General features: G+C 33.0%; 1 protein-coding gene across 1 annotated transcript; it reads right to left on the reverse strand.

Annotated features, from left to right (window-relative positions):
* Window positions 1-6,666: 6,666 nt before the first annotated feature.
* On the reverse strand, window positions 6,667-37,948 carry LOC119641758 (homeobox protein abdominal-B). The gene is made up of 7 exons (XM_038040593.1): window positions 37,480-37,948; window positions 33,353-33,399; window positions 14,584-15,435; window positions 12,611-12,828; window positions 12,189-12,393; window positions 7,363-7,580; window positions 6,667-7,279 (listed from the first exon to the last, which is right to left on the reverse strand). Exons 3-7 carry the CDS (start codon window positions 15,014-15,016, stop codon window positions 7,088-7,090), a joined length of 1,266 nt encoding a protein of 421 aa, XP_037896521.1. The 5' UTR covers window positions 15,017-15,435; window positions 33,353-33,399; window positions 37,480-37,948; the 3' UTR covers window positions 6,667-7,087.
* Between the last annotated feature and the right edge of the window lie 28,705 nt (window positions 37,949-66,653).

The following is a 66,653-nucleotide window of genomic DNA, read 5'->3' on the forward strand; positions in this document are numbered from 1 at the left end:
ATGAGCCAGGGCGTACCTTTAAATACTCTACAACACCTTGTACTTATTCATATAACGTAGTTTTAAAATAAGGTGTTATATGGGATGCGGTCGAACAAGCGGTTTGATCCGAACCATTTTCAATTGCGTTTGGTGTACATGTACGAAATTTCATCAAAAATTGCCGATCTGTAGATTAAACAAAAGAAATCAAGATGGACAGACGGACCGACAAGATTAGATTGACTTTGACAGTGATTCTGAACCGATCTAAGCTTGTCCGTCCGTCTTTCCGTTTTCCTCAGACACTCATTCTGAACCGATCAGTACAATACACAGGGGATCCATCTTTGAAAGTGATTCTAAACCGATGTAAGCTTGTCCGTTGATCTTTCCGTTTTTATCAGAAACTCATTCTGAACCGATTAGTACAATACACAGGGGATCTATCTTTGAAAGTGATTCTGAACCGATTTAAGCTTGTCCGTCCGTCTTTCCGTTTTTATCAGACACTCATTCTGAACCGATCAGTACAATACACAGGGGATCCATCTTTGAATGTGATTCTGAACCGATCTAAGCTTGTCCGTCCGTCTATCCGTTTTTATCAGAAAGTGATTCTAAACCGTACAATAAACAGGTAATCCATCTCAAATCCTTCTGTATGTTGCATACATACTTAATATTGTATATCGCTACACCATCGACGGTATAGGGCATAAAAAGTGGTTGCAAAATTTAAGCTATTATTATTAACTAAGCAAGGATATGAGTTGATCAACTGCCAAGCCCAACGAAATCTTCTCTAGGTATTCCAACTTTCGAATCAATAGCTGTTATAAACTGTGCCTTACACCTCATCCTTATTTATAAATAAATATCTTTTGTGAATGGAAACGTTAGAAACGTTAGAATTATTTTCTTTTAGATTTTATTTTTCGATCATAATAATAATACAATATTTATGCATGTAATAATTTAATGTTTATAGTTTAACTTATTCCTTCATATTTATACTAAATATTGTGTTTTTTTTTCTTTTTTATTATTACGATAAGTAACGATTAGAGAAATTCATTATTTTACGATACATTAAATCTAAATTTATTTTATTTTATATATTATTTCTCTCTTAATTACTTCAATTCATTATAAATATTTTAATTTAATCAAAGCTAAAATTGTTTATCGCAAATATTTATATTTATATTTTTTTTTTGCTTTAAACTAACATCAACTAAGGGTATCTTTTTTGTCATCATTCCTGTTGGGTTATTTCTTTATTCACAAAACTAAATGACCAATTGAAGAAATCACATAAAATTGAGCAAAAATTGTTTCTTTACCTTATTGATATTCTCAACATCAGTTGAAAGAGCGACACTTTCTTTATTTACCTGCTATCAAAATATTTGGTTATGTAAAAAATATTTAACCGAATAACGGGGTAAAGGATAGCTTATCCAAAATGTCAACTAATGGTTAAAATGAATAAAGAAATGTTGATGCTTGAGAGAAAGCTTATTATTACCTTCTTACAATATACTGGTAGTAGTAATGCCTTTGATCTAAAATATTATGCTTAGATACCTGCGTCTCCTGGGCTTATGCTTGGATATTTCACTGCACCGGAATACCGAAAGAGATAAGTAGATCTAAGTATTTCCGCTAAACCAGAGTTTATTTATTTCTTTAAGCATTTAAGTTAAGACTTTCCAGAATTTTCCGGGAAACCATCTAAACTATACTCAGTATACCAATTCAACTCGTAAGTAGAAGATTCTTCAAGTTGCAATTTGATTAAACAAAACCATTAGCGTTTCATTTCACTTTTTCGAAATTACTGAAGTTATGATAACAAGAAAAATACCATCGAATTAGTTTCGCGCATATATAAGTATGACATTTATCCTTAAAAAAAAAAAAAAAATGTCTCATAACTATTTCCGAATATTAAATACATTTCATATATGTTTTCGAGTAGCAATCTTAAGCGTAAAGTGTTGGCTGAAAAATTAAAAGTTAAAATTATTAAATTCGATAGCGATGAGAGGTTGCCGAGGTTCTTGTTTAATATGTTGTTCCGATCACTAGTAGTTATGGATGCGATCATGTTAAACTAGAATTTCGAGCAGGCAAACAAGTTTTTTTTTTTTTTTAATTTCTAACTTTTTTGTTATTATTTACAATTAACTGCGGCAAAAATGCCTATTTTTTGATTCAAATGCCACTGACTTAATTGTTTTCTTCACAACTCTTACAAAAACATTACTGCGTACAATAAGAAAAGCAACACCAACCAAAACACACATACAATTGCGTTTACTCTCAATACCAGCACTAGACAGAGAGGCGAGAAAAGCTAACGACAGAAATATTTGCACACACCAACGTAATTATTTACTTTCTGTTGCATTTTGTTAGTCTGGAGAAATTCTTTGAAATTATTTGCAAATACTCCCTCTGGCTTGTGGTATATTACTTGCAGTTGGTTTTGCAAACAAGGAAAGTGTCTTAGAGAAATGTTGCATCTTCACCGGTTACGGCTCTGAAGTAAATGGTGACGATGAGTATGTGTTTTCCAAATTAAGAAGCAAGAAAGATTTGCAAAATTTGGCTTTTAAGTGATATCCACGCTTCTCGTCCTTAGCGGAACTGTCTTTTCTAAAAGAAAAAACAAATGACTAGCAATAGGTTGCCAATTACATAATCATCGCGAAAATACTTCGGCCTTATATTCAAATTAAAATTGCAAAAAGTTTTGCTTATCCTATGCAAACATCCAAGTAACGCCATTATAGTAGGCCAGAGCTCACGATTAAATAACCTACATCACCCTAATGTTATTCATATAACGACTTTTCAAAATAAGTCATTAGATGGTAAGTAGCCGTAAAAGTGCTGCTATCCGAATCACTTCCAATAGGATTCACTCTTGAGCCCAAGCAAGTCAATGTACCAACTTTCATCAAAATATCAGACAGAACACAAAATGGACAGATGGACAGGCAAGCTTGCATCGATTCAGAAAGTGATTCCGAATACGTCGGTATAATAAAAGGTAGGTTTATCTAAAGTCCTTTAGAGTTTTACATACATCCGTACGAACTGGATATGCCCTTATATCACAAGTAATGTATGCTAAAAGCTTTGACTTTCAATCTTTTGCAAAAGCCGCCAACTTCTACTTTGTGCTTCTGGCCGACCAACTTTCTTAAATTAAATTTAGTTGGATTTCCTTAGTCGTGTGTGATGAGGCCGTTTCTGAATCGACTCCTTTCTCGTGCGAATAAGCTTTCTGCCGTAGAGGGATTTGAAATTTTCCCTTCTTCTTTTCCACGTATGGTTGTAGGCTGAATTTCGGTATTTTTTCCTTTTACTTACTTTCCACCTCAGTGTCCCCTATCTACCTATTTAGCATCTTTGGTGGCTTTAACCACATACTAAGCATAAAGTCGAGAATTGTAAGGAACTGAACAAGTATACGCTTACGGCCGTTAATGAATTAGACAATAAGTTGCTAACACTTTTGAAATGGATGATGTGGATAAAGAGGCATTCCGGAGGCAGATTGTAGAGTGAATTGAAAATTTTATGGCTTGCAATATCTTTTTAAAGATTGTTATGTGCGGAAGGCGGATGTTTCTCTGCGCTAGTCAGACAATGATTACTTTCATCTTTTCATTAGGCAACAAAACATGCTATTATCACATACATTATGGGTTTCGCACTTTGTAGATAGTTTCGTCAGGACTTGAAATTGGATTGGATATTATCAACCATGATCAAAAATTACTTAGGTGGAGTATCTTTACCGATTAGTTTGCCCCAGATTGTTTAATATTGTTTTTCTTTTTCGCTCAGTGTATATATATATATATGTGAAAGTAATGTTAATGTCATTTATCCCTTGAATAACTAAATAGAAATTTAACCAAAAAGTTGTTAAATAAGTTTTTACTTTTCTTTTATATTTATAATTTATTTTTGTATAATTTTTTATTTCCTTTATTTTTCTTTATCTTTCTCTTTTTCTTTTTTGTTTCTTTTTTAATATATTAATAGCAAATCTACTGCTTTTACAATGTAAGGATTACAATTAATTCTATTCGAATTCTATTTTTCTTATTGATTTTTTTTTTTTTTTTCTTATTCTTAAAAACACAATGATTTTAAACAAAATAATAATAATCATAATAATATAAAAAAAAAAAAAAAATTAATTTTTGCTAATTATAAAAAGGCCATTAGAAAGTTATTCTCCTTCTCTTTCTTTACTCGAGTTTACTCGAGAACGATAAACGAACGTATAAATTATAAACAACAGAAATTCCTTTTTATTCACTGTACAATGGGAGGCGGCGTCGTTAAAATTAAGAAAAAAGAAAAAAAAAACTTAACCAAGAAAACATTTTATAAGGCGCTCAATATATAAAAAGAATGAAGAAAACTATAAAGAAAACAATGTAACCGTCTATTTAAGATAAAATAAAGTTGAAAGAAAAGAAATTTTTTAATTTTTAATATATTAAATTAACAATGTTTTCATTTCATTTAAATATGAATACATATATATATATATGTATATATATATATATGCATAGACTCTATGCCTGCATTTATATATATGATGGGTAAATAGAGGGATTTTCATGTACATTTATATAAGCAAATGCAATTACAGAGTAAGATAGAGTAAAGTAGCAGAGAATTGCAACATGAATATCGATAAGTAATTGTAGTATATATTGAGTTAAAATTTCATTCTATGATTAAGAAATCAAAAGCACTTCTTTAACAAAAAAAAAGCTTCTCTTTTACTGCAATCCTTGATTACACCACCGAGTGATAACGATACAGAAAATGCATTCTTGTCTACAGTGCGATTTCATTTAGTCGCTTTAGCTGTATAAGTCGGTCTGTAAGTTCGATGTTTGAGATTCTTCTTAGTTGGTGTTCGCAGAAAAAGTATTAAGAGAGAAGAGCGAAGAAAAGCCAGCCTTCTCCTTCACTGTTCCTATTGAAACTTTCTTTTCCATTGCAATGCGTGACATTTTCTTGGGTTTCTTCAGACGTTTTCATATTTAATCATTTTCGTCAAGTAAGCGTCTAACAAAATATTGGAATCGAACTACGATGCGAGAGGAGCGAAAAAAATGCTCTAACTGCAAATGAAATGAAAACCATCAAACACCCTACACAATGTATAATGACCTTTGTCCCTGGGTCAAACTAGTTTCATCAAAAATTAACGGCATGTAGACTGAATACTTGCACGCAAAATGGGCAGACAAGCCTAGAAATGAAGCTATCTCAAGCCCTTCTGCCCGTTAAATACATTCGCATAAAATTAATATGCTTTTGTACCATATCTCATCCACATAATGACTTCTCAAAATAAAACATGCTATGACAAGTAGTTGAAAAAGTGGTTCGATCTGAACTATTCTCAATAGTGTTCACCCTTGAGTCAAAACAGTTTCATCAAAAATTAAAAAACTAAACGGACAGACGGACAGACAGAGGCAGAGGGTCTATCTAAAGTTCTTCTGCCTGTCAAATGAACCCGTATACTGATATTCCCGACTAAATGTTCCGCTTATGGGCGAGCCCTTTAAAGACAACTTGTAGAAATTGGTGACCTTGAACAAACGCTTTTCAGGAACACCTATTTAACGAAAGTGTCAAACTCTGCTTAAGATTTTCACAATTGTTTAGGAATTTCGGTTTGATTTAGATTCTCTTGAATGATTTAGAGATCTCTTGGAGATTTTCAAATGAACACTTCTTTTCTTCACCCTTCACTTGCAAGTAGAAGTATGAAATTAGGCTCAGAAAGCGAAAGCTTCTATTTCGGTGGTGGCGATGGTGGAGGTGGTGGACCAACATTCGTTTTAAGGCGCATTTTTAACATTTTGATTTATTTTCTTTTATTATTATTATTTTTTTTTTTTTTGTTGAATTTATTTCACTAAAAGTTGAAGCTTTTTTCAATAAGAATGCATTCATTTTAGGCTTTAAGTGTTGAACATGTAGACACAAACATCAATTAGAAAATGTTTTGTTTTTTTTGTTTTTTTTTTTTTTTTTTTGTATTATCAATGATTACATCTTACATAATAAGTATCTTAACATATGCTTTGATTTCTACGAATATCAGTTTTATTATTTTTATTTATTTTTTTTTATTTTTTTGGACTGTAGACAGATTTCTATGAATTGAGTCAAATCTCTATTGACTTTTATTTATTCTGTTATATTAATTAATATTTAGATTTGATTTAAAAGCACTACGCGTTGATTTCTTGCACTTTTTCCTTTGCTTCACAGTGTAAAGAAAAAAGAGATTTCCTTTATTTTCCGCGATTGATTAAATTATCTTAAATATTTACAGGAACTTAAGATATTTCAAATAAGTTTTTTTAATTTTTTTTATTCTTTTTTAATATTTCTATTTCTGTTTACATATATTGTTGAACAATTGGTTTGTTTGCCAGCTTCTTCTTCTTCTTCTTCTTCCTCTTCTATGATGACACATATCTATATCTAATGTAAGTATAAACATTTCATTTTGATTCATCTCCTTCTCTGATCTCTGACTATAAATTTGGACAAATGCTGATTATTTTAATTACAATTTTAGATGAGAGTTGAGTTATATATATATATATATATATATATATATATATATATAAAGAAAAATTATATCCCTTTTAAAAAACTTGAACCATTTTCTACTAATAATGCATCTATGTAATGTATGTAATGTATGTATGTATACTTGCTATAAATTGGATACTGCGCGTTATTTTGTTTTTTCTTTTCATTTTTTTTTTTTTCTTCTTTTTTTCGTGTGTGTGTGTAATTTCTGTTAATCCAAAACAGCAATATTTGACTGACGCTTTATTAATCGTAAACTCAGGTTCATGCAAGCGAGTCGTAGTTTATTTATTTTTCTTCGCTTCGTCTAACTGACTTGGTTATGTTAGTTGTTGTAGTTGTTGTTTTGTTGCCTTTGCTAATATTCCGTTAATGTTTCAGTTTTGATATTCGCTAATTGTTAGTAACCTGGAAAGGACATGGCGCCAGCACTGCTGTTATCCAAAGGTCACTGATGCATTTTACTTGCATGGTGTCCCATACTCAAACCCAAACCTAAATGATGATTATTATGATGCTGTTGCGCCGCTTGTCCATGATTATGATTACTATTCGTACTATTGTTATTATTTTGTTGATTGGCTTGACGTTGTGAATTTTTTTTATTTTTCATACGTCGATTCTGAAACCAGATTTTCACCTACGCACCAAATAAGAGAAAAATTAGATGAAAAATATTTTTCGTATTTTTTTTTTTCTTTTTTTTTTTTTAGTTTAACTTACTTGTCTTTCACTTAGATTTAAATTTCTTGCTAATTCCCAGCGTTTTTGCTTCGATACGTAGGCATTGTAGAGAAATTCTTTTTCCAATTCCAAAGTTTGAAATTTCGAATATGGCTTACGTTTCTTTCGCGCCGAAACTGGTCCATTCACGGTCCATTCGTGAACGGGATTGGGATTGGTAGGCGTACAAGAACCAACAGCACCCACCGCAAGACCACCTAAAGCATATAAAATATTTACAAAAAAATTTTTTTAATTTTAAATTAAAGAAACAAAAGTGTTAGAAAACAAAAGAAATTTAATCGCTCACGATATAATCAAAGACCAACGATAAGCAAAAACATAATCGAGTCCAAAGATTGCCTTAATAAGCAATAGAACTCTCGTAAGCCTTTTATTATCCGTCATTCGGCCGATGAATAAATCAACCCTTCCAAACTGTAAAGATCGCGATTGCAATCATCTAAAAATCTAGACTTTATTGGTGAGTCATTACTTCACTTATTGCAGTTCAAAATTTAAAGCAGAAAAGATTTACTCCTATATATGTACATAATACCATGACCAACAAAATAAAACCAGTATTCGAGTTAAATTGCGCGGGTATATCGAATGTCACAAAAGTTTTCTTTTAAATTCACGTCTAAAACTTCGTTAGTGTTTCACCTGCACGTGGTTTTGTATGACACAAAAAGTATTTTCTTTGCTTTTTACAACGTGGATGGAGATAATTTTTGACTGTCAATCTGTGATGAAACGCATTATTATGGGAGTTGAGACTTGGATGCATACGAACCGAAAGGAGCCGATCTTTCGAGCGGATGTCGTGTAAAAGGTAAGTCAAGGCCGAAAACACCGCACCAAAGTTGCTCCAAACTCAACCTGACGTTAACAGTACCTATGAATTCCTCCCGCCGAGCCAAACTGTTAATAAGAAATATTATTTGAGTTTGAAAACTACGTTCAAGGCGACCAAATAGATTGGGAATAATAAATAGATTTGGAAAAGAAAAAATTAAATTGGCCTTACTTTTTGGACACAGTTGTATGCGCTTGAAAAAACAAAGGTTATGAACCTATATGCCCATTGAAATCAGAACTTTATAGGTCCCCGAATGCTTTAAGCCCGAAGAAATGAAGACCATTAGGTAATCATACAGTCAGATATGTATTCTGCTTGGAGCGAATATATCTCAAATTATGTTCTACGGTTTCTAGGTTTATCTTCCGTTAATTGCATTAAAGTTAAACCTCTCCTTAGCCTGTGCAACATTATCCTAAAGCAGCAGCCGAAGGAGCATTTTAGCCTCTTTCCTTTTAGTAGGTTTTGTTCACAATAACCTTCTGTTTATTCCCCGAGTTATGCACTCTTCGGCCAAATCCTTTTAGGTAAGAGTTAGAAGAGCCTGCCTAGGAGGTTGCGACAACTTAGATTCTCTTATCTCACTTACAGACGTAGTGACCTTTAACTTTCATCGCTAATAATGAGATTAGTTAGTCACTTGGTATTAAGATCGAGGTGTGGTGGTGCTATGTGTTACTCCCTTTCATATTAGTCTAATGAGTCGTCTAACTTCTTGATTCCTGCTTTTATTTATTTATTTTTTGTGTTCTTTTTACTTTCAATTTTTCTTTCTTCTCCTTTAGATTGTTTAAGAACATTTCGTATTATTTCACTTTATCATTGCACCTATGGTAGACATTGCAATCTACTATTAGATCATATTGAAAAGTCTCGGCGGTTTCGAGCTTCTTTTTGTAGCCTTTTTTCAAATAATTCCAAATAATGTTTCGTGCTTTCGCTATTTGTTTGACAGCTTGCTTGCCGGTCTTGCTCCACCAGTTCCGAAATTTCATTGATTGTTTCAGTGCTCGTGCGAGGTGCATCTTTGGCATCGAAGTTTTACGGAATGGAATCGCGTAAGGCACTCCTGGACTCTTCATACATTCATGGCATTCTCACCCTATATATTCTTTATTTTTTGCATCGCACCGCGTATTTCTTCAGATACTTCACCCATTTTCAAATCAATTGAACGTTTTGCATGAGCAAAGAATTAGAAAACTATTTTCGCTATTTTCAAACTATTTAAACTACATTCAAAAAATGTAAGCTGAAGGGTCAAATTTCAAGTACATGTTGATGCGATGTAATCAGTTGATTCTTCTGTTCGGAAATTCTTTTGCGGAAAAAATCGCGGAGAGTTTGTAATATGATCTAATATAATAGGCCTGCCCTCATGGCTTCGAGGTTACATAAGCGCCAATGAATAAATAAATAAAATTTAGAATATTTATTATCCCGATCGGTAATTGGTTGCCCGATCTGCATTCAATAAAACGTTGGCCTTCATTTTCAATTCCATACTCGAGACGTGTTAGATGGGTGTCTAAGATTCGCTGAAAGACGCGCACAATTCTCTTACTCAAATTTCTAGATTATATTACATTTTAAGAGTTTAACTTTGGCATTCCTATTAGTTTTAAAGGAAAATTTTAATATCAAAGAAATAATAAATGGCTAATTAATTCAGCGTTAAAAACATAACTTATCATATTTACAAACATATGTGCGCGTGTATGTATGTATACAATTTGGTTACTAGTCACGCTAGCTTTTTGTTTCATTTTTTTTTGTTTTTTTTTTTTTTCGAATACTCTATTTCTATTGTATACGAAATTATTTCATTTGTTTTTTATGAAAGACGTAAATCATAAAGCGGAGATTAAACAAAATATATGAGCGCCATAAATATAATTTAAACAGTTGTGTTTGTAAATCAATTTGAATATTATTTTGTATGTTGATTAAAGAGTAAGCCGTTTGAATTCATATTTACATACATACACATGTATGAATTCGTTCGTGTCTTTGTATTTTTCAAGAGCTTCAAAGAACGCACGCGCGCCTTTCTTTCCTCTGTCTTGACGCTAAATCACTATTTGATTCTTTTAAATACATTTACGCGCAAGCGTACGCCATCGCGAACGAGATCTTCTAAATTTACTTTTTATATATCCCTTTTTTAAGTTAGCGAAAAGAGCGCCTTTTGGAACTTTTTTCCGGATTAAAATCCAAGGCTTTTCTTCTTACTATGAATTTGAGGGCTCACGTGAGCGCAAACTGACATATATTTTTATAAAGAGGAACTGAATAAAAGGAAGCGAAGAATAATTTTTTATTTGGATTGCATGGTATTTTCGCTAATCATTCGTTCGCTTATCATATTGCATAGGAAAGAAACTAAATATTTCGCAGGGATATGGCTAGAGAGAAATACTGCAGTTGTTTTCAACTGCTCCCTTCTTCAGTCGGCCTTTCAGATGAGTAAATAATTAATCCAAAAAAAAAAAAAAAAAAAATGATAAAAAAGAGAAATTTCAGATTGCATAGCAGAAGTCTTAGAGATTTTTGTTCTCTCACAGAAAACCCTCAAAAAGTGTTCGAGACTTGAAAGAGATCGTCAGTACAAAGTTAACTATCAAAAATCTATTGACAAATTGTTTGCCGCATTATTCAAACTTGGATGAAAGCAGCTTATCAATGAAACTTTCTCCTCTAAAGCGGTTAACCAAAAGTCAAAATCATCGGGAATGTTTTGTAAAATAAATTTTCGTAATCGGTAATGTCTACAAATTGTCAAAGAAATAACAGGACATGGCAAGACATCAATGCCGACCATCTAAAAAAGTTTGAAGTTTTAAAAAAATTTCTCAAACCCAAGGTTCTCTTCTTTTTGTTGCATTTGCTTGTTAAAACCAGAAAAAGGAAAATTTCCTCATGTAACCTCATCGAAAGTCCCAGTTTGCGTTGCATTAAATATTCGAATTTGATGTTTCATTAAGAGATTGACAGATTCACGACTACCAAGTCAGGGTTCCTATCTCAATGCGGTAAAGCTTACTTTGGTTGTAGTTGTAGTGAACGCCCAGTCGATCAGGCACGGGACCGCTTCCCAATCTTGTTCTGCTTACCACCTTCTTTCCGACCGTCAGCATATCACACGAGTGAGGGACATCCGTTGAGTGATAGCTAGTTTATGTATATATATATGAAAGCTTCTTTCAAATTCTAGCGTTTTCTTAAGCCATCGTGACTTAAGCTGCAAAAAATAGTTATCGGGTCTGTCGCTTTGGAAAATTAAATTACGAAAATTGTTCAAGTGTACGTCCAAATATCCAAATAAGATGAATGTGAAATTTCTCCTTTCTTATAATAGTACTTAAAATGATCAATTGAATATAAACGAGAGAAAGAGAGGGGGAGAGGGAGAGAGAGAGAGAGAGAGAAAGAAGAATAGGTAGGGAGAGAAAGTGGTGTGAAGGCAGACTAGAAGCTTTTCTCTTAACCCAAACTAAATGAAAAGAAAAATTTTTCCATCATTTTTTCTCTATTTTTGCATACTAGGTTACCTTAAAAGATGCCTCATGTCTAGCCTTTAGAAAGTCAATAATATTCTCTTAAAAGGTAGGATAATTGCAAAAATTTTTAGGTAAGTTATGGCGGTTGAGAAAGTACTTAAAAACAATGTCGTGATTAATTAAAAATTCAAAATTAAAATTTACTGTATGTACTGTACTTGCATATATCTATCTATATGTATATATATATATATATATACATGATATATAAATGGCCTTAATATATTTATTGAATAGTACCTTTACGTACATTTACCTACACGAATCTATACACATACGCACACGTGTTTATGCATTAGTACACAATCGCCTATACTGTCTCCGTGAAATGTGTGTATAAGAGCTTTGGCTTATGAAAATACTTATTTGCGTTAGTGTTTGTGGTTTATTCGTATGCAATTTACCTGTACTCGCATATGCATCACTTGGATACGCTCGTAAACCTCCGGGAGACGAATACGTTGGCGTTTCATAACTTGACTGAGAAGTACCCTCCACCGATTGTCTGGCCGCTGCAACAGCACTGACACTGGCATGTCTATCATCGCTAGCACTCATGTAGGCGGCAGCTGCAGCCGATATAGGTTGTTCGCGGTAGTTCCAATAGGGCTATTAACCGTCAAAGAGTTATGAGCAAAATTCAAAAAAAAAAAACAAAAAAAAAACAAGTAAATAATTTTATTTTCAGTTACATAAACGTACACACATCCGTATATACATACATTTTCAAATATAAAAATATGTGTGTTCATACATTAAAGTGGGCATAGGAATGCTCGATTAAAGGGAAATTGCATATCAATTTCCAAATAATAGTTCGTTTTACCTGGAACTGCGGCGTTTCTGGATAACCGTAAAATCCGGGCTTACGTTCTCTATCTAAGTAGTATTGAGATGCATGATGGTATTGGGCTGAACTGAAGCCATCACTTTCATAAGGCCAAGGATGTGGATGCCGTTTTACGGCCGCACTGGCTTCAGTTTCAAATCCTGGCCTTATCGCCGCAGGTATATGCAATTGGTGGGCTAGCGAGAGGGACATATCTGCAATAAAAAGTCATAGATATTTCAAATATCTCTAGGAGTGCTCAAATTTCAAATTCAAATTAACAGTTGACGACGTGTGACCAGAGAAAGATAATCTACCTAACATATATTGTCAATGCACGCAGTCATGAAGTACCTAAAATGTGTCTCTTTTTTTGCTTGTACTCCTTTAGTGATTGTTATGCGATACAATAGAATCGACAATGTATCTCGCGGTTACGGAAGAGATGTATATATATAGGCATATATATATATATGTTATCTACTTTCATTAAAAAACTTAATTTAAAATTTTTCCAGGAGAGCAAGAAATTCAAAGGGCGACCATAAGAGCAACTATGGCGCTCTAAAGCAAATTTCACCCGCAGAGGAAAATTCAGAACCTTTCCTTGACTTTCGTTTAAAAGCTCCGTCAACGCAATTCAATTCTTTCAAATCTCAGCTAAGTTTTGAGTATTAATTCTTTATCCTGACTTCCCAGAAAAATGTGAAGTGCACTAACCTAAGTAATTTTAGTGAAAATTTTCTCTCAGTGAATAAATTTTCGATAACCCAATTATCGAGATAGGTGAGTGTAACTGGAAAAGTAGCATAAACATCCTGCTAATGATAGTCGGAATAACAGTATAACCATGACAATGATCTTTCTAGTCAGCAGCAAAGAAAGATTGTATGTCAAAGCGCCATAAATGTATTTTATTGCAATTAATTTTAACGTTCTAAAGTCACGAAAAATACCGCGCACAAAAGTCCGACAAATTTTGCTTATGTCAATTTTCAAAGGTCGTCTTATGTACTTCTCCGCCTGTGCCTTTACATGAACTTTCGATTTCGCATGCTTCCTGCTGTCTTCTGCTTTGACCTATTCGCGATGTCTTTGGCAAAGTCCCTCCGACGGCCTTTTCGCCTCTCCCTCCATACATGCCTGCCTCTAATCGTCGTCGTCTGCGTTTCCGTGTCCGTCACCCCTTTCCGTCTATACACTTCTTCCTTCGCCGTTTTATCTTTCGTTACCTCCCCCGTTAGTCGTTTGTGTGCTAATATTCTTTCCCAATTATTAATGTTCTCAAAGATATGGAAATACAAGGTGAACACACAAGACTTGTCAAAATATTTACAATCGCGATTGATTTCATCTGCTTATGGATATTCAGCAATGATCAAGAATGAAGTCCTTTTGTAGCCGAACATATAAATATTCGAAATAATGTTTTCGAAGTAATTTTCCAATTACTACTCTACGCCTAACCCTAATGGAAATCAGGAGAACTTTCGGATTTGATTTACTTTAAGATATATATGCAGGAAACTTTGTGTCTTTTCTAGGTAAAAATTTCTATAGAATTATTGAATAAAATGCAAATATGTTTAGCAAGCTTTTCTTTCTTAGCAAATTGAATCAATTTATTTGCATTAGAGAAACAAAATTCAAGTTTTGATTCCTGAACAGATGGATTCTAGTAGGCTTGGCAAGCTCCAATGGAAACTTATATTTGAATCGGAATTCTCTTATCAGATGTATCTCGCTTTTCGCTTTCGCTTTCGCTCTTGCTCTAAAGTAGTTGAAATCATAGCTGAATTTAAACCTTTCCTTTACAGTCTTTCGTATTAAGCATTTAACCTAATCTCAGTCAGGTTTTCTTTCTTCTTTGAGTTCTCACCTTTCGATTGCCAACTGTGTTAATAAAGTTTAATTAGATGTAGATTAAAAAAATAACTTTTATAAGGTATTTTTAAAACTACTTGACGTACCTGGAGGCTGGGAGCTAACACTGGAAGGGGAAACACTCGCCGCAGTCGGCGCAACAATTTGTGGCTGGCTGGACGCCACTGCTGTATTTTGCTGCTGTTGTTGTTGTTGTTGTTGCTGTTGAATACTTGAAGTTGCTGCTGAGGATACTGAATTCGATTGTGATGCTTGTTGCTGATGATGAGGTGATGTTATGTGTTGTTGTTGCTGCTGTTGTTGTTGTTGTTGTTGTTGAGTTTGTGTTGCAGGTCCGGTCGATGTTTGCGAAGGACTTAAACCACTCACTGGCGTCGTAGCGATATTGCTATGTTGCGACTGTTGCTGTTGGTTTGCTGTTTGTTGTGTTTGAGGAAGATGATGTTGTTGATGCTGTTGCTGTTGCTGTTGCTGTTGCTGCTGAACTACAGACACGGCAGCAGGGGGATCTTCATACATAACCGCATGTGTAGGCGTGGAATGTGTGTTAGATTGTGTAGTCGATTGTTGTTGTTGTTGTTGAATCGTTGCATCCGCACCCAGCAACGTTGTAGTCGATGATAGATTCGCAGTCCCCAAACCGATCGAAGCAGCGTTATGTTGTTGCAGGTGATGATGTGGTTGTTGTTGTAAATGTTGCGTATGATGAGGATGAGTAGCATGCAAATGAGCGGGCAAGTGAGGTGGCGGGTGGGTATGATGGGCCGTATGTTGCAATTGATTATGGATTGTCGCAGTTGCCGTATGTTGATGGTTATGTTGAGTATGATGGTGATGATGATGATGATTGAGGGCAGTTGCAGTTGTTGCCGAAGGAAGTGCAGTAGTTGCGTGATGATGTGGCCCCCACCAAGCCCCGGCAGCGGCGTGCGACCCAACTGCCGAGACATCGTGGGGGTCGTAAAGAGCGCACGCCAGCGGGATGGTTGGGGTTTGGGGGAGGGGTGGAATATTTACGGTTATTTTGACCGCGTTTTTTTTATTTTTTGTTTAAATTTTTTTTTTATTATTTACGTTTTTAATTCAAAAAAATCAATTCAAAATAATAATAAAATTTTAATTAAAATTGTTTTAATTAAATTTTTTAAAAATTATATAATTTTATGTCAAGAACCATCAGCACGTATATTTTTAATTTATTCATAAATAGATGATTACGTAGCGAAGAGAATTAAGAGTATTTTCGATTCGAACAGCGATGAGAGCAAGTATTTATTGCCGCGGATATACATGTACAAACATGCACATACATCCAATCCAGTAATTTAGTTCGCAAAAGAGTGGTGGTTTGTATAATAGAAGAGAAGAAAAGTTTCCATGTTATGCAGCGAAGAGCACAAGTTACAGGTTCGCAAGTTTCAAAGTATTTGAGCAAATTTCAAGTTAAAATTCATATTTTACATGCACGTCAACATTAAGTTGAGTCCGATCAAATCGGGTTTCGTTCAAGAGATATTTAGTGAGTACAGGGTGAAATTTATATTAATTTTGTCAACAAAATTTTATTTTAAAAAAATTTATTAAAAACAAAAAAATTTTTTTTTTTTTTTATTTGTTAGAATTCGATAATTATTTGAGAGCGCGATTTAATGTTTAAAAATTAGTTTTTATGCGATTCATGTTTCCGTGGTTTAGTTTTAGTTGTTTTTGTTGCAGACAATGTTATTTTTAAAGGGCCATAAAAATCCATTTTACGATCAAAACAAATAATAATTATTTTATATTTTGTTGTTGATGACGATTTGTTGTGGATTTTAATACAGTTTGGTTTTTTTATGATATTGCAGTTATTGTTGTTGTTATTGTTTTTTTTAATTGATTTTTAAATCAAACATAAACGTTTGCCGGTTTCGCACAATCATTAAAATATCCATTGATACGTTAACACACGCACCGCAAATTAATACGTATTTCAGGGAAAGTTGAGGAAGTTGCGGGAATTCATGTTGAGGAAGGACGGTTGGTTGTTGTTGTTATTAAAGAAAATTATGAACAAAAAAAAATGTTTTAGTTACGTTTGTCTTTACATTTCAAAGGAATTTGAATATGTTTTCTCAATTATAAATATATTTAAAAGTTTTTCATTATTTCTATTTCTATGAATTTTTATTGCACTCGAGTAATTTTTAAAAAAATTTTGTTGAACAGATTTCCTTCACTTGCTTCCAATTAGAATCTTTCTATATTTCTTAAGAAAGAATTAGTAAAAAAAAAAAAACAATTTTTTTTTATTTTTTTTTTTGCACACACACACACACATAAACAGGCTTAGACTTGCACACGCATACCAACGAACAATGCAAACAATAGAAAGCGTCAAGTGTATTATGGCTATATAGGCATATATGTATAAATACTTTTAGAGAATACAATAATACAATAATACAATGCAATAATAAGACAAAAGTGTCGCGTTCACTGTGTGCCCTGTACCGTACGCAGCGGAGTACAAATCAACACTGACAACAGAGATTCTTTTGTCCGCACACACCAACTGAAAATGTCTTCATTCACGTAGTCAGTCAGTCAGTCGACCATCTAGAAAACAAAATAAAAAAAAAAAAAAAAAAAAACTAAAAACAAAAATCATACACTGAACTGTCCGTCCGTTGAATGCTATTCATATATTCATACATTAGCCAAGAAGCGCGCACCAATATACGATGTTTAGTAGCACAATACTATAGAATAAAGGAAAATTCGTCACGTTTGTTTTTCTCATACACACAGTGCGCCGCGTATAGAGCATGAAAGTTTTTTTAAAAACAAAAAAAAAAAAGCAAACTCGTTTCTCATACAAGAAACGAACACTGACTGTATTGAAAAACTTACTCAAAATTCATGCTCTTTGAATCCACATTATACGTACGTACGTACGAAATCGTATCAAAAAAAGACAACAACAAAAAAAAGAAAAAAAACATTTCATTCTAAACACGACACACTTACGCTTATATGTGTAAATAGTCATATATGAATATTAGTACAATGGCTACGCTTGTATTGGTGATAATCGTATGCTAAAGTGTTTTGTTTTATTTATATAAAATGCATGCGCTCTTCTTTCTATTTGTATGCAAGGCTATGATGTATCAAACTAACTGTACACAAGAGTAAAACGAATTAGTCGATGTCTCCAAATACGTATACATATGCCAACGTATTTGTGGGGTGAAACCAACTCTCTTACAAGTTCATGTCCAGCCAGACAACTCACATGTATTCACCGATAGTATACGTGAACCTGCTGCACGCCAAATCCACAGTGCCAGCAAAAACAAGAGAGAATACTTGGATATATGAATATAAACATAAAATACATACGCCAAAGTTTTGTATTCTATGGATACGAAACGCTTATTAATTTATGCGGAAAAAATCTCTTAAGATGGTAGAAAGAGAGAAAGAGAGAGAGAGAGAGAGGAAGCTTACTTTTCAAGAGTGATGATAACGATGATGAGTGAAGCGAAAAATAACATTTTTTTCAACAAAAAAGTATTTAAAAATTTGCTTTCTTTTTTTAAATTTTAAATCGAAAAAAAAAGGACAACAATTTTCAATCTTCCGGATACGTTTCTCTTTGCGCAGTATCAGATTTAAATACAAAAACTCATACTATACATATATTTAGCATATGGATTTACGTACAAACTCAACCATTGTTGACAAAGAAAACAAAAAAAAACAAAAACTACATACAATGTTAGGGACTGCATAGCGAAACGTTTTCAAGATAATACAAGTGGCTCCATCTACATATTACGAATTGCTCCAACAGAAAAGTTTTCAGTCATCTAAATAAGTTTTGCATAAAAGAAAAAGAATAGTGAGGATGGATATCTATCTATCTCTCGTACCAGAGTACTAGAAAAATAATTTTTTAGTTTTTGAAATAATTCGCTGCTTTCAGAACAAGTGCCTCGACTTTCATCCCCAAGTAGTATAAGACGTTGCCCTGATTCTTTGCAAAAATTTTCTTGTCGCAAGTGCCTAAGCAGTAGCTAATGTTGCGCTCTTCTGAAAGATATATAAACTAGAAGCAGAAAAAAAACCAAACGGTTTTAATAAAAACGTAGCACAAGTTAAAAATACAAGAAAATCAAATGACAACAACACTCCCGCCTTAATAATTATCGAAAGTAGATTGATAATCTCAAGGCGAGATTGTACTAAAGAGCTTAGATTCGCGTTTTAAGTTGAACGAGAATGTTTTCGACGCCTTTCGCGAAAATATGAGAGGATGTTAAGGCCATGCCTACTTGAAGTAGTTAAGCTTTTTAAACGGTTTGCTTCCGGTAGTATATCTGAAGCATATCGAAGAACGTTTGTTAAAGCATACTTTCTGTTTAAATGCGAGAGATTTTTATAGCAAACACTATAGGTGCTGCCTTGAGATGATTCCTCTTCATTTCTACTACAAAAAATACAATACATACAATAGATAATCTTTGATTATATTTCAAGTCTAAGTGATTCGAGTACGAAATATTGAGCTTAGGGATGATGATGTGAACATGAACCTTTCTAAGGGTCCAATAACCTTTTCGTCCACCGAATTTTAATTTCCTAAGAAATGATAGCAATTAAAATGAAAGCCTTCTTAAAGATAATCAAATCCTTCCTGGAATATTTTTCATTCATTTTGCTTTTCGTTTACTTTACTCTTTCTTCATTTTTGATTTATAGTAAAAGAAAGGGTTCAAAGAAAGTATAATTTGAAAATAAATTTATTACATTATTAGTAAATGTTTTTTTTTTTTTTTTTTGTTTTTTCGTGTACAGCAATTGATATAATAAAGGAAGACCGAGAGAAAAAAGAAAATATCTATTAAAAGAAAAACTTTGGAATGCATTGCCTTAACAATTTCACGCTTAAATGAGAATAACGACATATTTTTATGGCATTTAACTACGAGAACGACATGAATGCAACTACCCGTAGATATATGTATGAACGTAAATACATATCAATAAAAATAATTCAAAAAAAAAAAGCCAAAGAAAATTTCCAATTATTACCCAGACAAAGAAGGAAACATCGTCAAGCAATCTTTTTATTACACAGATCGTAATAATTTCAAAACAAATGTGACAAGAGTTACTCAACTTGTACAATTTTTTTTTAAATTTAAATATTCGAATACAACAATAGAACAATTCTAATTATATGGCGTCTCTGCTGCTCTGTACACAATAAGAAGTCTTTCCTCTTCTTCTCTCTCTATTCCCTTAAGTAGAAAATGCACGCGTTCTATTAAGCAAACACATTGTTATTAACATGTAAAAATATCCCTTGAATTATTTACGCTCATTGCGTCTGCTTTTCACACCTCTATACGTACGCATGTATGCAAACGCAATTGTAATTTACATCAAGGAAGAGCGGAAGGAAATGCAGTCCTTTGCATTGCTTAAACAGCGTATGTCCTTAAAACCAATCCTTCTTCGCATCATGAAAAGTTTTCTTCATTATGTCGTATGTCTTTTGTGTTTGTTTCGTTTTCTTCTATACTAATCACAGACTAATAGTTGTATACTATTCCTTTCACTCCCTTTATAATATAGAGAGAGAGAAATATCCGCTCAAGGTTTGAAAGAATTCCTAAATCTAACTGTAATTTTAAGTTGTCCAAGTCTAGGCATGTTAAATAGTCAGTCCGTACATCGGCCCATAGCGCCTCGTTCTTCACATATGATACGTGTACCGTTCGAGACTTCATTATCGCTTGAGTAGAAGTGGGTGAAAGGCCGCGACTAACCATACTTTAAGCACAATGCAAACGCAAAATAATTTTAATTTATTTGAAATTTGATACAAAAATTTCCTATAGCTAATGTATATGTAAAAAAAAAAACTTTCCATGTTTTATATAATGAGCTGACGTGTGCCGAAAGATTGCTCCAAAGTGAATATAACTCTGTTACTTTCATCTGTCACCGCCGGGTGACGGTACACTAATTTTTTAATCCCCAATAACAAAAGTCAACAATAGTCCTCACAGACACCATCACATATGTGCTGTGTGTTAATCGCTTTGTTCTCTTTTTCAGGTAATCCTTACGAAAATTAGAAAGCCGTGCATATATGTTGTGCTGAGCTTGCATTAAATGCCTTCAGAATACTTAATCTAAACGACTGGCAAGGAAAAAACTTATTTTCCTTAATCAGGTGAAAAAATAGATCAATTTTCATTAAATCAAATCGATATTTGTGATAAAAGCGAGTTTAACTGTTACTTGCCACACCTGAAGTCATTTAAAGTTATTTAAACGATCGCTTTCTATAAAGTTGAAGGTGATATGCTTAAGACAATGGATGGTATCATGGTATCGGCTCATTCACTTTCTGGCTGCGCCGTGGGTAGCAATAAACATATTTTTTAATTACGAGTAGTGTAGCATCTCTCACGCATTTATTTTTAGATATCTTTGCTTTTCCTTTATATCTTTTTTTTTTTTTTTGTTTTTTTGTTATTTTGTTTTTATATCTTTCATTTCTTTTAAAATGAGGCTTCACTTTACTTTGAAAGTGCTTTTTGTAAAAATGGAAAAAAATTCTTTCTCTAGACTATACTTGAAAGTGGAGCTAAACCATATGGTAATGACGGCCATTTTGAAAATGTTATCTTTGTAGAAGTTAATGAAAAAGTAAAACAAACGAACGAACAACTACAACAGCAAAGAGAAAAGAAAATGTAAAAGAAACCCATACATACGTGTATACATGTCCATACATATTCTAAGAAATCAACTTAATTAGAAGAAAAGTCATGAAAATATCTTTATTATGCATCACTTACACACAAACTATACAAGGTTTCAAATAATTTTTGTTAATTAACTTTACATATATATCTCTAGACCATTAGCTTAAAAGACTTGCAGAACATTAAGATTTTACATTGTGCAGCAAACATTGATTGAAGCACAGGGAGAGAGCATAAGTTAATCTAATCTCGAATTGGATAAACAACATGGAAAGTATCGATTTCTGGAGGGTTAAATATTTGTTTGAACTGTTTTACTGTATTTTCATTACATTTAATTACGTTATGTATACACAGTTGCGCTATTTTTTGTTTCCATGTATGTACGCTTTCATTTAAGTGCTACTTAGTAACTGGTTAGACGAATTCAACTAAAATTTTTACATTCGACATTGAATTCTACTTTCTCTGCACATTATAATTAAGTACTTAGCACAAATATAATTTCATTATAAATTCTTGTCTAACAGTTAAGCAAAGCAGTATATCAGGTAGTTAAGGCAAAGTCTGTAATGTAAAGAGTATCCATAAAGCTTTGTTACTTTTATTTATGTCCACTACTGAACAATGAAAGTACACTAATTATGTCTTCTGTCGATAGCGCTTAAGGCTTTATAAAATTTATGCATTCCTTATCCGAAGTACGATCTAAGTTTTCCGACAGCCTTTAAATCCACACCTTACGAATCGATTTACACGATATACTAAATAAACGAAAATTACCGAAGGTAAAGTAAGTAACTGAGTATTGATACAAATAATCTTATTAGATATGTCCGTCCGTCCAAATGTTTCTCCATTCTCTATTGCCTAGAGCTAAGGCAATAAAGAGCAGTGCATTACAAGGAGTGCAACTTGGGATAGCTGCATAGATTCAAATTAAGACTAACTTTGAACAGCTGAATAGTTTGAGTGGACTCACAAAAAATATCACTGTGCATAATTGACCAGTTGATGAAAAATTTTCAAAAATTTAGAAACAAGTCTACTGCAAAGATGTGCTTGGCCCTCTCACGAAAAATCTCTTAAGCGGTAGATAACAAAGATTCTCGTCAACCCAACTACAATTTTCTTAATAGTATTTTTTTTTGTTTTCATTTATATTTAAAAGTTTTGAAAGGCAACATTTATATCTGCTTCCTGTACGAACTATGAATGTATACTTTCTAAGACCTCCACAGCACAATATGCTTTCCATCAATGCGAAATCTTCGTTAAGGATTTAAAAATAATTTGACGGGCGTTATAGCCGATGACATGGAGAGCTGAAAAACAGTACCTTGAAGGCCTAAATGCGAAGAATTCCTAAGTCTGTAATTAGTCTAAACTCAGCTAGCAAAGCTGTCTTGCTGAAACAAAAGAAGCAAATAAACCGTAAAATAAAAATCAAATATATATATATGTATAGCCAGGATATAGTTCCTGACTGCGAAATTTTTTCTCTATTTTGCTAATTGCGCGTCGCCGCAATAGAAGAAAGTTTACATGCGACAAACAAGCACGAAAGCCCATTGCATTAGAAACAACAAGGATAAGCACATTAAGCCCCTAAACAAACGTTCACCGCTCATCACAATTGATATATACCCTGTGTATCCCCGAAGTTCAAACTATTTCTTCCGCCAAATTTAGTCAACTAAGGAATGAAAATGTTAATGCCTGTGAGCAGGCGCTCAATGTACCATCTTCCATTACTATATCAACGGAAACATAAAAATACTTGCGATCAACATAAAAATGCATTCGTTTAAGAGATCTCGCAGCACGTTTTTCAGTGTCCTTGATAGGTAATTACAGTCTTCTTACGGGAAGAAGAAAAGTTCTACATTTGAATATGGTACACATAAGCAGCAATATGGTCACTTGTGTGTATGTGTACGATAGATTGTTAAGAGCTTTATAAGTAAGTATAATATTAACACCTTATAAAAACAATTAACACTTTATGGGCCGGTTACAAACAAATACATAAAAAAATTACGATAAATAAATATAATAAAACAAATTGCACTTTTACAAGATGTCCGAGAGAAAGAGAAAGAGAGAGAAAGAGAAAGAGAGAGAGAGAGAGAGAGAGAGAGAGAGCCTGCGCAAAAGCAAAGAAGACTCTGAATACAATTAAATGCGCATTAATGGCAACAGCAATAAATCAATAAAGAAGCAAAAGGCATAAAAATAAGTAAATGCTACTGACGACGGCATGCATAAAAATCTTTTGGATGCATATGCTACCTGCACCGTTCCAACCAAACTAAACTATTTTATAATGTTTTGAACTTTAATGTCCAAATAGTTGAAAAATAAATAAAAATTTGCATAACAAGCGGGAAACACATAAACTTAAATTCATTCATTCATTTATTCATTCATTCATTCATTCATTCATTCATTCATTTATTCATTCATTCATTCATTCATTCATTCATGCATTCATAGTCATATTTATAGTCATATTCATATTTATATCCATTCTCATTCATCTTTTGTTTATGTTAATCATTATTCATTAGCCGGGGATTCCTTGACTGATTATTGAACGAACGAGCTTTGCATGTTTACTTTTTATATTTATAAGCTTTAATAAAAGCAAATTATTATTATTTTGTAGCTGAGGATTATTATAGCTAATTGAGGCTAGTTTTCTAAATACTATACATACATACATACATACATGTCCATTCATTCATATATATATATATATATATATATATTCTTTATTTGTTCTTCTCGTTTTTGTGCTTATTTGTGTACGTAAATCGTAATCGTAAATAGTTTTATTATTTTCCTAAACCATTTTGAGCGTTCAGTTACGACTTGTGGTGATAGTGAAAGTTATAGATTTTTTTTTTCATTTTTCAGATTTTTTTCTTTTATTATTGTCGCACTTTTAGCGCCACTTTAAAATAACTTAAATTGATTGTTTGTTTACAATTATTAGAGTACACGAGTACACGAGTACACGAGTGTCTTGCTCATAACTTTTATGATGTGTTGATTTTATGTTAAGCCTTTTATATCTTAACGAAAACTACTGGGAATCACATAATTAAGGAAATAACGAAACTATAATTTCAAGATATTTATTTGTGTCTCCTAAATTCCCATAATTTTCTTGAACTATTTGCGGAAGCACCACCTTCCGTCCAACAACTTCTACTCTTTGTGTCCAATTCGATGTAGGAATATCTTGTAATTTTTACTGTAAACAGAAGATAGTCCGAGCTAAACTAGAATACAGAAAGTCCAAAATGAACTAAAATTACTAAAAACGAGCCGTCAAATAATAATATAAAGCATTTTGAAAATTTCGCTCGTTTGGCACATCCTCCATCATCAAACGCTGGCAAACATGTCATTGAAGTAAAAAAGGATATGTTTGCGCGCTTGCAAATCAACTAAAGCCAAGTGTGATTTCTTCCTTTTTTTTAATGAGCAATCACGCCCCCAATTTATCCAATATAGAGACGGTCCGAAGGAAGTGGAGAAAGAGGAAGAGATATGGATGCGAACGTAATCTTGTGCACAATCAGGAAGTGTTACGCCTTTACCGATTGAACACTCACTATACCTACCTTCGAAATAAACTCAAGCGCATGGACATTTGAAGCCACGACATCGGACTTGTTATGACCATCGTATGACTTCTTACGATGATTTTAGTTTCAAACAGAAAAAAGTTGCAAAAAGGATGCTTGTAAATATAGCTGATGATGATCCATCGTCGTAAAGAAAATTGCTTGCATGAACATACTGTGAAAACTATTGAATAATTATCAAAAGAGCCGCGAATTTTCTAGAACTAAACCAGTGGAAGGTAAATCAAAAAATCGAAAACTAAGGACTGAGATAATTTAAAGAAAAAATGCCTTAAAACGAGCTAATGTATGTTGTATCGTTTTGTTTGTATTACAAAAAGGTTAAGTTTATGATTCCAAAAAAAAAAACAACTGAACGAGAGGAGATTTTTTTGATAATGTGTGTGTCGCAAGTTAACTTGCCATGTCCCGTAATTTAATCTAAGGATGAGTTATAAAAAATCTCATCAATTTTTTTGGGAGCATTATGCTTTCTTCTTCTTGTTAGTTGCTTTTTTGTATATTGAATCACTTCCCCTACGTGCGTAATAGGCTTTGAAATACAAGTTTATGTAAGCACTATTTAAGCTGTAGGTAGAAGAAAAAAATAATAACAATTAAAGCTAACCTTCGTTTATAAAAATACTTCTTCCATTACTTTATTTTTATTGTTCTCGTGAGGGGAACATTTTTATAATACTACGACGGCTACTACCTAATAACTGAATCGTATCGTTCCTATTGTCCAAAAGTACGGCATTCCACATAGTTTCACATAAGTTATTCCTTGCGCTGGTGTAGGGGGAAGCACTTTCAAAAAAGAACCAAAACTTTCCCCAGGGCGTCAAGAAAGAAGTAGAGGGGAGGAGGGGGGCTAGACAAGATGAGACACGGAAACTGAAGTCAAACACCGAAGTGAATTTGTTGACTTATTTTGTGTTTCAGCATTGGTCACAACCTGGTTTGACATCTTTGCGACTCCATTTTGAGTAAGAAGCGGCCATTTTGCCTGAATCAAGCTGAATCTGGGCAATTCGAAGGGTGAGCCGACACCCATTTGATTTACGTAATTTACAGCCAAAGTAGAGAAATTTGATTGAAGAGATTGCAGAAGAGAAGGAAAAAATCGTAGAATTGAAATCCGCCCATTTTATGCTTATTTCAATTTACATTTTTACTCGATTTGGTAGCACTACTTAGATAATCCTGCAAACCAAAAAATCTAGTTATATACTCTTATCTTATTTATATAGGGCATTTGCCTTGAAAATAATTTTATGCGGGCAAAAATGACGACCCAGCGAGCCCTGGAGCTTTCACTCCATTATTTAGAAAGAAAAAGGAAAGTCATCATTTCTTTAGTAAGTCTTTTCGGCTAAAGGAACCAATTTCGTTCATTTTCATAACGACACAATTGGAAATCAAGTCTGTTTCTCCAGATTGGCTTTTTAAAGCCTTAACCATGATTTCAACATACTGTAAGGCAAGTGAACATAGATGAAACGTTTTCGCTGTTCACTTAAGGAGTCTGCGAAAAGCATCCCTTGAGGGTCAAGCTAGAAGGTAAGCCGTATAGACTCTTCATGCAATGTAGATGAGATGTACCAGATAAGTAAATATGTAACCATGTTTGTCAAGGCTATAAGAAAAACGCGATTTCCGGCACGTGTGGTGAAGAGTCATATCTGTGGTCAAATTCCGGTTTCATATTTACATATTTACCTAATATAGGCAGAGACCTTTCTTTACTTGAATTCTCTTAAAATAGGGCTTAAGCTACTTGAAAGGGTTAGCATTTCTCGTCTGAAGACTTTTTTGACTTTTCAGAAAAAAAGTCAAAATATCTCCTATTAAAAATTTTTTTAAATCAATTCTTATAACATAAGTGATTAAATTAGTGTTATTATATATGCTATCATATATTAGTTTCCTGTTGATAGGTGCTCAAAATTCCTCTTAAATTGAATGTCTATCCAGTCATTTGAAAAAAAAGAAGAAGAATATCGATCGACCCTTTATAAGGGTCGTTGCCTGCTCTGTAAATTTGCAATGTTTGCGAAAATTCTTTAAGCTTTCTCCTAACACATCTAAGCCAATGCGATATGTAACGCAATACTTAAATATGGTTGAGACCTTTGAAGTTCTTTCTCTTTTCCTTTTTTTTTTTGTTTTTTTTTTCTTGTTTTTTTTTATTATGATTTCATGATTTCTCAAAGTATTTGTATTTTTGTGGTTTTCAGTACGCAAGCTCTAAGAAAATAATTTCTTCCGTGATGTAATTTCATGTTGTGGTTATAACTACAAAAACAAAAACAAAAACAAAAGAGTGTATTTCGAGTTAATTAGTTTTTCTAAGAAATTAGAGTTCGTTTTTTTCTTTTATGTGATTTTGTTCCTCATCTTAAAAAAGTTTACTTTAAAAAAAGAAGAGGAGAAGCAAAAAAAGACAAACCAAAATTTAGTCAAAAATATTTTTCTTTCCCATGAATTCTCGAATCGAAATATTTGAAGCAGTGAAGGTATTATTGTTAAAGAGTAATATAGATAATTACAAGCGATTGCAAATCCCGCTAAAATAAATTTCATAAGGTGTGCAAGGTTAACTTGGCGCTTTCCCTTATGCATACATCCGTACGTATCTATATATAGCAGTAGTTGAGCGAAATTGCAAAACTTAAATACGTTAACTTAAAGCTCAAGAGGTATGAATTCCATTTTTAAAAAGATATATATACATATATATATACATAGAGTACAAATCTCTCTCTCCCGTAAAAAAGAGGTATATTAATTTTATCATTCGATTCGTACGGACGAGACTCAGTCAACTAAGGTATATCTTTGCATTGGCTTCTTTGTTTGTCCGTCCGTCCGTCCATATGTTCTGGGAATTTTGAAATTGTGAAAAATCAAACATAAAGTTAAGACTAAACTCAGATATGTTCCGTCATTTTCCAACAATCAAAGTTGAAAAACGAACGTAATCAACCCTTAAGATATGAAGTGGGGGAACAGCAAAAGACAGTGAAGACAGATAAGGTGCGGGAAAAAAAACGCCATTTAAAAGCGCTTCAAAATGGATCCGAACAATCTGCTGGCTTGTATCAGTAACAACAGAAAACTAACTGCTCGTGGTTGGGCATTTGAGATTCGTCCCCATGGGTTCATAGTGATTATAATAACTTTCTTATTAGTTTTTGCTTTATAAGATACACACACTATAAAGCAATAAAAAGTTTGAATTTATTTTAACCAAATGCAAAAAAAAAACAAAAAATCCCTAACTGCTTATGTAAGTATGTACATTCTCAAATCGTTTAATTTATTTAAGCAAAAATTTTTAATTTAAAATGAAATAAAACGTAAAAAAAATATCAGAAAATGAAGTGAAGGTTGGGCAAATCTTACCTCCGTGACGCCATAGTGAATTTAGTTTATAAGTTACTTTAATGTAAGGAAACATATATATATATATATATGTATTATTCTGTATATATATGCGTACATATACTGTGTATACATATATATTTATACATATATGTATGTATACATGTAAGTATATATAAGTTAAGTTAAAAAAAAAAAAAAAGAGGAAAAATTATAAATAGAATTACGTATACTCGACGTCGTATATACTTGACTGGAAATATTCAAGCGACGAAATTTCTTGATAAACAGGTTGTATTATATTTATGTTGAATTTTCTTCCACAGGTTCATTCGTTGTCGTTTTATTTTCCATGAAATACATGAGGAAATATATACGCACACACACGTATATATATGTATATATATATATATATATATCGTCGTGAGTTTTTGTCGATGACATTATTAATTGAAATATAAATTTAACATTTTATGGCTTTCGTCCTCTGTGTATTCTTTTTTTTTTTTGGTTCGTTTTCTTTGTCAGATTACGTGATATGCCTCCAAATAGTGATTTTTACTTATGTTAAGTATTTGTGTATTTTCTTTCTACCTATTTCAGATCAAAGTGGCCAATTTACATTTTAAAAAAGACCATCAGCTTAAAATATTGCCTCTTAAAAATTGAAAGAAAAAAATTCTTTTTTGTTTTTGTTTAATTTTAGTCGAATTGAAAATTTAATGCGGGGATCACGGAAGCGTATAAACTCTATCGGTTTTTTTTTTTTTTAATTTTGAAGCTTTAGAGGATTTGGAATAAATAATTGTCGCATAAATTTTACAACAAAATTTAATATAGACCGTAAGTTAGCCGATTATTATGCAAAAATGTTTATTACCAAACTAGCAACAACTACTAAAGAATGTAGAAAGAAACTGAGGATAAAGGGCAGGACAAAAAATGGACAAACGGACCTAATTCATTCATATATATATTAGAGGTCAAGCCCATATAAGAAGGGTCTATATAAACCACCGAGTGTTTCAATTTCGAATATGAAAATTTTATTCGCCTTTTGTAGTAGTTAATGCCAACTACCGTAGGTAACAGTTTCTCTTCCTTACGGAATCACTCGTTTCGAGAAGAAAAATGCCGGTTCCCTCTATTGCTTATTTATTTTTTTTTTTTACTAGATGAGTGCCTTCACAGAAGAGTGCGATTTCTTGGAAAAAAAAATTTGCACAACAGGCAGACATATTTTAAATAATAAAAACTTTATTGCAAAAAAATATTCGCGTCTTTCATCATTTTGCACATGGGAAATTGTATGACCTTCACGGTATGTTTACAGTCAGATATTATATATATATATATATATATATATGTATATGATATTGCTAAAGGCATCTGATTATTACTTTTATATTGTTGCAAGCATAATATCGGAATGAATATACCATCCATTTTGGGAAAATTAATGTTTTTTTTTTTTCCATTTAGATGTTTGAGTAAAATGGTTATGCATTAAACACGCCCTTCTATACATATTTTATACAATTTTATATGCGTATCTCATGTGCATCAGAAACAGAAACAAAAAAAAAGGTACTCGTGGCACTAAGTCGAAAGCAGTATGAACGAACACCAACACCAACCGAAACGAAAGAAAAAAACAACAACAGAAAATGTATAAAATTAATATTTAATGAATTTTGTATAAAAGCCATCTTTCACTAGTTCAGCGTTTATGAGTGTGTGTATGTGCGTGCTCGCTCTGCTGGAAACGCATTTGGGTATACATGTGACTATCATTAGAGGAAGAACAACAGCCAAACATTCTAGACATGTACAACGACAAGACTGACGACAACAAGAGTGCAATGAAGACATCAAAATGGCTCCAGGAAAAATTGTATTCTCAAAAAAAAAAAAAAACAGTTTTTTTTTTCGTTTTTAATTCTCTTTTGAAATTACCGGTTTTTCAAAATAATGTTGTTCTATTTTTATATAGCTGTTTTAGCTTTGCCTAAATTTTAGTCATCCGTATACATGTTATTATTTTGTTCGTAGAATAATAGGAATGTCTTAGATTTATCATTTCGCTCGTAACATTCCATAGATCCTATATACAGACACTGCATAGATACTGTGCACAAGGGATAGATAAGATAGATTCCATATATGTATATATATATATAACAACTATGCTAATTTATATAAGGACGTCTGTCCGTTCATTTTCCGCGAGTAGATAGAAGAAATCTTCGAAACTACGAGATTGCTTCTTAGTCAAGGGCCAGTAGCCAGAGGCCGGCATATAATTATCAATATCAAGTAAACTCGATAGCTGTCGGCGATCGACTCGCTGTAACGAACAGTGAGTTTACACTTCTGTCGGCAAAGTAGGCGTTTCTGTTACTATCCAACTGAAAATTTATCGACCGACCAACTAAACAACTGTCAACTAATATATAGAAATTACGATCAAGTTTATTCGATATCGACAACTACAAACTGACTATAGGCTTAAAAATGTCCGCGATTTGTTTAGAAGCATTCAAAGGTTGCCTAATATTAAGACCTTGCGAGCAATAACAGGAGTGAGTTTAAAATTATGCTTTAATATGTGATCACCTTTTTAACCCATTCCCGAGGAGAAATATTTCTAATTCAAAACATTCCGCGTGTTGAGGATCAAGGATTTGTCACTGCCTAGAAATTTGTCCTATTCACCTTTGTTTATATTAAACCGTGTTAAGCACCTAACAAGTCCACAATCTCGAGTATTCAAGCCTCAAGTCCAAAGTACAATACAGAACTTTCTCGCTTAACTTATTTTCTATATTTTGGCCAAAGACATCATATGTACCACATAAACACTTCCACTTGTGCCACTTGCTTTTAACGACAAACTAAAATCTAATTACGGGATTTTTAAAATTCGTTCTTAACTTAGTAACTGACTGTTAAATCATTTTACTTAGTAATCAAACAGGCATTCTCTCTCCATTGTAGATAAATTATTATCAGTGATCTTTTTATAAGAAATTTCATCCGGGGGCTTAAACACTTGAATTAATTGACTTATTTCAAGAAGCTACAAGTGAACCATAAAAACGATCTCTAACAACGATAAAGGGCAAAAAAAAAAATAAGAAGCAAAATGGAAACTGGTGAACTCTTGATAAGTCAATACTGCTCGGGAAAGGATCATTTCTGTCTTTTTGTTTTTTTCTTGGTGTCGCTGTAGTCGTGGTTCGTCTTAAGTTTCTTTGTAATAAAAATCATTAAAAAAATAAAAATACAAAAATGGTTTTCCAAAATTTCCCATTTTTGTAAAGAATACAAACGTAAAGAACCAAAACACCTGGGCTGCGTTTAGCGGTTATATGAAAGAGAAGCGTCCCTCCTGCAGGTAACGTGTGCTTATCGAGGATGAATAAAAGAAAAGCGCAACAAATTTCTCTTTTTTTTTTTTTTTAATGACTTAATGTTTAATAATTTTTTACAATTTCATTTAATTTCACGCTTACATGTACGCACATAAGCGTTGTATAGCTTTTCTTATGTATGTATATCTAATGGTTTTTTCATGTTTAAGAGAAACCACTAACTAATATCTCGTAAATTGTAATTTTATTTTCATTTTTAGGCAATTGATTTAATATGTCATTCATAGATTTTTATAGCGATATTTTATTGCATCACCTCTTGGTTTGTAAGACACATTTTCCTACAATTGGTTCGCTTTAAATATAATAATAATAATAATAATAATAATAATAAACGACATCCCTCCGGAGACTGCTTTGGTTTGGAATGTCGTGTCCACATTCCTCTTGCATGTATTTATGACCGCCACTTTGGTGGATGTGTCCAAAAAAAAAAAATAAATAAAAAACAAAACATACGAGAATTTTTATGCGGCTTAAGTCGAACTTTTCGTTACGCGACGTTTATATTACAATATTAAAGTCTGTTCAAGCAGGCGCTCTATGCTCTTTAAGTCGACGTTGGAATCATTCATTCAGACATTCATTTGAAAGCCATCCCACATATCAGCTTGTCAAAGTCTAGCAAGTTTTCCAAACATATGGCTCACTTACGACAACTCGATAGTGCCAGCAATGTTCTGATACCAGTCAAGAGTAAAAAAAAATGCAACAATTGAAGAAGGGAAAGAAAGACAATTGCGGATATACGAATATTTCAATTTATCGATTAAAAATGCGTTTCCCGACATCAGCCGAGCTTGAACTGCATGCATTGATTGGGCATTTTTGACATTCGACTTCAATCAGAAACTATTTCCCACTTTCGGTCTAAAAGTCGTAATGACGGCAACCTGCAGGAAAAACCTTGTACGCAAGAGTATTGCGACCTTTAACATATGCTCATCAGAATTTCAAGTTAATTCCATTCGTAAATGTCGCAGTTAATGGCCATTATAAGGAATATGAATATTTTTAGACGTCGCAAGAGCAATGATAAAAGGAAAATATCCGCAAGTTTTTTGGTCATGAATACGAGCGAACAGCATTTATGAAGAACGTACACAAACAATCAATTTAGCCCTTAATGTTAATGCAAAAGATATCGCCGCGTTACAGTGTGTATTGCCCATACTTTTTGGCTCTAACGAAGGCGAAGCATCTTTAACTATGGCGATTACATGTCCACCCGATATGCGCATAGACGACGGGGTGTATGAGCGTATGTTTCGTCAATGAGTGTCGTTGTGAATTGTTTTGGTCATAAACTTAAAAAGGTATGACATAAAAATAAAAATCAACAGCAACAACAGCAACAACAGTAAGAACAACGTGAACAACACTTCTGCATTCACCCACATATCCAGCCAGCTATTAAATGACCACAATGTGACAACAAATCAGCGACAATCAAAGTAGCACTTAAGTTAACTGCATTTTCATCTCAAATATAAAACGTAATGTGCTTATGTGACTAGAGGTATAAGTGATAGATAGCTTTTCAAAAATTCTTCTACTTTCGAAAACATATTCAAAATATCCTCTTTTAATACATTACTCAAAACGATAAAATCTATTAAAAATTTCACTTACCGGGAAGTTGAAAGGGTTTTGTTGTTTAATAATTCAACTTGAGAACTCTGTAAGTAAAGTAAAACAACAACAAAAATATGATTTGTATAAGTAATTATCGAAGAAAAGCAACTATAGCTACAAGATTAAAAATAATATGTGGAATTTTAAAAAGTAACGCAAAGCATTACGCTGATGAGATAGCTAGACTATCTTTCCAATTTTTCTGAAAGAAGTCGTCGACGCAGTTTGTAATTGTCCTAAAAATCATAAAGCAGTCCTGCATAAAGAATTTATCTCCTGATGTTTTAAACGAAAATTGATAGAAATAATAAGATCCAAGTTTTTAATTTGCTCTAGAGAAAGGTTTAATGTTTTCTAGACGAGTGTTGCCCATTGTTAGTGCTTATCCAGTAACTAAAAGTGTGTTCTAAATTCTTACTTAGCCACTCAGTACCTTTCTCCTACGTGTGTGTAGGCACAGTGGTGGCCATGATGAGCCATTGATTTGGAGAGTCGAAAGGAGGGAATAGTGTTTGTAATAGTAGTAGTAGTTGAGACATGTGGTACTATGGGATAGACTAAAGCGTGTAGGTTATTTTAAAGGAGGGGAGTAAGTGAAGAGTGAAGAACGACAAGTTACAAGTTAGTGTGTCGTGCGGCATTAAGGCAACTTCAAGGATGAATAGGCGAGAATGCTGAGAAACCCGGGAAGTTTTTTGAAAGGAGCTTAGTTGGCAGACAAATTTTTCTTTATTCGACTACATAACACCCTATCACTTACGATTTCACACAGATTACTCAACCAATTACTGGGCCATTCATTAGTCATCAGCTGTCAGTTCAAACCTTCAAGTTTATTCACAACAGACAGACAGACAGGTAAACATAGAAATTTCTAGAGGATTTTGTGCCGATTAACTTGAAATAGAATTTCCCTTTTAATGGACTTGAGGTTTATTAATCTGGCGGTTAGCCAGTGCATTTGTTCATATATATATATATATATTTATATATTTATATATATATAAATGCATGTGACTGTATTCAATTGTTTTTGCAGATTTTTTAATTAAATGCAATTAAACAATATTTTTATTACTTTTTTTAATTAGTCAAATGATATTTATTTCAAAATATTACTTGTGTAGATGATTGATGATAATATTCAGACCTATAAATTTTATAAACAATTAAATTAATTAATAAATTTATTCAATGTGCGATATGCGGCTTTCAGTTATTATGATAAACGCTTAGACATATATCAAATTTTTAATTTTTTTTTTTTTTTTCTCTCCTTCTTTTAATCGTTTATGAAGGTAAATCTTGTAAAAGAATATTAGTAATTAACAAACAAAACAAAATTTTAATATTACTCCCCTTTTTTCGATATTATTTATTGTTAACAATCACACGTTAGAACAGTCGTAGAGTCAGTCGTCGTATGTGAACGTATCGAATGACCTCATGTAAGCTTTTGCTTAACATATTATATAACCTATAAAGAAATTTTAATTGACTTGAAATCTTTGACTTGGCTTACCTTCGGCTAATTTTGAATTATTGAGCACTCCTTTAATTTTAAATTAAACTAAAAGTAGGTAAGCGACTTAAAGTCAACTTAAAACGAATTTCGAACAGCTACAATTAGTTGCTTACACCATAGTCTTGATAAGAGGCAATTACGAAAAAACAATTTAATAATGTTTGCATGGTTTTTATAACGGTTTCGCAAAAGCTGAGACAAGGTGCCGCCACTTTACTTTGTGGAAATTATGGTTTATGTATCGTTTATCATTGCAAACATTTATTATTTATTTATTTATCCATAAATAACGAATTCACTTGGGAAAGTCGCCTAACTAATCGCCAATTTACGATAATAATCTGAATAATTTTCTCTATATAGTTATTCTTAAACAAAGAAGTACATAACTTGTGGTACAAGATTAATAGCCACAAATACTTAAGATAGAGATCCGCCTGAGTAGCCGAAGGGGAGGAACCTCGACTAGCGAGTCAATGGTCGTGGGTTTGAATCTCAAGTGCGGTAGAGTTTTTAATAAAAGCCGATAGCCTTCAGATGCTAGTGCTTTTAAGAGTTTAGTCTTAGAATTTATTTCTCTGGCGAAATTAATAATAATAATAATAATAATAATAATACTTAAGAGAGATCCACTTTTTAACATATCGATCGATTTAGAAAGTGATTCCAAGCTCACCTGTCTCTCCACGTGTTTTGTTTTTTTCTTTGTGTTCAACCTATAGATCGCAAATTTTCGAAACATTTCGATTACGTTTGGTAGAATGGCGAGTTTTAGCCCAAGGGCGAAAGCTATTGAAAACAATTCGGATAGGACCACTTTTTTAACTACTTTATATACAACGCTCTATGTTTAAAAGTCGTTGTATAAGTAACATGCAGAACAAGGGCAGGTTATGCTCATATACTTAATACGCAGAAGTATTTGAGATTTGTCCAACTTTTATTCAAATTCAGAATCACTTTCTAAATGGATCTAAGTTTGTTTGCCCATTTATCCGTCTTGTTTTCCTCTGCTCAATCTACAGCCCGCCATGTCTTGATAAAATGTAATGAACTGCTATGTTGCGGCCCAAGGACGAACGCTATTGATAGTTTTCCGGATCCACGACCCATATAGCCCCTTATTTTGAAAGTTCTGCTTGACTAATTGTAGGATGATGGAGGATATTTAATGACGAACCATGGCCCACTGTAGTGTTTCTACTTCTTTATAACTATAACCCGATATTTTTGGGTCATATGTAAAGAGAGACCAGAAATGCAAATACATTCCATGCAAATGCTTCAGTAATGATTGTGCAACTAAGTAAGTGCACTGGTTCTTTAGATTTTAAGTTAAAACATATTTTTGTAAATAACTGATCGCAAGACCCAGTGTCGTTGTTTTATATAAAGATTAATGATAAACAATTAAAATTTTCTATTTTGCGGAGCGCAATCCTTTTGCGATTTAATTTTAGCCAATTGTGAAAGTGCTGATCTAGAAAAAGACTCATTACAATGGTAAACTAAAGTTTCATCCATAGCTTCGAATCGAAGAGTATGTCAATAAGATTTCTTTCAAAAGGCAAACTCTGTGTGAATAAAAAAGCGAATTTTACGACTACTATCTTGCGTACGTAAATCATTGTTTTAAGATTCAATCTGAGGCTAAGCAGAGCCAATAGTGGAAATTTCTGCAGTGATTGCAATCTATAAACATCGTCAACATGCATCATCTCTAACGTCTGATTAACTTCGTAGAGAAACTCATCGGTTTACTACCGCATATCAAAGAGACGCTCTGCTCCTTCATCAGCTCCTTTACGTTGAGCAATTTTCAACTAGATTATGTATCCTTCACAAAAAGCCACAATATTTTAAGCTTTTCTCAACTCTGTGGAGACTCAGGTTGGATCTTAACCCGCATCGGTCGATCGGCTTGTTCTTTCTTTTCCAATTCTGCCCGATTTTGATTACTTTCGTAAGTAAATGCAAAGGTGTATATGCGTAGCCCTAATCGGTCTGCGTGTTTCTATTGCAAATTATACCGCAGCGTGCCTCACGTAGCCCAAAGCCCATAGCCAAAAAAGAATCACCCAAAATTTTGGGATTGGAGAACTATGCACATAACTTTAGAACACTAACTGCAATATAGCATTCGGTATTTTCTTTACGAGCTGCGACCTGAGCCAAGGCTCATTACGAAATCTTCAAATGATGAAAAAAAAAATACATATCTTGAAGCAAGAAGTAGTGATTTTTCTACTAAACCTTGAGGTGCTTTATGTAGTGGGACTCCCAAAGGATATTCCTGGGTTCTTCTACTTTATACTAGCTGCTTTTTAAGACTTGATCTTCGTCTTGTATGGAACTATAGGAAACAAGTTTCTTGGTTTTTACGATCCCAAAACAGTGTACCTTTCACTAATATTCTGGTGCATATTTCCTTGTATTGCAAATATGTATTTCAAGACTAATGCACCGTTATCCATAGGTGGTAAATATAATATATTGCAAAACATAGATTAGAACAAAGTCTAAATATCGAAGTGTGTCTGATATACCTTCCAGTTGGAATTAATTCATTACAGAAAATCCAATAAGAATCAATTCTTACCTGGTTTACTGATGAAGTATGTAAAACATCACACACGCATCCCTCGCTATGCTTATTTCATCTTTCGAAATTAATTAGTTCACAAATAAATCCATAGAATCGAAGGTTGTAAGGAAATTTGTTTATTTATTTGTTGCTTTCACATACGTTCTCACATGAATTATAATTTACTTTAATTAAGCATTTTCTGCACCCAAAGCATCTTCTTAGATTCAATTCCAACTAAAAACATTGCACTCATATTTAAAAAAAAAAAACACACACAACAATATAAGACAACACGCTTACGTTCACGTCTCATTAAGATATCGATAATATGGCCATTATGTGTAATGAACTTGATGTTGAATTTACGCAAAAAACAATTTAATTAATTCTTAAGCGAATTTATTTGCTTATGCGTAATGTTATTTAAGATTCATAAAAAATATAACAAGAAAAATAATTACAATTTTTGTTTGTAGAAAATGTACGCGACGTGCGCATGCGATAACGACTCGAAAATTGTTAAATAGCTACTAACAAAACAGTAAAAAAAAATATTTTAATTCAATATTTTTTCTTTAGTTGAAACAAACAAAAAAAAAACGTTCATACATACACACACACAACTTATATATATATATATATATATATATATAAATATATATATATATATATATAAGTTTATATATGTTTGTATACTTGTAAGCTGTCTGTACTGACTGAAACGAGGAACGAGCAACAGTGCTCAGCATGCTTGCGACGAATACATTCAGATACGAAAATGCGAACATATACACACATATACTCTCGCGTCAATAAAGCGATATAATGCTTTTACTATAGAGCTTGCTGAGAAATTTAACAATAACAATAACAACAATAACAACATAAACTAAAAAACAGAAAAAGGGAAAACAGAAACGAAATAACAACTCACTACAGCTAAAGTTGCCGGATCAGTAAGAAATGTTATACGGACGAGAGCAAATAAAAAGATCCATTATAGATGCCGTAATACACATTCATCTTTAAATTATGTAGCGGAGCGCGCCTTCAAGATGCCACAACCGAAAGAAAGGAAATGTATGAAATCATAAATAGACTAAGCAACGGTCAAGCATAGTGAAAGATTTACTATACGTCTTAAAATTCAGTAAATATTCTTACAAACATATACACATACATATATTCCATGTATTTCGTTGCATTCTGCACTATGTATATTCGCACAAGAACATTTACCCAACGAAAAATTTCAAAGATAAATGTTTCCCTGCACCGAGCAGGATTGTAGTTAACAGAAATGTACAGAATAGAACAGTTTAGAAAATCATTAATGAAGAATTGAAATTTTTTCTTTTATTTTGAAAAACAAATATATGTATGTATGTATGTATCTCTCTCCATATAGGTATATATATAAAGACATTAAAAATTAAATATGTATTTTTAATATGTGTCAGATGCGATGATCATCATGATGATGATGATGATGATGATGATGATGATGATGATGATGATCATAATGATGACGTTTTTCATTACATTCTTTTGTCTTTTGTATCATTACTTTTTATTCTCATAAAATTTTTGAAACTAAATGTGTGGTCTCATTAAAAATGCAAAAGACCTTCAAACGTGTCAGGTTTTAAAGCTTAATTTTAAAAAGCTTTTAAATTCCATGCATGACACAAGTACATCATATAAATAATAATAACATTAATAATGTAATGCATGCATAATAAAAAAGAAAAAATTTTCGGATTTTTTTCATTCCGAAATTTATGCGATCTGAAAAGATTTTATTAGCAAAACGTTTACGAACTATTCCGTATATTTGAACCATTTCTTCATATATCGTACATTTAATCATGCACTGTACCGGAAACAAGACTTAGGGCACATATTCTTAGCCTTAACCGAAAAGCGGTCAAATTTTCATTTCATCTATCGAAATGATGAACAGAAGAATAACTGACAAGTCCTCTGAAGTAACGCCGAGTAAGACATAGAGGAACCCATTACTCATCTTACTAATTTTTCCCAGTGAGCAATCGAGGAGAAAACGAAAGGCTGTCAACCACAATCAGTGAAATATTTATCTTCCTGAACAAATTGAAATCACAAAAATTGCATAGATATGTATGTGTAGATGCATGTATGTTGTCAATGTAAATTCAAAACGTTGAGAAATGTATAGATGTTATTACAACGCTGGACAAGAGAGAATTCTTTAGGATCCTGCTCAAAGGGTTCAAAGCACCCCTTAATAAAGATCTAAAGGAAGGCCGTCAACTTGTAGAAAAACAATTTCAGTCTTTGAATTAAAAAATAAATGTGGGCGTTACCTTTCTAGGTGGAGTCTTCCCATCATACTTCGTCGTTGTTTTATTTCTTTCTTTATTAATCGGTTAACTGATTCATTTATTTATTTATTTCTGTTAGCATTTCGTCAGCATTGCAATCCTTGCTCTGGGAAAAAAATTGCAAGTTATGTTCTCAGTTTCGCTTTCTTAGAATCTCATAGAACAGAGGATGACCTCCGCTATTGCCATTCACTGTTCATTATCATTAATGCAGTCAATCAACAAAGGTATTGTTATTACTATTAATAATGCGCTTCGACGTTTGAAAGAAGTGAATAATAAAAGCATGAATAATAGCAATAATGTAAGGATTATAGACAGGCATCCTCTTGCGAATGATCCCAGCGCGAAGTTTGACAAGATTGCAAAACCTTCGGCATTGCTTGCGACACTTTGCTTCTCACTTTAAAACCAATCTGAAGTCCGATTATCTTAATCATGAAATGAATTTTGTTACGACTGAATTTTTGCTTGTGCGTTATCAACAATTCTACCCTATGCCACCTAGGGTGCAAGGGTATAACAAGTTTGTGCGCACCTACAAGTGCTTGACATAGACCGATAATTTGTTATTATACCAATCAAGTCAGAACCACTTTAAACTTTACCTTAGTTTGTCTGTCCGTGTGTGCATCTGTCCGCCTGCCTTGTATTCTTGCATTCTTCCTACAGACAGAAATTTTTGGCGTACTTTCATAAGATTTGGGATGGTTGCTATTTGCAAATGGTTCGGATCGGACCGCTATTTCGACCACTTCCCACATAAAGCCATATTTTGAGAAATGTGAGTATGAATAACATTATTAAGCCAAGAGGTGTAGGATATTTAATGGTTAACTGTTGTCATAGCCGTAGCTTTTTCCTGATCGTAAAACGCAGTTTAGAAGATAAACGTGATTTTATAAAGTCTTCGTAATCTATTCATTGGTACGAAATCGTGGAACATATAAAATTATCAAGAGATATGTTCAGCTTATTCACGATCATTATTCACGTTATGGTCCGCTGATATATTTTGAAATCTTATCATCACCATTAAAATCAGCGTTTACTAATATTGATAAAAAGTTGGAAAAAAGATCAAACAAATTACTTTCACGAAAATGTTCAAATGACCAAAGCGGAACCAATATGTGAGAGAATATGCAAACGTTCACTATGTCATTCAAATACCTATAAGTTATGATGTTTGCAGTCATTAACTCAGCATCAGTTTTAATTTTGAATCGCCTCAAAAGTATTACGAACGAACAACGGGAAAATACAAATGCATCAGAAAAGACAAAACTATTTTGCAGATTGAGTTGTTGTCGACAATTTACTAAACATCATCTAAGAAGAAACATTTTTTTTTTTGCTTTCGGTTGGCAATTGGCTTTATTTGCGAACCGTCGAAGAACATAAGACTCATAGCTCGGCAGAGAATATGTATTTTAATTAAACCTGCAAGTCGTAAAACGTTTTAAATAGTAGCAAAACCACTGACAATTATTTTTATTAATGCTCATCAACTTGAAAAAAGCAGAAAGAGAAACGACAAAGAAAACGAAGGAAGGAAAAGTGTTTAGATTGGCTAGTTAGACGGTTCGTCAAGGCAATAAGGCAGTAAGGTAGCCAGGCAGCCGGCCAGCATAGACAAGAGACAGCCTGCTATTCAAGCCGGCAACAGACAATCAGCACGATGCCAGCTCTCACTTTGCGGACTTTTAATCGCACTGTTTTTGTGAACGCAATCTTTTACGATTGCAAAACTTTTTAATTAAAAGTTTTATTTTTTTTGTTGTTTTTTTTTTTTTTTTTCTTTTTTCTGCTCGTTGCTTATGCTTTAGCGGTTTTTGTTGCCGTACTGGAGATAAAAAAAAGTATGTATAAACTTTTAAAGAAAATTTTGAAAGAAAAAAACAAAAAACACAAGAAGTAGTTTTGTAAATGTTTTGAGTCAGGAAAGGTTTGTTATACACACATACGCATATGTCCACATTATATGTATATATACGCACACAATGATATGTACATACAAAAAAAAAGAAGCAATTTTTGTATATTACGCGCGCAAGCGAACGCACATGTACACAAATGCAGTAAAACTAATCCTAACTAATCTAATGACGACAAACATTTAAAAGAAAACTGATATTTTTTCAAATCATTCTTGTAAATGGCAAATACAAACGAAATTGGAGAACATAAAATGAGAAGAAAACCATGAAAACATAAAGTTTACATAAATAATTGGATCACATATTACGGCCAAAGAGATAAGAGATTGTATAAGGCTTTCCCAACCTGAGAAATTGAACGCCATGCGAGTATGCTTATCAAATATACACAAATACATATGGAGTTTTCATATTGTTTTCCAGATATATGTCTACTTGAGTTTGACACAAATAAATAAACCGTGGTCTTAATGGCGGATATAAAAATTGAATGTCGTTCATTATCTAAATATTTACATTTTTCAAAGCAACCCTACCGACCAATACCAAGAAATGCGTCGGTTTGAAAAAAGAAGTTGTGCTTCAACCCCTAATTTATGTATTTGTTATTTGAATTAAGCCATTAATTATTTTGTTTAATAGGCGAATATGCGAACACGCACAAATATCACAATCGAATCAATAAAGCGTCAAATAAATTTCCATTATATAAAAATAAATAAAAAGATTATAGTCCAGCAAGGCCCGACACCCATTAAATTCCCTAACCTGCTTTGCCTAATACAATTCTATAGTGTCGTGATTGTCGTGATAAAATTCTAAAAAGTGTATCCTGCTTTCGTGGGACCTTTCATCTTTATAAGGGTCAAAAAAACACCAACTGACGAGTTCCAAATTTAGTAAATTGAAATTTCTTGCCAATGATCATGCTGTACTTTATCTGCTTTCGTCACAAAATATTGCAAATCAGTTTTTCTTTTTTTGCCATATAAACACCCACTTTGGATGGGAGGGTTTAGCGATTTTCCCTTACACATATTAAAATCTATTTATCATATAAAGGCTTAAATTTTGTAGATACGGTCGTATGGGAGAAAATCAAAAAAATCAGTCCATGCCGAAATATGCGAACTATCGACGCCATTTTTTTTTTTTTTGCAATTTTTCATTTTCCATAAATGGATTTTTGCAAAGCAAAAAGGAAGAAGTCGTAAAATTTACCCAATCCAATCCACTTTCAATAGCAAATTTCTTCAAAAAAGCTCGACAACTGAGACATTATAAGGCAAATATAAACTTACATGACATATGTGGCAGACGCCGTTCAGGCAGACAAGCAGACAGATGAGCAGCCAGTGTTAAAGAGTATGAAAAAACCAGATTACATACTAATAAGACAATTTCCGCAAATATAATAAATTACATCGATGATATGTCGCCTTAAGTGAATAAAGGAAAAAGTGGTTTTGTTTCGTTTTGTTCAATAACAACAATTTCCACTGAAAAGACAGCATTAGTGAATATGCCAAATGCGTCACCCTTCAAATGACTTTTAACGTTTGTAGATAGCCAAAAATTATTAAAATTTCCTGTACTGTGTGTTGTATTCTGGAAATGAGCAAAGTGCCATATTTTACAGCTTCAGTTTTATAAAATTAGAAACACTACGACCGGTCGAGAAGGCACTTGCGCTTTTCACGTTTGAAGCAAATTATGAAATGGTCTTTCTATTGCTTACGCTTAGGGAGCTTCAAAACTGCAAGTACTCTTATCTAATGAGCAAAAGATTAATAATATTCTGGCAACGGTCGGTCAAGATCCGCAAATCGCTTATCAAACTCAATATTAATCTAGTTAATGAACATCCCCTCCCCCAATCCGTCACAATGCATGCAAATATGCGTGACTAAAAAAAAAAATTTCTTTTAATCCAAATTTTAGTTAGTTATTTGGAAAGAAAGGGAGAAAGAACTCCTTCTCCTCTTTTTGTTTTTTTGTTTTATTAAGCTTTCGTTTGCCGCAATTAATTAGGCGATGTGTTCGAAAGCGGACTTGCAAGAAAAACGCTTACCATAGTTTTTTTAATCCTAAATGAAGTAACATTTGATAGAGAGTGTCGTTTGGACCGATTATTGGAGCCCCACTGTCAAGGGGTAACACTGTTTAGATACGTAAACTATTAAAATTGTTCCGATCATTTATATAACTTAAGTGAATAATGCTTACACGCGTGTATGCGTGATAATAAAAATATGGGAAAATGACCGTGAATTTTGAATGCAACGCAACGTTGGCAAAACTAACAAAATAAAGTATGGAGGTATTAATAGCAAAATAAATAAATAATCATTGCAACAACAAAAGAATACGAAATGGCAAAAAAAAAAAAAAAAAGAAAAGGAAGATAAAGACACACTTGTACCGGGTAGAAGGGTAAATCGAAACATGAAGACTGAAGACATAAAATATAAATCAACTGTCTGCGTATTCCTGGTCTATATGCATAAACATATACATACATACATATATGCACATACAAACTTATATACTTCCATTTATATATATATATATATATATATTCTGTATATAATTTTTGTTGTTATTGTTGTTGAAATTTTCTCCAAACATCATAAATAATGTTAAGCGCCACGGCTGAAAAGAAAACATGCACAAACCATTAACTTTTAGTTCTATTCTTCCTCTTTATAGTTTTAGGCCATTATGTCGTCATGTTTACAACGACCAAAGAAAATTGTTTGCATGTGTGCGCGCCTGTTCCGCAATTGTTGCCAGTTAAGGTCTTTGTGTCTTTATGTCCCGTTCATTACATTACTAGAGCGATGCCGTGAATGACGATAACAATAATATATTGTAATTTATTTTCCTCTTTTTTTCCCCCCATGCCAAACAAATAACATTAACTTAAAGTTTGTTTAAAAACTATTACCGCATATTCAGGCCATCCGAGATAGAACGCGTGTAGACATGCACTTAAGTTTATTTATGCTTATCGAGCCTTTTGTTTATCGAAATTGCAAGAAAATTATTTTTTTTTTATGTAAACGAACTTAACTTGTTTCCCTATGCAGACAAATTTATATATATATTTATTATACATATTTTCACATACATTGAAAGAAAATCGCGAAAGGAATGAACGCAAAATTATGAAATTTTAAATCATGAAAAAGACTACGTTGCTTAGATTCCGATATTTATACTACGCAGAGCCGACGGAAAGTGCATTTTGTTAAAGAAAAAAGTTAGAAAAAAGTATATATAACAAGATTAAATAATTATAAGACTATAGAATATTCGATGATTCTTACACAAAGAATCGTGACATCAGTCATTTTGCACTAAATCTTTATATGTAAACAGATGAACGTTTAAGGAGCAAGATATTTGAAATTGAATTAATTCAAAAATGTCTGATGGCGAGATGTTTGCAAAGCAAAAGTAAAGATTCTCTCACTGTATTTCCACCTATCGGTACGTAATAACTGCTTAGATAGTATTTTGAATGGTATAACAGGACCGTAGGACCTACCTTCTTTAATGCCAATTTTTGGGAATCCCTCAAAAAAACCAATCCTCTGCTTACAAATACGAAAGTTCTCCAATTTCTATGTAGTAAGTACATGTATTCGTGGGCAATCATCAATTCCGGTACCTTATAAATGTTGGACAATGACGAAATGGAACTTGTCGTCCTATCTACAGGGTACAGAGCGTGTACACAGCTAATGCTATTTACAAAATTAACACAACAAGCGAAAGAAATTTAAGCAAATTGGATAAAATCAAATATGCGAACATGTGAACCATGCATTGTTCATATAGGTTCCCAATTATGCCTAAACACTTCAACCCCTTCATGCAGACCCGCATCTACATGCCCGCAAAAGATTTCGCATGATTCGAAGCTTAATGCTTCTGTTCAATTGAATTTCTCCTTTATTTTTTAATGGTTGTATTGCTTTAAAACCAATCCAAGGAAGCCCTCCAACTTCACAAAACCACTTCACAGAAAATCCGACGTAAGGACGTACGTATCAAATCGACGACTTGCGAAGAAAGAGATTTCGGTACTCTCCCTTTTTCAATTACATCACTAAGGGACTTCAGCCCAACTGCAATAAATGATGAAATTCGTTTGTTATTTCAAAAATACTTCCTTTTTTTCAACTAAGCCGACCGTCGGCTGCTCATTAATGAAATTATTTTATTCCATATACAAAAAAAAAAAAAAAAAAAAACAACAATAACAACAAAAAGAGATCTCATGATGAGTGATCAATTTTGATGATTCATACACACTTGTAAATACCTGGTTATACAACCATACTGCATGACAGCCATGCATGCAGTGTTCATGTGCTGCTTTTTAAGCAGCCATAGTGATAAAAGTGATGGTCGATGTAGAAGCAATAGTAGTAGTAGTAGTAGTGCTTAAGCATTCCACACGAGAAGCACAACGAACAACAATACGCAAGCAGCTTATACGTAGTAGAGAGAAAGAGATAGATAACTAATGGCTGACAATATACCATGCTGATCTCTTGGGCGATACACACAAACGTGCGCGCACTCAACTTTTCATACACGTAAATATATATTGCATATATATGTGTATATAAAAGCAAGCAAAAAAACAACAAAAAAAAGAAACGACTCAAGTAGGCATGCAAACATGTGATTATAGGTGTATGTGAACGTGAATACATTTGCTATTGTTGAACAACAGACCCAACCTACTACAACTACATAAGTCATAAGTAAAGCACAAGTGTAGGCAAGAACGACAGTTCCAGGAATTATTTTAAAACTTAAAAAATTGTACAAAACGTAACTAAAAATTCAATTTTTTTTTTTTTTGGTTTTCGTTTTAATTTTTTACTTCTTGTACTTGAAATAATTAAATTTTTTTTTAAAAGTCATACGAAAATTAAATAAAAATAAATTCTTCTTTTTGCATTGCTTAGATTTTTTTTTTTTTTTTTCTCTTAAGACTATTGAACTTTTATGACAACTTAAATGATCATTAAATGAAATTATGTGCTTTTTCCTTACATTAAACCATGACCGAAGCCTTTATTCGCTGATGGTGGGGTTAAGAGAGGCAAGAACTACGTCGGTACAAAAACCGTTGCAAATATCCAATAAAAATATTTCTGCAGCGTTTCGCGGTTTAGTTCTTGTTTAAGATTTATTCCTATGCATACTACATATATATATATATATACATATATCGTGTAGGCGTTATTGTATTATTTATGCTATATATATATGTGTACGTATATATATATATATATATATATATATATATGTATATAATATTTATGTTTCAAGTGCACAACGACCTTTGCTCCACTGCCGTTATTACCATCATCCTCATCATCATCATTATCATCATCATTATTACCGCCGTCGTTGCTATCGTTATTTCTGCATATATTTTGATGAGTTTTTAAACGATTGTAAACAAATTTTTTCTGTGTTAGCCGCCATTAATAAATACACATTAAAATATTTTTTATTGATTTTCTACAAAACTCTTTGAACGTACGAGTAGCAATCGTTGCTTACTTAAATCAAAAGGGAATGAATGACTGACTGACTGGCTGACTGATTTGAGAATTATGGACGAGCGACCTACATTAAGGACTAAATACCGTTACTTTTTCCACACTCATTACAGTTTAAACCATGTCAGTGGGGCAACTTTTCTTGTTACTCTCTCGTGTGGCAATAAACTTGAAGAAACATATAAAATCATTCATTAAAGCATCTTGATTATCTCGTGACAAAAATTACGATAGTTCGTGAAAGCAAGATATGTTATTATAATAAAAAAAAAAAATTTAGATATTTTTCTTCCTATCTATCTTTTGTAGCTTTTATATGATTTTGTATATATATATATATATATATATATACATATACATATGTATATTTAAGATGTTCATTAAAATCGTGACCTATATCAAGATGCGTCCAGTTTCATCCATCTTAAGCTTAATAAAAATATACATATATATATATATATATATATGTATATAATATTCTCTTCAATTACTTGTAAGCGTTTGGTGCATTTGCGTGTGGCACTTATTTATAAGCGCAATAAACTTTAATTATTTGGAAAATATGAAAATCTAGCCTTCTACGTGTAACATTAACATTAAAAAAGTTTAATTGACTTTTCATTAGTGTATGTCATAAAAATGCCTCATTTAAACCCAAAACAAATCGTTTACATTCATGTTAAACATTTTACGACCATAATAAACTATATTCATTGATCAATTCAATTCAATTAAATCAATCAAACACTCACCCGAAACTCTTTCTTCTTCTTTCTTTCAATGTTTTATTAACAATTATTAACCATAAACGTAATTAAAAATTTATTGATTGTATACACATGCAAAATATAAAAAATAAAACAACAGACGAAACAAATAAGAAAGTTATAGTCGCCTTAAGACGAATCTTGGACACTCTTCCTGGATACAATGCAATCAATGGATCTTGCTGCCCACTTTTTTCTTCCCTTACTGCGAAGAACATCCCATAAGAAGAAGAAGAAGAAGTACAGTTTTATTTTTGAACATTTCGATGTCTCCAATACACCAAGCCTAAGCAATAAATTGGCTTACTTTTTTTGATAGTAGAAACATCTCCCGATTGAGGTAGAAAGGGATGCGGACGTCTCCATTTCAGAGTTCTTACGATTAGCAGAACATATTCCGCCCACGAGAATAAGATTTTAGATGGCATTCAGTTTTCAGAAAACGACACAACTCATTTTTCCCGTAGATTCATCTTTCACCAATGGCCTGCTGTTGTAGAAAGATTTCTAAAGTTTTTTCAACATTTATATCTGAAGCTATAGTAGTACGCATGCCAGATACCAGTTCCCTATCTCAATTAATAAAGAGTCGAGAATACACAGGTCTCATGAACTGACGGGCGGACATGTTCCGGCACATAAAGCACCTGATCTTAAATCGACAAATGCAACAGACGGAACGATAAAATTAGTATATTTTAATTTTTCATTCATAAGTCCTCTATACAGCAGGGCCCGGAGAGTAATAGAGAAAGAGAAAGAGAAGGACAGAGAATACAACACATAATGATATTAATACTAATTCTTATAACCGAAAACAATATTTTTTCTTTTCTTGTTATATTAAAGTCGAGAAGGCTTTCACTCTTATTGGACGGACAAGCGAAATTGTTCCATTTTTCTTTCCTTCCAGTGTACTCCTGTGCAGGTCGGAATTTTATCTGTGATAAAAGTGAAAGGAGAGAGAGATAGCAGATAGCAGAGAGACACACAGATAGAGAAGACAGAGAGAAATAGAGAGAGAAAGAGAGAGAGAGAGAGAGTAAGAGCTAATTTATCTGTTGTTTTAATACTTTACTCATTCAACTTTGACTGTTACTGTTGCATATGTAAAATTAATTAAAGTTGTCTATAAAAATAAAACACTTTCTAATTAATTTGTATAACAATACATAAAATGTAGTAACAAACAAATAAAAATACTCGAGATTTCTTAAATGCTTAAGAGAATATTTGATTAACTTATCCAAATCTATGAAAAACTTTGCTCCAGGTTGATACAGCCTACAATCAAAACTCGCCCTATTCTAAGAAGTTGTATATGGTGTGATAAACCCAGTATACCTTTTGCTTAGTGATTGTAAAAAAAAAAAGAAGAACATTGTGGACGATTTTATTCATTTATTAACAATCTAACATACAAACGTTTCGGCGTTTAATTAAAAAACCATTAAGTACTTTACGAGTTGCTACTGTCTTGTAGGTTTGTGTGTGTTTCTCTTAAATATATTACATACGTACAATATATATTTTAAGTATAAATCATATGTTCTGCTTAAAATAAAACAATTATTACTTGTTGCATTAGTGTGTCCAGTTTTTTTTTTTTTTTTTTTTTCTGCTTCTTCTTATATTTTTCGTTCATTTTTTTGTTTTTTGCTAAAGAAGTTTACAATCCAAATACATCCGTCATAAAAACTAACATAAAACATTTATATTCACATAAACTCTTTTCCCTTATGTTTGTGTACGTTGTCCGTCCGTTTTTTTTTTTTTTTTTTTTTTTTTCTTTTTCGGTTTCCATGTGTTTTTGAACAAATCCATGGCTTTTATGATTTTCGCCACTTTTACGGTTTAAATAAAACCAGTTTCTTTCCTAATTTCGAATTTTAAATTCGAAAGAGATTTCGCGTAAAAATTGAATGTGAAAACCCGCACAACAGAAACATGTATGCAAAGCGTTCCATATACGGCTTAAAAACTACATACCGAACGAACCGTACTGAACCGAACAAAAAAGTAAATTGAAGTCCGTTACTCTTCTTGGAAGATTGGCATGCATTTCCTCGCTTAATAGAATAATTTAAGAAATTTTAAATTTTCATATATCAAGACAAACATCTTTGACGGATATCCATGAAAATTTCATTTACCTTCAAATGAGCAGCAGCAGCAGCATTCAGTGATAAGTTTTTAACCAAATAAAAAAAAATAAAAAAAACGTTTAACTCGCTAATGCAACTTCCCCACGAATCAATCTATACGAAGCCCCCGAATGAATAAAGTAATTGAATGAATGAATGAATGAATGAATGAACGGATTGAACGGATATTGATTGAAATCGTTTTAACGTGATATTTATTTTTTGAGTAATTACTTAAATTACACAAAATACAAACTTTTTAAACAAATATTTAAACAAAAAAAATCTTGTTGCTTATAAATGTATGCATAAAATATAAATAAAGTCACACGTCTAACATTACCAAAGTAAACATTTAGAATAGAACAGAAAAAAAAAAAAAAAAAACACCAAAAATCAGCGTGTCATACAAGTCAGTGAAGACGACTAAAAGTATAATGTATGTAAAAAGAAGGAAAGTAAACACAAGTTTTTATGCAGTTTTCTTTAAACATTTCCGAAATTGTTTAAACATTTCATAAAAACGCATAAAAAGAGCTGCAGTCAAGCATTTAAATGAAATGTAAATCAAAAAAAAAAAAAAAAAAAGAAATAAAGAAAACCCGACGCAGATGCAGACGCACACCGTGAAAATCAACACAATTTATATCTATTCGGAGTAAGAAAGAAAAGGAGGAAGCAATCCGTAAATGTTTCTGTTCAAAAGTTATGCATCTATGCTAAACCATACATATGCGTACATATGTATATGTAACAAATATATATAACAAATTTTTCTTTATGCTCTAATTTTTTGTAAATTTCTTTTCTTTTTTTTTTTTTTTTCGTTCTTCGTACTTTGTATACTCATACAATGCACGAGTTAAGCAAACATTCCATGGTTACAGTGCTCGTAGAATTATGCAAAAGATTTCTTATCGCGTCTACAGCGTATATATTCCTATGAGTCTTAGCATTTATCTCAATAACAACACATTCAACACATGCTGAGTATAAAAGAAAAAAAAAAAAAAAAGGACAAAAATACGAAAGGGTTTACCTTGTATCTGTGCATTGCGTACTCACGCTATGCGATCATAAATCAATAGAAATAACTTATGCGTTAAAATATACAAGAAAATCATAAAATTTTATTTTAAATAAAAATTTTAACAACAAAAGGAACCAACAACAACAACAATAACAACAAATATATAAAATACAACTTACAAACAAACACAAAGAAGAATTATTCAAATCTCACAGTAGTTCAATAACACATTTTTGTTTGTTTGTTTGTTTATTTGTTATTGTTGTTGAGGATGACGATGATGGTGTTGCTGTTGTTGTCGCTGTTTTAAGAAAACTGTCAAAGGGTTAAACTAAACGCATGCTTAGTTCATGCTCTAATTTAGGTTAAATCTGTAGCAACTAACTCAGCATGAGAGTGTTTGTAATGCCGATGCAAATTAACAAACTGAATTCTTTTCAGCTTAACTTCAAGTCGAATAATTGATATCAGTCTCTGCTCTTCTCTTTGATTACTGACCTTTTCACACGTAAATTAAACTTGACAAGTATCGATAGTTATCTTATATTCTCGGACTAGCCGCTGCATTCCAACTGCCAGAGCAGAGAAGTTTGATGTTCAACGTAGTCTGCTTACTTAGATTTGTCATGTTTTAGTGCAAAAAAAACTCACTTCATCTCCTTCTTCTTCAAATGATGATATGCTCTTTCTATCCTCTCCTAGCGCTAAAGCTATCAGTATCAATGGAAACCTTGCTCAGATAATGGATCCTAGAAACTTCGGCAGAGACTGATCTCTGGTTAATCTGTAGGAGCCAAGCGAAAATTTTCCAGTTAGCATTTTCAAAAGACATCATAATGCTCGTCGTCCGTCTGCTTAAATATTTTGATTTGATTTGAATGAAAGCTTGCACATTCCGCTTATCACCTGCCAATTGCCGTCAAATATACACCGAATAAGAAATAGCGTCACCGGGACCAGTAATATTTTTGTGTGTAAAAGATAATTTCCAAGTCCCGTTCAGTGTTGCCAACACACCAATGTAGTTTTGCTTCGACCTACCTACCTTCGGCGTGCCTTGCAAGGCGTTGGTAAAGCCGTGAGGCTGCCACTGAACAGGCACTGAGGATGAGTGATTCCAATGTTTAGATGCATGTGCATGACTCTATCGTGAAAGTAAAATCAGACAATTACGGGGTGATATGGAGATAGTAAGACATTTCCTATTAAAATGCAGGTTTTTTGTTCCCAGATTGGGAGCATCCTGTCTGACATGTTTCTTAATAAAAAGCTGTTGTTTACTTTTACCTAAAAAATTTTACGATTCGACCTTTACTCCACCATCGAGATAAAACGATATCCTCCTACTGTTTGTTTTCAACTCAGAGAGGAAAGCCAGAAAAATCAGGTCGACTTGTTTCAAAAGAAAATTTGGCCTACGACATAACTCAACTGAAAGGAAACGCCACTGACAAGTTGGTATATCCAGTTTCAGTTTCCTACGCGGTAAGCTACACTTTAATTATGATTGGCTTATAGCAATAGCTGAAGTGAATCACACTTTACGATCTGGCAAACACCCCACAAAGAGCCGCCACAAACTATCCCTCTTTCCCTCTGGATATTACCCTAGTTACGCACGACGTTTTAATGCCGTATGAAAAGGTGCGTTATCGTAAAATTTTTCTGACGAGTAATTCGACGCAAGCGCCGCATATTTCTTGTTAAGTGTTTGGCCCGTCGGAAGGAATTTGCAATGAAGTACATTACGATAGTCGAAGACAACTTAATCGCATTAAGTAAGTGTTTCGTGGAGGTTGCAAGCTTTTCATAACACCATCGCCTGAAGAGTGCTAAAGTAGATGAATTTTTGTTTTAAAGCATCCATGAATGCAACTGTGAACATATTTCTTGGGGAAGCAATATTACAGGAATTAATTTCATGTTAATTCTCTACGCCTTTCATTAACATCACCGCTCGGTACTGCTTTTCATTATTTTAAAAAACGATAATCAATATTTTGCAGGACAGCAAGCATCAATCTATTTAAACAACCACTCTGTCCGTTCATTTCCTTCTGAAAAGTGTTTTTCATTAAAAAAACAATAACAAAAGCAATTTACCTCTTGACTAAAGATATAAATTCTAGATAGCATTCTAATATCTTTTTCCCATAATCCAATTACCAAAAAAAAAACAAAGACAAGCAAACGCTTAATTCATGGCCAATGATTTCGGTTTAGCTTTTATGGATGGTCGAGGTGTTAAGAATTGTCCCTTTTTTTTAATACAAAAAAAAAAAAAGAAAAACAATTTCAAACGAAATGAATTCTTTTACCAGAATTCTTTGTACATAAAATTCGCATTAACTTTAAGTTAAAAAAAAAAATAAATAAAGGAATAAATAAAAAAAGAAGAAAAATTTTATCGTAGTGAAGCTGAACGGCGCAGGCCATTAGACCAATGCATTTGCTTCTGAACAGCGTACGCTATTGCTATTGCCATTGTTTTTGTTGTTGCTGCTGCTGCTGATTTCGAATGTAGATTTTGACAACGAAATAAATTTGCACTTTTTATATGTGACATTAAAAATGCAAATTTACAACATCCAACCAATAAAATGCAATTAACATCCATTCAATGCGTATATGCATATAAAGGAAGAAAGTGTACGGTGTACGGTGTACGATGTACGATGATACGATAATGGAGGCGCGTGGATATGGAGGCAGAGTTTGCATGGAATTGTAAAAGCGTTCGAAATTTTTTCATTAACTTTATCTGTAAACGGGCAACAATGTCATTTTATTTTAAGCATTTCTATCTAAAAAATAAAAATTAAAAAATCTTTTGTTTTTTTTTTTTTTTTTTTTTTTTTTTTTTCTTTTTGACCAAAACGATAGTAATTTCATTAAGCAAGCACAACGTACTATCTTTAATCACACACACACACACACACACATATACACACAGGCACACATATGTACATATATATATATATATATATATGCATATATATGCAGAGATACGCCTGTAGATAGTCATATTAAAACCATTGCTTGTAAGAAGGACTTGACGTTTCTCCTACGATTACGATACCGAAACTAATTATAATCCCACTCTATTATCCGTGCTATGTTGCCATTGCAGCGACGCGCCTTTATTGGTTTAATGCCAATTGATTATCAATTGGCACTGTTTGCTTACATATATATATATATATATATATATATGTATACCCATGCACACGGCGTGCATGCATGTATATGTATCATCGTATAGAGCCATAAAAATAAGTACACATTAAATTCTACATTAAAATGTGCGTAAATTATGGATATTTTATCGTTTAATTCGACAAGTTTTCATTTCGTAATTTCATATTGCTATCGGACCGTACCGCAATAACCCTTTCCAATGTTTATATTGCCTGGCAGGACATTACTCTTAAATAATGCACGTAACTAGTGTCCGCAGTTAATGTAATAAATTAAAGAATAATATTGAAATTAAAAAAATTACATAAAAAAAATAAATAAATAAAAAAAATTGAATTAAATTAAATTTATCCAAAGATGGTGGGAGAGGATAACATGTGCGAAAAATGAACTCGTCTTAGGTCGGGTATGGAGGATTTCGTCTGAAATGCTTTATGACGATAATGACTCTAAACAATTTATTGATATTTCCGCCACCCTTAAGAGCAATGGATTGTTAACTTTTATCGCCAATCATTTATTTACACTGTTGAAGTCACATTATAAGCGGAGCTTAACTTTCTTAATTGTTAGTCTAACACACACAACTGGCTGCATCACCTGCTCGATGCTTTTTCTTATCCGCGATCGGTCCGCGACAAAAGGACAAAAGTTTAAATTACGGAAAGACGGAATACACATAAATGCTTCTTACAAGTTTTCAACTCCTTATGATACAAAAAATGTTGTACTCGCAATAACTAAATTGCACAATAATTTCTGAAAAGCATATATAAATGTATTTGTAAATGCAAATTAACGTAAATTTCAAGTTTATTAGTGGATTTTCAAGTCTTTCTTACGTTATGTATAACAAATGCGCAAAAATTATGTTTCTGTTTCTTTTTCTGTTTTTCTTCTTCTTTTTTTTTTTTTTTGTTTTCATTTTAAACGCAGAAACGTACTTGAATGCAGACAAACCTGTTATTGGTTTCGTTAAGTTTTAAAGAGAAAACGCTTAAAATATGATTTTCTTTTTCGTTTTTTTTTTTTTTTTTTTTTTTTTTGCTTTCTGAAAATAAGTTAATTCACATTACAAAGTTGCTATGGTGTTACGTTTCATCTCATTAACCTAACTGTATTCAGTCGAAGAAAAAGGCTTTCTCTTGTAACTTTCATTTCATTCATCCGCAAATGGGCTATGCGTGCCTGCAATTATTTCCCTATGAGAGCGTGTATGGTTGTGTTTAGGGCATTGTCTCATTTAATTTGGAAAAATTTTCAGTTTTTATGCGTCTGCCTCTCGTTACTAACGCCAGTTTACAAGTTCTTAGATGCCTTTGTGGATTTAGATTAAAGTTATGTAAGGAAGATTAAGTGAAATTAAATTTCTCCCTTAAACCAAATAAGAAAACAAAAACGATCCATATATTCGTCCTTAGATAAGTGTCAGTTTATTTTAAGCGCCGCCGATGTCGTCAGGTACGTGGAAGCAGATGTCACGGGCCGATGCGAGAAGTTCTCTTAACAGGCTGTGTCCTCTTTTGAAGAAATCTCTCAAGTAATCAGGCGAATGCAACCCTAAATAATTGCAACGAAAGCAAAATCTGAGTGAGTTCGGCATTTAAGCGAACTGCCGCCGCTAGGCAACAAAACCAAAATGCTGAGATTTCTTTGGGTCAATTCCAAACACCTTTAGGTATAATAGTCAATGTGGAAGATATTATACGCGGACCTTTGTGAAAAGTTTTTCAACCCGAGGAAAGTTTGCGAGTAATAAAATATCTAGCGGCTTATTGAAAAGTTATTCTTGCATTTTAAATTACTATAGAATCTAAGCGTAAAGGTTGAGTTTAAGTTATCTGTAATCTGTTTCGCCTTTTGTGACCCTTGAGCAGCGATACCTTTCTAGCTAATACTCAATACCCAATAAAAATCCTTATTTCGTTCGAAAGCAAATATAAGCTATGAGAAACCAGATATCTATTTATACGCCCTAAAAAAACAAAAAAAAAAAAGAATAAATAAATAAGCGAATGTGATTGTAATGCGAAATTTTTGTTTTATTTTTTTTAACGAAAGAAAACTGAAACTTCCCAACCACGCGAACGCCGTAGATAGCAAAATGTAATAAAAAATATATAGGAATTGAGTTAAAATATGAAATGAGAGTAAAGGAACGTCTTTCACGTCTTTAACGTCTTGCTTGCGTACATATTTATTGACAGCATTAAGGTTAAATCCCATACTTTGGTAACGTTTTCAGAATTTTTGATTAGAATTAGGCGTCGAACATAAAAAAAAGACTTTGCTTACTTTATTAGCTATACATTCGCATGTGAATGCGAAAAAAATGCGAACATGAAAAATAGAAGAGAAATAAAACCTTTAAGGCATTTATAACGATAAGCAAAGAATCAAGTTTTGCTCGCTTTTTTTCTTTTTTGCAAGTAACACTTATAACTGTGCTTAAAGAGACCTCTACAAGCCTTAGCTCTATTGTTATCCCTTTGCATATAACACTCAAAGTCAAACTCTAAGAGTACCATTTCTTGCTATATATAATGACAGAAAAGCTGACTCTAAAGATTTCACTTCGATTATCATGGCTTGGCCTGATTATTAAAAAAAAAAAAAAAGAAAAATTTAATTAACCCCTCTTTAATCAAGACTTGACCACCCAGACACTCGCCCTTGACTTACCCGCATGCCACGACAAGCACCACCGCGACTTGTCATTCCATAATCATACAACCTGCCACCAGTGATCTTTCCTACTGTACCTGTTGTCTTCATTTTTAAGCCGAAAGTTCACGAACACTACTCCCTCTCTCCATCCCTTCCTTCCTATAACTCTTCCTAATAACCAGCTCGCGTATAGAGGACATTCTCATGAAAAAAATAAATTTTATTATTTAAACTCCGTCCACGTTTCACGATAAAGACACTTCTGTGTTTCGCTTTTCAAAACCAATTTTTGTCGCAAGTAAGCGGAAAGCCGTTAACGGCCTTCTAATAAAAGAAATGATTTCAAGATAATTATGTAAATACTACTATGAACTGTTTGTTGCAAAATTTAATTAAATTTCTTTCCATCGAATAGAAATGAAAAAAAAGGCAAAAATTTTTGTTATAAAACGAGTTGAAATATAAAGTTGCATCCTTGAGTGAATACGTCTGAAGGGCTAAAAGGCGCACTTAAGCAAGACGTTAAACATGCAAACATTATTACATTACTCGTTGAATTTATTGTCTGTTCTATCTTCTCCCAACATACGCTAAACGAATGGAGTTTAATTTTAAAAGTCTTTGTAGAAAACTAAAATCATGGCGTTAATCGTTTCTCATCTCACGAGTGCAAGGGGTAAGTTTACCAACTCTTAATAAGCTCTCCTTACAGTGCCGTAAAACTAAAACAAGGCGCGTACGCGGAAAAAAAAAAGAAGAAGAAAAAATATCTCTTGTCATTACTATGCCGGGATAAATTTTCAGTCTACCCTCGTGTTCACGACAGAAAACATGCTATTTAAAGTAACAGATAGTAAATGTCTACTTTTCAGCTTTGACCTAAAGGCTAAAGCAATTTCTTGTTTCCATTTTAATGAGGCGAAAGACTCTTGCGACATACCACCCTTAACCTTAACCCATAGCTGCTCGCACCCACATAAAAACATTCTTCTTTGCATTTAGCATATTTTTGTAGAAGATAAAACATTCCCGATTATTCTTAAGTCATGTCCTTGAGCCTAAAAACAAAATTATGAGGAGGGTGGGCTGACAGCAAGTTTAGTTATCGCACCAATCACTACGCACTGAAGGTATATTAATTTTGCGTTGTTGTCTGTACTCCATTAAAATGCGTATATATATATATATATATATATATATAGTTTTTATAATTCTCTGAACAAGTTTAACGATATCCCTCTATCCGTCGCCTGTTTGACTTACCAAAGATACACAGTTTGAGATATGAAACTGAAACTTGGGGAAGGCATTTATTCTTAACCTAATTATTGTTCAGAGGTCAAAGTTTGACCATGTCCTTCTGTCCTGCGTTTCTTTGAATTCGCTGAGTTACAAAATTTAAAATATGGAACTGAAACTTGGCAAATGTATTCTTCATTTAAGTGTTGTCCTAAGATGGGCGTGAATTGAAATATAAAAGCAACTTCCGAAAGGGATAAGAAAATATCAACACATCTTCAGAGAAAACTTATTATTATTATTAATTTCGCCAGAGAAATAAATTCTAAGACTGAACTCTTAAAAGCAATAGCGTCTAAGGCTAGCGGTTCTTATTAAAAACTCTGCCGCACTTGAGATTCGAACCCACGATCATTGAGTTGCTAGTCGAGATTCCTCGCCTTTGGCCACTCAGGTGAATTCATAGAAAAAACTTAAGAGACGCATATCATATCAAATCATCATCATGTATCCTATGTCCGACTACCTTCTTTACTAATCGTATCACTAAACTTAACTTAATTTTATGAATAAAATTATTATTATTTAATTTTATTGTATAAATAAACAACATTTGGCTGGAGTTATTTGACAGACAAAATACCTAATACTTTCTGGTAATTAGGATAACTACATTTTTAAATAGGCCAACAGTTGAACTTGATAAAACTGCCGAAAAAATATTGAACTTCTTTCGGGACTAGAGGCAACAAGGAGGCATGTTGTACCTTCTTGCAACGCTCCTCTCTAATAAAAACCTGTTTGAGATGTCGATAGTTACTCAGGGTTAGTCCAAAGACATATATATGAAGCATTCATATATGTATTTTGCGAGAATTCTTTTCATGTGCTTGTAAAATCGTAACATATACTTATGGAAGTTAATTATATCTTCGTAAAATCGATATAAGCGTATCAACTATAACCGTAACGTATATAATAATAATAACACAGTGGAGGGTTGCAGCTTCCGAAAGATTGATATAGGGTTAATCTAATCGATCATTTATAAACGTGAGTATGTGTATGGAAGAACTATGTTAAAATATTTCAGAAGAAATGAAAGCAGTGATTACTTATTTATCATTTACACTATCTTCCAAACATGTGATAGCGCAATAGCTTTGCATATAAAATTGTAACAAAAAATTATAGATTTTAGTTGGAGATTTCAACCCTCCGACAGAAATCCTTGCAGGTTAAAAATAAACTATCAAATGTGACACAAAGCACGTACTGGAAGATCTGCGTTACGCTTCAATTCATCGCCGATACTTTGTCTACACGCTTCAATATGCATGCATCTTTGAACGAACTCCTCTCTTAATGGCGTCAACATTTCTTTTTTCCCTACACAAATAAAAGGCAAAGTAATTTTTCATTGCTTTTGTGACATCCAAAAGTACACCGAGGAAGCTTGAGATGTTAAATGTCTTTGGTCATGGTTTCTATAGCTCTCCAGGGCGTTTGATTACAGTACAGAAAACAATTGGCTTCGAGTTGTTTGATAATCGGGAGGATTACGACAACCAAAGATCGATTCTAGTCTACTTTTCTACATCGAAAAGAATTTTTATTAAGAAACGCGATAGATTGCAAATATTGGGAAAAGATACTTGATTTCATGTTTAAATGTTTAACTTTAAGAAGCTTGGATTTGGAAGGAGATCAAGAAAGCAATTTTCAAAGACACAATGGTCGGTCATATAATGGGGTAATCAATTTTTAAATTTATTTTCTTTCGCCATCGTGTTCCTCACCAAGATGTCTTACAAAATAGTGAGCAAACGTTGTGGCTTATCGCGACTTTATGAGTCAGTTAGTGAATGCTCCTCTGTTGGTCCATCCGTTCTTCGCCTCCCTTCTACAGATAATTTCGACCGTAAAAACTAAGATATAAAGTTGAAATTGTATACTGGGAGTGGGCGTGATTCAAGCAGAATCCATGCAAGTCTAAATTACAATCTAAAAAACATACATACTGACTTACACAGAACTTATTCAACAGGGAGTCATTTAAAAGTTTAGAAGAAAAACATGCCGAACGTGTCTGAAAATATTCCGTCAACAAGTAGCACACGTTGAGCTATAACAAGTAATAGATCACAGATATAAAAGTACACACTCTTCAGAACTATTTCATATATCAGGATCGAAGTATTTCGGCTTGATGATGATGAGTTGATGACTAACCATATTTTTGTGTTCTTCTTCAAAGTGTTACTTTTATGCATTTAAATACCGCGACCTCTGTAACAATTATTGAGAACGTGTCATTCTCTGCGAAATGCACCTATCGTTTATTACGCATCGAATACACAAACCACATAAACAACGCTCCGTGTGTAAATTTTATGCAACTCAGGAAACTACCCTTACTGTTATACAAGAACAAACGTACAAACTGTGCTGTTAATGTAAACTGTTATATATCCAATAAAATTATACTCAGGTTGAAATACACGCGCTCACATATTTTAAACGTAAACATATATATACATGCATACACATATTGCTTATACAGCCAAGCAAGGCAAAGAAACTCTTTCATTTCACTCTCACGCATACAGCAAAGCTGGCAATAAAATAACACGCCTGACAGTAATGAACGTAAACGTAAAAATGTTTTGTCTCTTTTTCAAATATGGCGACAATGCACGGACTGGCTGCGGTGAATCACCGCATCATCATCATCTAAAGTGGTTCCTTATCATTATGACAGAGTTTTGCATTTAATGGCTTCTATCATTTCGAATCGCTTTTGATCATTTAGTTCATCTCCGATTAGTTATTAATTTTATATAACCATAATTCCTGGCGAACATCCATCCATTGTAAAATCATCATAAAACTTGGACCATAAATCATTCGTCAATTTTGTCTAAACATCAAAAAGGCAAATATTTTAGAAATAAACCGATATTTGTGGCCGCTTTTTGTTATGCACAATTTATAAAGTCAAGTGTTATTATTTTTATGGTTATTATCTGCTGCAATAGCAGCAATAGTAGCAATATACGCATATGCACCTACCTACCTACCTATCTACCTATCTACCTGCACAACAATATAAACGCTGGTGCTGGTCGTTCGTAAATGCATACATATGTAAGTGTGTATATTTGTTCACCGTAACCACAACATTATTCAGGCGATAATTATTTTAGTGTAGCTCATAAATTCCGCCAGCAGCCAAACGCGAAAACCAATAAAAGCGATAGACAGAGAGAAAGAAGGAAAAAGAAAGACAATGACATAGAATTTGCGAGAAAGAGAGATAATCATCATCATCATCATCATCATCGTCATTATTATCATTATCGTCATTGTCATCATCATGAAGATAATAAGAACTTCTCACATAGCGAAGCGTTAAACTACGTTATTATTAATGTTATTATTATGCGTATTTAACTGACAATAAGTAATGCGGTTTGCATTAAATATGACTGCAAACGTGTAGCGCAGTCCTCGCTCCATCTTCCACAAGCGTATATATAGATGCATGCGTGCGTATGCATCCTCAGCAAAAATGTCAAAGTTTTTTACAGTTTTTCTCGATAATGACTGTGCTTTGCATGATTTTAAAAGGATAGCATTTTAACTTTATACAGACACAATTGTGTTGTGTTGTTGCAGCGAAAACTTTCTCCCAAACGAGTGCTTTTGTGGCTTTTTAGAGGATTAAACGTATGAATGCGGTTTTATTATTTGCACTTACTCTTTATTTCATCTTATTGTTGATTATTTTATCGAGTCTGTAAAAGTTTTCTCAATTATGCGAAAGCAACAAGGGACCTCTCCTGCCCATCAGCACCATATTATGTATTCTGAATAATAGTGAGAGAGAGAGAGAGAGAGAGAGAGAGAGCCCTTCGATAATCTGTGTTTCAAATATTTATTGCATTCATTTCCTTCATACGCATATTCATGGACTTTGAGGCTAATCCTAAAAGTACGCAGACACGAGTACACTTAACTAAAATTTCAGGCAAAACAAAGGGCTACCAATACATACACATTTATTTGCATCCTAGTCTGTTAAATTACATACAAATCATATTATACTTCTCGCGATTATTTTCTAGCCCAAAAGAAGTGTGCATGATAGGGAATAGGGATTAGATGGAATAAGGATTAGCCTGGAATAGGGATCAGCCTTGAGAATAGGGGTTAGCCTGGTCACCTTACGAAAAATTGAAAGTTTCTTTGGTAGACATGAAGTTAAGCAGCCTTATGCCTTTCGATCTAACGGTTTGCCAAGTATCCTTATTACGCGTCCTCTCCTTCGTTAATAGAATACGTAGAGCGGATGGCATTGAAGCTTTATACGCAAAGCGCTCTTTAGACATAGCTATGAACTCAATAGATTACGAGTAATTATTAAATTTGATTGCATTTTTATATGGCGCTAAATAGTAAAATATTTTTTATTTTTTTTTATTTCTTTACTATCTAGTATTGAAGGTATTACAACTTAATTACGAAACAGTGTTTAAATTTGTTTACGTTTGTATTTATTAAGTGTTTAAAACGATTTCAGGCAGGCTTTGTTTGTTTGGTTTTTTCCCTCTTTTTTATTTTTTTTTTTATTTTTCATATGCTATATAAAGGTCGTCATTTTGCTTCTACTATTCATTCATTTTTATAAGAAGAGTAAGAGTTTAAGCTGCAATTTAAGCGCATCCCAAAAATGTTTAACAAGACAACTGAAGTTGGCCTTATCTTCTATTTACAAACATAACCAAATATTGTGAGGGAAAATGAACCGTAGACCCGTTTGTTGATCTGTTTGGTGATTTGCTGCTAGAATTTTACCTTAGGTAACTCTGGTTTCTATTCAAATTTCCTACAGCCAGACCGATTACATATTAAAATGCGATCCGATTTAAAGTCTAAGCTCTCCAAGGCGTCGTAGTATGCTTGCCCTAAATTCCACAAGTAACATCATGGCGCTAAGCTGAATTGATTTGGTTAAATCATTTATGCGGGCTTTCGTCACCTTTCTTGCTTTGCACTTAAAGTAATAAGTTAAATATAAACTTGATCTAGCCATTTTTAACTTTAACACCTGTCCGCTTCAGTAGCCGAGTAGGTAGGAATCGCGGCGCATTGTTCGGGGGTTCAAATCTCTAGTGCGCTAAATTTTACTTTGGTGGTAGCTTTAGTGAGTGCTTAATCGCTAACTACACTAGTGAGTACTTAATCGCTAAGCGGTTACCGGCTAGACATGCACATCCACTAGATTGCCTTGAAATCGTACTGATTCCAAACTCTATAGCTTTTACCTTTCAATTAAGAAAGTTCATCGCGGAGCTTAAAAAATGCATCGTGTCTTAAACGTTTTGGTTGGTTTGCATTTTAACAACCAAGTTTAGCCGTCTCGCCTTCGCATTGTCACAAGTCTGCTATATACTTACAAATCGACTCAAAGTGTTAGTTTCTTTTCTTTAAGAGGACGCAATTCCCAAATAGATTTTTAACTCAAATTTAACGTATATCGGCAATATCTCTCCGGCTCCAATCTCCTCATAGCTAATTCTATTAAAAAAATAAAATTCCGATCAAACTAATGCGTGTGTTATCTGACGAATTACAAACTACAGGTAAGGGGTGGAAGATGGTTACTTAAATCTTCAGTGGTTATAAAGTGCTAAGAATCCTTACATAGTCATATACGATCTGGTTTGAATAGAGTCATCCCTTTCTAGGCCCTTGTAAAGAAATCTGCATTTTGTTATACACAATATAATTAAAAATTTTTTCGAATATTTTTTGCAAAACAAGTATAAACACTATAGGGGGCACTGTCTACCATGAAATACCCTATACTGCTGCACTTAATACATATGACAACGTTCACGTTACGGTCATGTTTTTTAAATAAGATGAAAAGGATAATCGTCGATAGAATGGTCCTCTCCTAACTATTGCTTTCTATTGCGTTCCCTCTTGGCCTAGAACACTCCGGTTTACCAACTTTCATCAAAATACTATCAAAAACATCGACCTGTAGATGGAAGAAAAATACACAAGACCGACAGACGAACAGACAACTTTGAAAAAATGATGTTCGATCGATCAGTATAATAAAAATTTGATCTCAAATCTTACCTGGGTTTTATATGCATCTGCATAGACTTCGTATGCCGTTTCATGCATCACAAATGGCATAGGGTGTAATAAATACTCATAATCATATCACGATTTTTTAAATGTCCCGCTTCTTTGAAGGCAATAAGTACACATTCCTATTGAAGTCAGCTGTCCTCCTATTTGAAGTCAGCTATTTAGCAAATTGGTTTCAGTCTTTTTACCTGGACAGATTAATGGTAATGTCACCTGGCCACCAGTTTATGAACTTTTACAATAATTGGACACAACTCACTTAGAAAAACGCCTGCAGTTATTACCTAAAACCAAAAGCCATCATAGAAAAAAGTAAAATTTTAAAGTCCTACCCTCAAGTGCTATCCACAAGTTCCATTACAAAATATATCAGACCTGTCAACTAGCACATGGATAAAAGTTATTATAAAAATAAATGCGATGCACACTCATGCACACGAAGTGAGCATCGGGTAATAAGTGTTGAGCCAATCCGATTTTAGTGGAGAACTCAACCAAGAAACTTTACACCTTTTCTGAATTCATTTTAGACTTTTAAACAATATGAAGATTTCGTCAATAAATTCCGACTGTTTTCATTAAAGTAAACTTTTCTTCTTCTAAAACTAATTATGTGTAGTATGCTACATTTCTGCTAAAGCCATCGCACCACTGCTTACTGTGTATCTAAACAGATTGGGAAACTTAGCTCAATAGTCCTAAAATGTCATTTTAAGCAAATTTGCAGTAGAAGACGTACGGTAGGTACTTCGGAAAATGATTTAAGGTAAATAAGAAGACAGAGAGGAGAATAAAATGAGTAAAAGAAAGACTAATGTCTCATCATAAATTAATTAAATTAAATTAATTATATAAGGACTGATGAACAAATTCAATAAAAATCCACTGACGCCTGAAATCCAGTATAATTGAAATTTTTTAACCCCTTAAAATATTCAATCATTAAACGTGAACGTGTACGTGCGCGTGTGTGTGTGTGTGTGTGTGTTTATATGTGTTATTTAACAATTGTAGATATTTGTAACATGTAACCTTGAACATTTAAGCATTTTTAACACCTCGTAAAAATTTATAACTGAATCAACAATAATCGACTGACTATTCTAAGCATAACAACATCAAATTCTATAACAAATATTCAAAAAGGAAAATAACAAAGCAGAGAGGGAGAGAGAGCGAACGAAAGGGAGAGAGAGGGAGAGATTTATTTACTTAATACAAAGTGGTAAAGTTAAATAAATTGAAATTAAAACAACTCCTAGTTTTACTTACCTCGTGTAGTAAGCAAAATAATCAAGATCAAGATGATGTTTGATTGACGCCGTTCTGTGAGGGAATGGTATTGTATTGCACTTGACACGTTAGACACGAAATTTCGCAAAATATTCACTTACACACTTTACTCTTTCACTGGAAACGTTATGTTTTTACGGTTTTTATTTAAAAAAATATTTCTCTTTTAGGTAAATATAAGCAATTTTTGTTTTTTTTTTTTTTTTTTTATATTTCTATTAACAATTTTTGGCTATCACAGTTTAATAATAATATTATGTTTATAATTAGAATCAGTATTGATTTGCACATTGTTTTTTTTTTTGTTGTTGTTGTTTTTTTCTGTTCTTTCTTTAAGTCGTCAGCAATTATCGTTTGTGCGCCTTTGCACAGCAAACGTTAAAAAAGCTTATTACAACATGGCCAGCCACAAAGTGTATTGCAGAACAATTTCATTTCATTTCATCTAAATTATGGATTATCCTCTGGCATATAAGGCAGGCGAAGAGTTTAAAGCTTTAATATTTTTTTTTTTTTTTTTTATTTAATTTCCATTCGCTTATTGCATTGTAATCTCTACACGGAGAAGCATTGCGTAGCGCTCTACACCAACAAGAAGTTTACGACCAAATGCTATAAAAAGTCGCTGTAAAAACTTATTGAAGTTGGAAAATATTTGTGTATATGTGTTCTTCGTTTATTCGCGTTTTATATGTGTGTGTGTATATTTTTCTCCTATGCTTGAATGGAAAAAACAGCGGGCTGTTGTTTCTTTTTTCTTTCCTTCTTCTTTTTTTTTTTTTTTTTTTT

The sequence above is a fragment of the Glossina fuscipes genome, unplaced genomic scaffold (genome assembly GCF_014805625.2).
Source record: "Glossina fuscipes isolate IAEA_lab_2018 unplaced genomic scaffold, Yale_Gfus_2 174, whole genome shotgun sequence".
Taxonomy (NCBI): Eukaryota; Metazoa; Arthropoda; class Insecta; order Diptera; family Glossinidae; genus Glossina; species Glossina fuscipes.

What these genes read in the sequence shown, in the direction of transcription:
- LOC119641758 (XM_038040593.1), bottom strand. Translation starts at nt 15,016, where the DNA reads ATGTATGAAGATCCCCCTGCTGCCGTGTCTGTAGTTCAGCAGCAACAG. An exon ending in TGTTAGCTCCCAGCCTCCAG is followed by an intron (nt 12,829 to 14,583) that starts GTACGTCAAGTA and finishes TTTTTATTGCAG; the next exon opens with ATATGTCCCTCTCGCTAGCC. An exon ending in CAGAAACGCCGCAGTTCCAG is followed by an intron (nt 12,394 to 12,610) that starts GTAAAACGAACT and finishes GACGGTTAATAG; the next exon opens with CCCTATTGGAACTACCGCGA.